At 60.0% G+C, this 69,765-nt stretch overlaps 1 protein-coding gene across 3 annotated transcripts; it reads right to left on the bottom strand.

The window, feature by feature from the left end:
- Window positions 1–39,539: 39,539 nt before the first annotated feature.
- Window positions 39,540–67,611, bottom strand: RTN4R (reticulon 4 receptor). 3 transcript variants are annotated; one of them, XM_074004379.1, is made up of 2 exons: window positions 67,445–67,611; window positions 39,540–41,234 (listed from the first exon to the last, which is right to left on the bottom strand). In XM_074004379.1, exon 2 carries the CDS (start codon window positions 40,570–40,572, stop codon window positions 39,835–39,837), a length of 738 nt encoding a protein of 245 aa, XP_073860480.1. In that variant the 5' UTR covers window positions 40,573–41,234; window positions 67,445–67,611; the 3' UTR covers window positions 39,540–39,834. The 3 variants fall into 3 exon arrangements, with proteins under 3 accessions (XP_073860480.1, XP_005567993.2, XP_073860479.1); XM_005567936.3 differs by lacking the exon at window positions 67,445–67,611 and adding an exon at window positions 67,046–67,307; XM_074004378.1 differs by lacking the exon at window positions 67,445–67,611 and adding an exon at window positions 41,546–41,829.
- Window positions 67,612–69,765: the final 2,154 nt, after the last annotated feature.

The raw sequence follows: 69,765 nt of genomic DNA, 5'->3' as shown, positions 1-69,765 counted from the left end.
TCAGGGCTGAGGACTGGGGATGTGTGGGGGGCTGCTGGGGGGCTGGGGGAGAGAGTGGCAGGGTGAGCTGGGGACGCCGGAAAATTCTTGTAGCTATGACTGATGACGGTGGCAGGTGCAAAGGGTGGCTTTTCGGAGGAGGCACATTTTGGCATGTGCTCCAGCACCAGGAGCAGGGGTGAGGTAGCAGATGGAGGAGAGGAGGTCATATGCCTGGGCAGGGGCTGGGTGGGACTGGCTGACAGCTGACCTCCCTCCTGTGCCCAGAGAGCCATGGCCTGCTCGGTGGCCAGCATGGGATGAAACCTTTGTGGTCCCAGCTTCTGATCACTGGAGGTAAGAACTAGTTTTTGAGAGATGGGAGCAACTGCTGAGACCCAGGGGCTGGGTCACGGCCCAGCGTCTGCTTTTGAAAGCTTCGCCATGGCCCGTGTGGAGCGGACAGCAACCCCCAGGGAGGGGGCTGGGTGTCCCAGCCTGTCTGCCAGCTTCTTGGCGCCACCTGTGTTGGGACACCTGGGTGGGTTCCAACCTGGATGGTCCTGGGTGAGAATCCCAGCTCTGCCACTCATGTGAGATGAGGGCTGAGCCTCTGCCCATCTCAGAACCTCAGTTTTGTCACCTGTACAATGGGATGGTCAGTTAGCAAGGAAACGCGTGTGTGTGCCCCGTGTAGTGCCGGGTGCACGGGAGGCACTCCCAGAATGTTTCAGAGGTGATTCTATTCAAGGACTTCCTGGGCCCCTTGGTCATGAGACTCTGAATTCCCAGCCTCTGACCTGAGTGCCACAGCCCCTAGAGGGTTCCTGGCCACTCCTGGGTCTGTGTGGACCTCACTGCTTAAAGCCTCCCGTGTGCACGGAGGCGCGACACCCCCAACTCAGGGGCAATCAGGTCTTTGGGGAATGATAGAATTAAGCCCGTGGAACGTGCATTTGCTCGCTGTGCAGCCGCAGCAATCTTGCTGCTGCAGGGCAGAGGACGTTCTGAAGTGAACGTCCCCTCGGCTCCCTCACCGGCCTCCCGTGCCAGCAGATGGTGTCTGATGTGGTGGCCGGCACTGGTGCCCCTTGCCCTCTGAGCAGCAGTACCATCGAAACCCACCTTCCCGGCAGCTCAGGATCACTGCGGTGGTTTCCAGTCACAGATGCCCTGGGCAGGGGCTGTGAGACTGCAGGGGAGACAGAGGTCTGGGCCCTACCACGTGGAGGCAGCATGCAGGAGGGGCCCATTCCTGCCCCCCGGCAATACAAGAAGCCTATGGGGGTGCCCAGGGGTCAGGGGCCTGAGAGGTGTGCTCGCTGAGAGCCAGCATGCTCACCCCCAGCTGCCAGAGGGAGTAGTTTCCAAAGACGGCCAGGCCCTGAGAGTGAGCTCCTGTCCTGAGATGGGCAACGGAATATTCCTGGGACACTGCAGAACTGTTACTAAGCCAGGCACAGATGGGGACCAGGCCCCTTGGCCCCTAAGACAGGGCTGGCCCATGGATAGAGCACGATGGCCCCGCCCTTGGGCACAAACCCGACAATTAAGTGAGATGGAGACACAGGCTTGGCTTGTCACCAAGAAGAAAGAGGCACAGAAGCAGCTACAGCGTTTCTTGCTTCCCTGTTTGGGTTGATGCTGGCTCAGCTACCAGAGCTGGCCACAGGAACAGAGGTCAAGACCCAGAGGGAGGGAGGGGTCGGGTCTGCTTTGTCCAGGGCTGGCTGGCCCCAGGAGGGCGCTGAAGCTGCTGCAGAAGCAAGTACCAGGTGGTCAGTGTAGCTCTGTGGCCAGCACCTGAAACTGGACCTGGGCTGGGAGCAGCCTGAGATGCGGGGCAGAGGACAGCAAGCCGGGAGTCTGAATAGCCCCTGTTCTGGAGGCAGTGCTGGGAGGTAGAGGCTGGAGGGGTGTCTGCTGAGACACAGGCTGGGACAGGCTGCTGGGTGTACTGTCCCTGGGGGGTGCAGGGTGGCGAGTCAGGAAGGCCCCAGGAGCTGGGTTGGGGCAGGAGTCAGTGAGCAGGGCAGGACCCTCATCTGGTGGGAGGGTTGGTCTCCAGCCTGGGATGGAGGGGTTCCCTGTACCAGCCCAGCGTTTCCGGTGCAGCAGCCACGTCATTATGGTTGGAATGTGACCCCATTAGCCCTGGGGTGGGGCTGTTTGACATCCCGAGGATTAATGATCAGAGAGAGGAGGGGCTGCACCGCTTCACAGCAGGTTGAGTTAATTATCAGCCTCCATTAGTACTTGACCTGTGGCCAACACCCACACGTGTCAACTCATTACTGCTAATTGCAGGGACTCAGTGACCTCTCCGAAATTCTGTCACCTCTGTCACGGCCCCTGCCCTGTGGAGGCCTGTGGAATGGGAAGTGGGGAGAGGAAGGAGAAGGGGGCGGAGTCAGCCAGAGCCTCTTGGCCAGGCCTGGAGTCACCCTGTCCTGCCACAGCTCTCATGGGTTTAGAGCGGGCCCTGGTCACGGGTTGAGAGCGAGCCCTGGGGCAGAGGGTTTGCAAGGGTCGGGGTGGGTGACTCTGCCGAGGGTGGTGTTCTGAGTGGGTCTCGTTCCCCAGTCTGCCCAGCCTGGCCCCACCCCAGCTCTGCTGCCCTGTTACTTTGTCCCCCTGTGTTCACCCTCCACTTCCTGCCGGGGACACTCCAAGGCCTGCCAAGGTTGGAGCAGGGGTGGGACTCAGCCATTCAACAAACGCTTCTGTGGTTATGCAGGGCTGGGCATCGGGGTGGGGGCCGACTGAGACCCTCCAAGCATCAGATTGTCCAACTGCTCAGTTTTCACTGGGACAAGTGCCTCACTGAGGGTGAAGGGGGCTTTGAGTGCCCATCACGGCAGCCCTGGACAGGTCCCGCCTCTCATAGCTGCCCCACTCTCTGGTGCTGCCTCGGTGGCAGATGGCGTTGTCCTAGAAAGGTGAGGCTGGAGCTGTCTCTTCCACCAGCGGTGGCCAAGGTCGCTTCCAGGGTCTTCCATGCAGGCCTCCAGGGTCACCCTGGGTGTGGCTGAGGGCATGCAGACCACACTGTGCTCCCCCCCACCCCCCATGCCCGTTGCTTGCCTGGCATGCTCCTCAGCTGTCCTGCCCCGCAGAAGCCGTGTGGTCTCCCCTGTGAGCAGAGTCGGGCTCCATGATCCTCCGGAGCAGCTCCAGGGACTCTCCCCAGGCAGTTTTAAGGGGGGCCCCGGGACCTGTCAGGTCCGCAGAAGTGGTCCTTGTAACTCTCCCTGGGGGCAGCCTCTCGTGCATTCTGGCAGGGGCAGTCCCTCCTCATCACAGGGACCCTGTGTGCCAGGCCCCAGCTGCGTTGCCGCTGAATTATGGATTTAATAGCAGAGAAGCCTTGCAGGCCGCCTGTGCTGGCTTGGGAAACCAGGGCCCAGCCGGGGCCTGTCACCGTCCTGGTGCCGCCCTGCTCCCTGTCGGCGCCACAGAGCAAGCGGAGAAGATTTATCTTCCCAGCTTTACGAGGTACTAACGGAGGAGGCTGAGAGGCAGGAGCTGAATAATTGATGGCCTTCTCTGGCTCAGAATCCGCTGAAAATGACAGGGCGCAAGGCAGAGGGGCCGAGAGTGCTGACCACAAAATGCTAAGAAGCCACTCCAGGGTGGTCACGGCCAGAAGGAGGACCCCCACTCAGGACGGGGTCACAGGCATTTGGGGTGAGTGTCAGAGACTCCTGCCCTGGGTCATTCCAGGGGGCCGGGATCCCCAGAAGCCAGGCCTAGAGGCCCACAGGGCTGGCTCACCCCCGCTTCCCTCTCACACACCTGTCATCACCCGTGCTTCAGCCCAGCAACCCCATGGTTTGTTGGCCCTGTCCATAGCCCCCACTGCCCGCTGTGTGCTGGGTGTGGGCCTCCGAGCTCTGCTCTCAGCCTCCTTAGCCCCAGTAGAGGAGTGGAGGATGGGGGTTTAAAATGGAGTTCGATGTGGAAGTGGGTGGGCTATGGTGCCCCTTCAGCCTCTCCTTTCCTAACAGCCTCAGCCTCCCCCCAGGAGAATCCCCCACCTGCTGAGCACATCTGGCTTCTCCCCAACATTCTGTCTCCAGCCAGGAGATCTCTACCCAGTGAAAAACAGTGACACAGGAAAGGTTCCCTTGTCCCCGGTGCAGGGTGCAGGGTGTGCGGCGGGGGAGTGGCTGGCTTCTTCAGTGCCACGCTGCTCACACCTCTAGCGATGCATACAGACGGGCAGGCTGTGGGGCTCTGACCCCGCGGCAGTGTCTAGGGGTGAATGTTTACCCCTCTTGAAACCCCAGTGGGCATGTGTTACAGGGTGGTCTTTTAGTCTAGCGGCCTATAGGTGGCTGGTGATAGTCAGCTCAATTAGACCCCTGCCTCATAACAAGGACAGAGGGATTTCTGTATCCCAGGGTTTCTTGCCTGGGTGTACCGAAAAATTGGATCACACGTGGGCTTGGAGAATCAGTGCAAGGTTGTATTGAGTGGAAGGAGCTCTCAGCAGATGGCGGAGCCAGAAGGGAGATGGTTTTCCCTTGGAGTCAGGCAACATCCTCGGGATGTCCAGCAGCTTGTCTTCTTCCACCAATGTGCTCCTCTCGCCACCCAGTGGCTTCTGTCTCTGCCTTGCTAGGGTCCTGGGTTTTTATAGGCACAGGATGGAGGCATGGCAGGCCAGGGTAGTCTTGGGAAATGCAACATTTGGGCAGGAAATGCCTGTCCTCACCTAGGTTTGTGGGGGTGGAGCCCTAGCCAGGGACCACGCCTTCCTCTACGCAGCACTTCCCTTCCCTCCTTCTGTATCATTTAAAGGGACCACGCTTTTCCCTTCTCAGCACTCCCTTTCCATATCAGCAAGAGGCCAGGGACCGGCTGGACCCCTAGGAGCCAGGTCCTACGGATAGGTGAGCCGGCACCCCAGGGCAAACACCTCCACTGGGAAAACCTGACTGCCCAGAGCTGGATTCTTTACTTGTAAAAGGGGCCATGAGTGACACAGGCTTGGCCTGCTGTACCTTGAGGAAGGGAGAGGCTAAAAATTCTGCCCTCCCTCCTAAAGCCAGCCAGGCTCTTTATGGTGGGGAAGGAAGGATTTGTTTGTTCGCACTCTTCTGAAATAAAAGTTTTCTATCCTCCCTCCTGGCTGGAGTTGGGAGGGCCCCATGGGTGGGCTATGTGATGTGGCACAGGGTACCCAGGGCAGGGCTGGGAAGGGTGGGGTGCAGGGGCCACCCACCAGGTGCCTGGGCTTACTGCACTGAGCAGACACGGGCTCTGGCCCCCCCTCACTGTCCCTTCCAGGCCCAGCCTGTGTTCAGGGCCCAGGACAGGGTCTGGCCAGCAGGCCCCGGGCCTCCAAAGCTTTCCCAGCCTCTGGAGTGTGTGTGATGATGAGTGTTCATGGAGCTTCCTGCATGCTGGGCCCTGGGCTTCTGAGAGGGCCACCGGGTGGAGACTGAGTCACAAGGTGGAGGGCCAGTCCCAGGGACTCCAGGTGACCTCGTGTCAGCACCACACCCTTCTCCCATGGGCAGTCCTGGGCGCCCCTTCCTGGCCTTGGGCCCAGTGGCTTGTGGCCTGACCCCGTCCACTCCCTGTTGGTTGTCCCAGCAGCAGCAGGAGCCCACGCTGGAGAAGGTGTTATGGGGCAGGTGGAGGGCCCGGCTGGCTCAGATCATCCCCCAAGTTTCTTTTCAATTCACACTTGTTTAGTGCAGCTTTTCCTCCTCAAATCCCCCTCACACAGGCAGACACCCTCTTGGCCCAGGGTAATCTGCTGAGCCTTTGCTCAAATATAAGCAGCTTTGCTGCTTTCTAAACACAACTAATCCAATTTGGGATTTGGGGATTCGAGGTGGGCAGCACTGGGCCTCAGACGAGCCCCCATCACCCAGACCCATGCAGGAAGAGCCAGGCAGGGTGGGGCCCTGGGGCCACCTGGTGGGCTCGGGGCCAGCGCATCACAATGTCCCCATTCTTCACACTACGGGGCTTCCTGGTTGCAGAGTTGGGGGGACTCAGCTGGGAATGCTGGCCATAGAGGCAGAGAGTCCCCATCCCGCTGGGCCAGCCCTGACCTGGCTTCTCCAGGGCGGCCCAGTGTCCCCTTCTGCCCTTCCCCTGGCCCCCACCGTCCACATCCCTCTACCTGCCCACCGTGGACAGCAACCAACACAGTGCAGTGTGGCCCTGCAGTGACACCAGCTGCAGAGAGGTCAGGCCCAGCATCCCCGGTCTCCTAAAGGGTCAGGAGGTCCCGGGAGCTGGGGGTGGGGCCAGGCTGTGGGGCCTCCATGCCCCGGGGCAGACCCTCCTTAGCTGGCAACCACTGCAGACTCATCCCCTGGCCAGCACTGGGGGTCCTCCCTGCCCCTGCCCCATCCCCCTACCTTGCCTGCTGAGACACAGGGCTCCACGGGTCTCTCTCCTGGGGCCAGGCTGACTGTGGCCTGTGAGGGGCTGTCATTGTGTTGGGTTTTCCTGCCAGAGGCAGAAACCGCAAAATTACCTGGAACATACACGCCCCAAGTGACAGATTCAATTCAATTCCACAAATATTGACCTCGCGTCTAATCCACTCGTCTTCCAGTGCCAGCTCGTTCCTGAGGGGCCCAGCCTGGCAGCCACAGATCCTGTTTAATCCAAGCCCCACAATGTCACCAGCTCATGGCTTGGGAGATGGGCTCGTTCAGGCCCTGGCAGGTGGGGCCAGAGCTGGGCTCTGACCTCTGTACCCATATCTACCACCATGGAAAGTGTGGGAAGGGGGGTGGGGAGGCACGGCCAGTTGAGGGTCCAGGCCTGCCCCAGCCCACCAGACGCTCGCCCTGGCTGCCCTGATCTAGCAGCTAATCTGTGCGGGGCACTGTGGCTACATGGTGACTCCACACTGGGACATTTATCAGAAATGGAACTGATGGATTAAAGTGGAACCAAGCGAATTGATTTTTCTCCCTGGGCACTTAAATGCTGAACTTAATCAAGCGATCAATTCCGTGGGCAGGGTGGCTATGGGGACAAGGGTGGGGGACAAGGGGGTGGTGGCCATGGTGGGGACTGAAAGGTGGCTATGGGGACAGATGAGGTGAGCCAGGTGGCCCTGGGGTCGAGCTCCAGCCCAGCCTCTGACAAAGAGGCCCTGTGTGCAGAAGTCTGGGTGCGATGCCCTCCCCCCACTGACTGTGTGATACTTGCCAGTCCTGTCCCGGCTGAGCCTCGGTGGCTTTGATGTAACCCTGTGGGGGCTGGTGGCAGGGACTCATTCACTCATTCATTCATGCGTTTGACACACACTGCAGCAAAGGAAAGGTGAAAGCAGGCACAGGCTGGCCAGGGACGATTCAGATTTCAGAATGGAGCATGCCTGCCCCTCCTCTTGTGAGGTCCAGCCTTGGTGTGTGTGGATTCCCAGACACCCTCCAGATCCACCTGCCACTCTGCAGTGCCCCGCCCACCTGTCCACATACTCTGTTCTGTGGTTTGATCACTGTCCTTCTGCTCTGCGGCCAACTGGATGGCCCAAGCGGACTGAGTTGGGCAGGGTGATTCCTGTGGCTGGAGCCTCATTCCTGTGGCTGGAGCCTGTGGCTGTGGTTGGAGGTCCCATGGGCAACTGAGGCAGCCTGGGTGGGCATGTCCCACTGGGACTTAAGCTCCTAGGTGGGCTGTCCAAAGTGGCTTTTATGTGGCTGGGGTGTGGTCTCCTTCCAGCCTGGCTGTGGTGGCTGGGTGGCGTTAGAAGGCACTGAAGGAAGGGCAGGTGAATTCGTGCTGGACGTGGTCTCAGTGTCATGGGCCCCGGGAGCCCATGACATCACTGGCCTCTTGGATTGTGGGGATTAACCCTGTCACTGGACACCCCCAACACACTCCCTCCAAAAGAAAGGTGTTGGCACAAGTGAAACCCCTTGAGTGATGGCTGGGATTTCAAGCTCCAGACTGGTCCCCACTAGGAAGCTTTGGGTCTGGCTGGTGGAGCAGGGTGTACCTGCTCCTCCGCGTCTCCCTGCATATGGCAGCCCTCCCAGCAGGGCTGATGTGGGGTGCAGTGAAGCAGCAAAGCCCCCCACCCCACCCAGAATAAACAAAGGCTGCAGACCTGACCCAGGGTGAGACAGGGCCCCTGTGGACCACCTACCCAGGTGGCCTGTGGCAGCCCCTCCCAGCTTTCGGTCGGGGTGGCCCAGGGAGGTGGCAGCCCCAACCCTTCCTGGCGATACCCTGATTGATCACAGAGAAACACTGAGCTGGGAGAGCCGGGGCACCCAGGGCTGGGCTCCTGAGGCAGCTCCCAGGAGCTGCAACTGGACCTGGCACTAGGAAGGAGCCGTCCACCGAGCACCGAGGCCAGGGCCCAGGACGATGCCAGGCACGAGCTGAGGCCTTGCTGGGCCGGCCGAATCTTCACACTCAAGACCCCAAGCCCCAGCCACTCCTGGCTCTGAGCTCTGGGTGTCTGCAGCCAGGTTTGGCAGGATGGCCCCACCCTGCCCTGACTGTGCCACTGACTGGCATGAAGAACTCTAAACTTCACTTACTCCCGCAAAGTAGACGTGGCCCAGGACTGTGTGGTGGATCCTGGTCTCCAGAGCCCTGCCAGGCTCCAGGGCAAGTGGGGAAGTCAGTCTTAGCTGCAGAGGAGCACCTGTCTGCACACCCCTTCCTGCCACGCTCCCTGCGGGGGTGCACCTGTCTGTATACCCCTTCCTGCCATGCTCCCTGCGGGGGTGCACCTGTCTGTATACCCCTTCCTGCCACGCTCCCTGCGGGGACCTCTGCCTGCTGTCGGTGGTCCGGCTTGCTGGATTGGGCAGCAGCTCCTACACTCAGAGCTCTGCCATCCCCAGCCCCAGGCCAGGTTCTCCCCACAGCCCGATAGGCCCTGACGTCCCCTGACAACCAGGAGTTGAAGACAGGCCTGGCCCCCAGGCTGCCTCACACCTGGCCGATTCCATGGGGACCCCACCTGGCCATGGGGACCCCACCTGGCCGAGTCCCATGTCCAGGCTCACTTCCTCTGTCTCTGCAGCGGTGGGCACCTGGGACCATCGTGGTGAGCACCATCATGGCCACATTCCCCCTTGCCCCTTGGCCCACACTTGGGGGCCTGGGTTCCCCAGGTGATGAGGGCAGCCTGCAGGGCCTGAGGTGGCCATGCCAGCCAAACTCCCCCTGCCCCACAACTGGGCCACCTCTTTATCTTCCTACAGCCCTTGGGAACCCAGCGGGCTCCTCCCCCTTGCTGCTTTGTGAGCGCCGGCAGTCCTGGGGTGCTGTCCTGGAGCTCCAAGACCTCCCTTCTGGAAGGCTGGGGCTTCCTGGTGGAAGATCCTGCTCACCTCAGCTGTGGTGTGGGCCTGGGCTTCAGCCTGGGGGTGGGGCAGCCCCCATGGGCAACTGCTTTAGACTGGACCCCGTGTGCTGGGGTGGCCAGGGCTGTGCATGGCAGGTTCAGGGCACAGGGTGCAGGGAAGGATGTGAGGGTGTGGGAGGGCTTCAATGGGAGGCCCTGATGCTGAGCAGACACAGTACGGCCTGGTAAACAAGGCTTGTGTGCTGGGCACTCATGAATCTCTGCCATTTGGTCCTGGCCAACAGCTGGTGGGCTCAGGCCTGGGCGGGGGCTGGGGTGGGAATGAGCTGCCTCAGGCTGGGCTGTGGACACTGGAGGTGGCTTGTCCAGACAGCCCTTTCCCTGGACCCCTCGTGCCCATGGCTCTAGCTGAAAACACAGCTGCTCTTCTCTACAGGTTGGTCCTGGGGTGGGGAGGGTGTGGGAGCTGCCTAGTCCTTCCTTTCCCAAGGGGTCGGGTGCCCCTGGCTGAGGAGACCCTCAGGGCTGGGCCTTGGCGGTGGTCAGGGCCTCCTGGAAGTTGACCAGCTGAGCTCCAGCAAGTCCATGCCTCCTGGGACAGGGCCTGGCACCGATGAACCCTCAGCTGCCGTCATTCTCAAAGTCGAAGCAGGCTGGGTGCTGAAGGCACAGGGGGCCACAGGGACTGTGGCTGCAGCTCTCTCATTGTCACGGGGAGGGAATGACCTGCAGCCCCATCTTGTTCCCTTCTGTTAACAGTCTCTCTGCAAACATAGCCTGAGTGCCCATCCCCACCCCCACAGGGCTCTTACTGCACCTCCCCAGGAGACGTGGACTGTGGCTGGAATGTGCCGCTCTCTTGCCCTCTTGCCTGGACCACTGTGCTAGCTGCTTTGGTGGCCTGGAGGCCTGCAGAGCTGCCCAAGAGGGGGCTCCATGTGCAGCTGTCACGCCATGCTGTGTCCCTGGGGAGGCCCACACAGCACTGCCCTTCTGTCTCACTCCTGGTGCCTGAGCCCCAGCGATCAACCTTGACCCGGCTTTGCTAGCCCAGGGCCAGAGGGGCACGGGCGGGGGCTTTGGAGAGGAGGCTTCCTAGGCTGGTGCTGGGCCAGCCTGCCCAGCCCTGCTATGCTCGGCCCCCGCCCATCTGGGTGCTGGGCCTGGCCTGCTCCATGAAGCTTCTAAGAGTGAGGTGTTATCCAGGCCTTTGGAATCTTAGGGGGATGATTTTGTATGGGGAGGGGCCTTCTCCCCTCATGCTCATGCTCACCCCTTGCATGTGGGTGAGCATGCAAGAGTGTGTGTACATGAGTGAGTATGTGTGTGTGGACATGCATGTTATGTGTATGTGCATGTGTGCATATGAGTGTGTGAGTGCATGTCTGATGAGCATGTATGTGTGGGCACACGTGTGTGTGTCAGCATTGCTGACTGCCATGGATATGCACATGGCTGAGTGTGGTAATGTGTGTGTGAGTGTACTGGCAGTCCAGATTTTACACCCACACGGCTTTGCCTCCCCAGGAATCCGTTTTAATAGCAGAGTGGGCTGGAAGGGCTGGCCAGGCCCAGAGGCAGTTTTCAGGCCGGGAGTCCCTGGCTCCTCATATGCGGTGACAGCCAAGGAGGCTGGGGCCATCAGAGTGCAGTCTTTGGACACACGGTGTTGATGGATCCGTCGTTACCAGCCTGGGAACTGGGCATGGGCTCCAGGGCTGGAGGACACTCCTTACCATTCCTGGCCCTGGTGAGCCTGGCCCTCTTCTTGCCCCGTGATAGCCTGTAGCCTCATGGGGAAAGGCATGTGGAGGTGGCACCGCACCCTTAGCTCCCACCCCTGCTTTGCCAATCCTGGATCCTGGTCTCCGCCCGCCAAAGTCCACCATTGGCCACAGCATGTGGGTGCTGTGCCGTGTCCTTGAAAACCTGAAGATGAGAACAGCTCAGTGGGTGGGGGCGTTTCACACATTCGACACATGCCCTCACGCCTGTGGGTGTGTGGCGGGCTGGTTTACAGTTACGTGAGGATTTCAGCCCCAAGGTGCAGAGCCTGCAGCTGAGCAGTGCCCAGGGAGGGCCGGGGAAGAAGGTCCCAGCCAGGAAAGTAGGGTGACTCTCATCAGTGGCTGCGGTGCCCAGGTGGGATGATCGGGGTCGTGCCAGCCCGGTATGCCTGGGGGACCCACAGCCGAGGTCCTGCATGCACTTGGCTGGCACGTGTGGTTCTGAAGGCCCCCGGGGAGGCCTGGCACATGCAGTGTGTTTGGGGACCCTCTCTGCTGCCCAGACACCGTCACAGACCCCACACCCAACCTTGCTGTTTTCCCCCCAAGTGTCCCAGGGAGGGGAGCTGCTCTTTCCAACTCGGATAGCCCCCTGCACTGCGCGGCTCGCCCACCTCCCTCACAGCTATTCCAGCATCTCTGGGCGGGTGCGGGAAGCCGGATGCAGCCGGTACCGTTGCTGTTTTTGGAAAAGAGAGGTTCAAGGCAGGGAGGGCCCACCCTATGTTCCAGCAGGGTTGTCTGGCTGGGGGGGTCTGCACCTCGCCCCTGCACCCCCGGGTTCCTGGCTCCCCACCCCCGTGCACGAAGCCCTTCTTGCCTAGCAGGCCTGGGGGCCCCCGGCCGCCGCGCGCCCTGCCGCGGGTGTGATTTGGCAGCGGCGTTCTCCTCGCCAGCTTGTTTCTCACATAGGGGATGTTTCCATTTTTACAGCAGAAAGAAACCGATTCCAAGCGCCTCAGCCACAGCCGGAGCGCAACGGCCCCCAGGGAGCTGCTGCCACGTCAGGTGCTTTGGGGGTGTGGGCTGCTCTGCCAGCCGTGGTCCTAATTGCTGTCACTCAGGGAGCCAGCTCTAGCCTGGGGCGGGCAGGAGCTATGAGGGGGGTCTCCAGAGCAAGCACTGGTCCCTGGGGGAATCTGAACCTCTGCCTGGATCTCTTGGCACCCCATCCCCGGAGATCTGGAGCACCTCTCGACTTTGGGTAGGATGGGCCTGTGGTTCCGGAACAGGGGCTTTGCCTGTAGGACCCTCCCTTGGGTGCAGGGTGTCCTCCATTGGCCCAGGTGGGTTTGAGCCCCACACTGCTCCTTCCATTGCTTAGATTCCCGCCTGCAGGTCTCTGTCACGGGGTTGCTGTGAGGACCAGCCAAGGTGACTGCCCACAGCCCCATGCCGGCATGGGGCACGGCTGCCTAGTGGCTCTGCCGCCACCCCCGTGCTCTGACTCTGTGCTGTGGATTCGTGTCACCTGTGGACTTGGGTGGCGTCGGGCGTGGGAGCACGGTGTCCTCTGTGACTTCCCCACCTTGCTTGGGGCTGGTCTCCCAGGATGCTGAACCATCAAAGTGCCTCGAGGACTGTTAGAAAGATTTTCTTGGAAAGAAACATTTGCTACCCAGGGCACAGAACAGCTCCTTGAGGTCTCGTAAACCAGTGTGGACTCGGCCCTGCTCCCGACATTTGGAAGAAAGGCAGAAAGGGAGGCAAGCCACATGCAGGGCAATTTTCAAAGAAAAGGGCACAACTCGTAGGAGGCAGGGGAAGGATTCCATTTCACCTACAGTCATGGCCCTGCGTCTTCAGGGAATACGATGCTGTCTGTGCATCACCTTGGTGCTGGAGGGCATCACAGTCCTGGGGGAGGTCACTGCCAGCGTGGCAGTCCCATAGGAAGTGGGAGGGTGGAATTCAAGGGCAAGGCTGGCGGTGGATCCTGGCCCCTGACGAGGAAGGCGGATGCAGGACCTGCCTCCACCATGCCCAGCAGGCTGGCCACCAGGGCGTGTCCCCAGACTCCAGACAAGAAGGAGAGAGTAAATTGAGGCATGTGGGACCCAGACCCTGGGCGCATGGCTGGAGGCCTGAGGTGGCATCCCATCAGCTGGAATCAGGATTGCCTCAATCTTTGATTCCTGAGATAGGAGGAGCGTGGCGGTGGCCACAGCAGGATCCCTGAGCTCTTACACAGGTGAGGTGGTCGCAGAGGCACCACACGGGGCTGGGGCCTGAGGGTGCAGTGCCGGGTCTAGATCTCCCTGAGAGTCCACCGATGGCTGTGGAACCAGGCCTCAGGGGAGCTGGGTGCAAATCCCATCCCTCCACGGAGCAGCTGTGTGAACCGAGGCTGTTTTGCCCTCTCTGCCTCAGTTTCTCTCTGGCAGCCGCTCCTCCCTGGGCCCTGACCTGACCCTGCAGGCTCAGGGGCCTGCTCCAGGCCCAGAACCTGGTGCTGCACTGGGTCCAGCCTCCAGGCCTTTGCTGATGTTGTGGCCTCCGCCTGGGATGCCTCCTGCGAGGGCTCCTGATCTCTTCTGACCCTTCCCGCCCTGGGCAGGTGCTCCACCTGTCACAGAGGGTTCCATTAACTAGCAGCCACTCTGCCACTTGGTGAGCCCAGGAGATGTGGGCAGGCCTTGCTCTTCATCCACAAGTGGGTGGGAAAAGGCAGGAAAGGAGGTGAAGCCAAAGATGGCGTGCTCCCCCTGCAGAGGGTGGCTGTCTGGGGGGGGGGGGGTCACGGCAGGGGCAGGGAGGAGAGGGGAGGGGAGTGGTCCAGCTGAGGGCCCTGCCAGGGCCCGATGCAATGTCCCATCCTCAGATCCATCTTCAGTCGCATCCCCACGCTAGGGGGAGCAGCATTTCCAAAACGCCTGCCCTGGGGTCTCTCGGAATTCAGGGGTTCCCTTTGAGGTCACACAGGCCCCACTGAGTCCAGACCCAGCAAGTTCTGGCTCCCTGGCCTAGGCCTAGGCCTGCAAGCCCTGAGCCTCAGTTTCCCTTAGTAAGTGGGACATGATGCCTTTCCACTCCTCTAGGCTTCTGCCCATCCTGTGTCACTATCCCAGCAGGTGAGTAGCTGGTCTGGTGGCCTGAGACCCTGCTTCCCTGGGGGACGGGGCTGCCATCCTCGAAGGCCAGGGTCTGGGCCAGGAGCTCCTCCATCAGCTTGCAGCCCCGGGGGAGGCTTGCAGCCCTGGAGGCCACCCCCTCTAGTGATAGAACCCATACCTCTGGGAACTGCTTCCTCTGCCTGCATGCCCCAAACTTGGACTTGGAGGTGGTAGATGGCTGGGGCAGGGCCCCTGCCTGGCCCCTGTCTTCCTGCAGCCTGGCCTAGGCATCGGTGACTTACCCAGTGCCGGCGGGCTGCCTCAGCTGCTGCCCATTAAAAAATTTGTTCCCGGCCAGGCGCGGTGGCTCAAGCTTGTAATCCCAGCACTTTGGGAGGCCGAGATGGGCGGATCACGAGGTCAGGAGATTGAGACCATCCTGGCTAACCCGGTGAAACCCCGTCTCTACTAAAAAAATTACAAAAAACTAGCCGGGCGAGGTGGTGGGCGCCTGTAGTCCCAGCTACTCGGGAGGCTGAGGCAGGACAATGGCGTAAACCCAGGAGGCGGAGCTTGCAGTGAGCTGAGATCCGGCCACTGCACTCCAGCCTAGGCGACAGAGCGAGACTCCGTCTCAAAAACAAAACAAAACAAAACAAAAAAATTTGTTCCCAGCCAGGCGCGGTGGCTTACGCCTGTGATCCCAGCACTTTGGGAGGCTGAGGCAGGTGGATCGCCTGAGGTCAGGTGTTCGAGACCAGCCTGGCCAACATGGTGAAACCCCATCTCTACTAAAAATACAAAAATTAGCTGGGCATGGTGGCAGGTGCCTGTAATCCCAACTACTCAGGAAGTTGAGGCAAAAGAATCACTTGAACCCGGGAAGCGGAGGTTGCAGTGAGCGGAGATCGTACCGCTGTACTCCATCCTGGACAAGAGAGCGAGACTCAGTCTCAAAAAAAAAATTGTTCCCATGATATTCCAAATACAGTCATATACCATAATGACATTTCAGTCAACCATGGGCCGCGTATATAGTGGTGGTACCATAAGATCAGAATACTGTATTTTTACTATACCTTTTATATGTTTAGATACACAATACCACTGTGTTATGATCCCCTACGGTGTCCAATACAGTAACACGCTGCACAGGTGTGTAACCTAGGAGCGAAAGGCCAAACCAAACAGCCTAGGTGTGTAGTGGGCTCTGCCATCTAGGCTTCCGTAAGTTACTCTATGATGTTTGCACGAAAATGAAATTGCCAAACAATGCATATCTCAGTACATAGCCCCATCACGTAATGCCATGAGAGGATACAGGGACAGAATTCTTGGATGCCCATTTTGGGGACAGCTACCATAGTTTGGACATTAATACATTTGGGCACATGCACATGGGCACACACATGCTCACATGTGCATGGACGCACACGTATGTGCACACACGCCCATTCCCCGGGCACATACACAGTGGGGCGGGGCAGGAAGGCTGGATGGGGCCCTGTGGTGTGCCGGGGCTCAGGCCCTTCCAGAATTCAAACGGAGAGTCTCCCAAGGAAGCAGGGAGCCCACAGGGCATGAGATTTGGAAACTGAGTCAGGGATTTGAACCCCATCTTGTGCCCTGGGCATGCGGAGTCTCCCTCCTAGTGCAGTGGGCACCCGCTGCCCAGGCTGCAGGAGAGTCTGAGGAGGCTTGTCAGCCTATAGGGACCTGCCTGGTGTCCTGCTAAGTGCTGCAGGCTGCACAAGGGGCCAACTGAGGGCCCCTAAGCCCAGGAGGGACAGAGGCCAGGGACCAGATGCCACAAGTATCTGTGGGTGGGCCTGGCTGCGATGAGCAGGATAGTGCCCAGCCAATGCCCAGGAGCAGAGCCCCCAAGGCACTGATAAGCACAGTGAGGCCAGCGTCAGGCTCTGGGCCTTGGGTCTTGGTGCTGCTCCAGGAGTTGGCCCACATGGCCCCTCAGATGCTGCTCTGTGACTCCAGGCCTGGGTCAAGCCGGCTTCTCTGCTTTTCCCCCCACCTCCCTCTAGGTAAATAGGCCCCAAGATGTCACAGCATCAGAAATACAGAGAAAAAAAAAAGCATAGTTAATACTGCTCCTGCCGGGAAGGCCCACAGCAGGGTGGATGGCAGTGCACCCAGCAGGTGTGACAGCCCAGTCTCCCCGTCTGCAGGGGAACCCCATGTTTCCCCTCAACCCCTGCTGCCTGTCACCAGCTGGACCCCGGTCTCTCCTGGCTGCTATCTGGCCTGCTGTCACATGGTTTCTGGTTCTTTCATCTTTTTATTATAATTTTTATTTGGAGAAACTTTAAAAGTAAAAGAATGTGTGCCAAAAATATGTAACCCTCTCCCACCAGACATGATACACTGGGGGGGCCCATTCCTCCCAGGTTCCTTGGGCTCCCCAGCTGCCCATGACCCCTGGGTGTGCCCAGACTGCAGGGGGGTAGTCCACTCTCACCACGTCCACAGGCCCTGACTCTTGGGTGGGTCTGGGGGCTGCTCGCCCTGGGAGAGAAGCCATCCCCTCCCGGCGGGGCCATCTATCAGGACCTCTCTGACGTCAGCATTTTCCTCTGTGGCTCTAGCTTCTTGCCTCCTATCTCTGTCCTCCTGGGAATATCCCATCTGTCCCATTAGCCTCTGTGTCCCAGAGCCCAGTGCAAGCTCCACGGTGGAAAGGCCACTCAGCATTGTAAGTGCATGCTTGTCCTTGCGCCTCCCTCCCCCGGAGCTCTGCCTGGAGCTCCTTCCCGGCTCCAGTGAAGCTGCTGGCAGCATTTCATTGCTTTGACCCGTCCCAGGGCACCTTCTTTCTAGAAGGGCGACTTGAAACCTTTTCATCACAGCACGACATATGCCCGGTCTTGCTTTGGTCGTCCGGTTTTATGTGTCCCATTTTACACTCATTTTCTTTCCCTCATGTTTTGTTTTTTCTTTTAACTAAAACGACCCATTTATTGAGTTAAAGATTGTATATTCAAGACGTTCACTCAGTATGTGATCCTGCATAGTAAACCTTGGGTGAAACAAAGACAATTCTTTTTCTAGATTTTAAAAAATGGAATGGCATATAGACTTCTAATATTTTTTGGGGGATATTCTTTTTTTCTCTAATTATGGTAAAATATCCATGATATGAAATTGACCACTCTAATCATTTCTAAGTGAGCAGTTCAGTGGCATTAGGTACACTCACATTGTTGTGCAACCATCACCCCCATCCATCCACAGAAGTTTTTCATCTTCCCAAACTGAAACTCTGTACCCATTAAATAACAGACCCCCACCCTCCCCAGCCCCTGGCAACCACTGTCTACTTTCTGTCTCCATGGATTTGACTACAGCGTGTCTAAGTGGGATCATTCAGTATTTGTCCTTTTGTGACTGGCCTATTTCACCCCTCTGTTTTATACCTTTCTGCTGCATGGCGCTTTGGCTTTCTATGTTCTGCGGCGGTGGGTGGTAAAGTGGATGTCCTGCTTTTAATTCTGAGGGCTCGCTTCTCAGTTTTCAAAAACACACTTTAATCTCTGGTTCTCCAATTATCAAGCATTTGCCATGAAATGATACTTGCTGCTCCCTAGCACTGCAGACTCTGTAAGAGACATCTCAGTCAGCATTTGGATTAAGTCAAGCCCCAGGAATCCGCACCTCCTCCACCTCATCACCCAGTAAAAAAGGTAACGCTGAGGTATGAGAACATTCACATTAGTTCCATAGGCACGCCCTCTCATGGGTCTGAGAGCACCCAGGTTCTGGTGCAAGTCCCCCACAGCCCAGGGAGGTGTTTCAGGACTGGCGCCCTGCTCAGTGCTGTGGGCTGAACAAGGGGCCAACTGAGGACTCCTCAGCCCAGGAGGGGCAGAGGCTGGGGACCACCCCATGGGCTTCCAGGATGGCCTTGGGGTCACAGGGATTATGGACAGGCTTATACCTCCAAAGCCTTTCCAGAGAGGAAGGGACTCCACTTCCTGCTTTGGCTTGGGAAAAAGTCCAGGGAAGTGCCTTGATTGGCCTGACTCAGGTCACATGACATTCCCTCTGTCCAATCACTGTGGCCAAGAGAATGAGGTATTGTGATTGGCCCAGCCAGGGTCAGAGCCTTCCCCTGCTGCCTGGAGCAGGTCTGTCTCCAGGAGAGAGGGCTAGCCTTCAGCCTTACCTGCTGCCCCCTGAAGAACTGTCAGTCCTACTTTGCAGGTGAGCTGGCTCTGATATGAAAGTGCTCTGCTTAGCCCTGTGGCTGATCCACAACTTCATGGGGACTCAAACCTGGGTTCTTTGATTCCAGGTGGAGAAATTGAGGCCCCAAGCAGGGGAAGACTCACTGGGGTCACATGGTGAGTCGGTGGCATGAATGGGTGCTCCAGTCTATACTGTACCACCTCCTCCAGGAAGCCTTCCTGGCTTGGTTGAGCCAAGCCTGGGGTAGTCCCCACCTGATGTCACATCCCCTTGAGACAAAGCCCCATCTCCCCTACTCCCAGGCACCTATCCCCAGTGTCCAGGATGTGGCTACTGGATTCAGGCAGCTTCTGCAGATGAGCTCCCAGCCCTATGTCCAGGAGGTTTCTGGAATCGACAGCTTTCCATGCCACAATACCCTCCATGGCTATTTAGGGAATACCCAGTGTGTGCCAGGTTTGGCTGGCCTGGGAGAGTGCACAGTGGACACTGGTCACCAGGAGGCACAGGGGGCCAGTCCGCACCCTTCCACAGTCAGGCCTGGGGAATGGGTTGGGGACTGACCTGGAGGAGCGAGGGGCAGCAGGAAGGGCTAGCTGGGCCTCAGCTCTCTTGCTAACCTTGCATTCTCTCGATGGCCCTGGCTAGACACATGCTGGCCAACCCAGGCCCTGCTCATGTTTCAGCACAATGACCCTGCTCTGCCTCCCTCCCCAAGACTCTGGGCTATGCAACCGGGGCCAGACCTGCTCCTTCAGCTGCACCAAAGCCTGGCTGTGCCTCTGCGTGTCAGTGGCCAAGCCCTGAGCCTGGAGCCATCCAGAGCCGCACGGAACTCCAGGCCTGCAGGGTGGAGTAGACATGGCTCCTCCTGGGTCGTACACCACCTCATTAGAGCCCAAGCAGCATCGATTTTGTGAATGATGAGCATGTGTAAGTGTTTATGGAGCCCTGGCGTGATTTGGCGTGTGCAGCTGATGATTCGGGGGCTACGTGTGCAAACGATAGGCCTTATAAATGCGAACCCACCAGAACGCCCCATTACAGAGATTTACACCGATCCTTAAACATCGTAGATTAATTTTTGGAAAACATCTATAAAATAAGAGATTTATACCTAAAACAATACCGTATGCCGTGACAGGAAGGGATTAGAGTCAATTTATTCCTGTATTAGTCAGAAACTCAATTTCATATATTGTGTGGAAAAATTAAAACCCTTTCTGCATTTTATTACAAATTATGCCTACTCCATATATGGAGATAAATAATTGATAGCATTACAAATACTTAATCTAGAAAATATTTATTAGGAACAGACAATTCATTTTTCCTGTGTTTTGTTGAGAACAATATTGCACACTTTAAAAAATTAATGATGACTCTTTGCAAAAAGAAATGTCTACATCCTAATTCTTTTGTTTAGCATTGTGTCCAAGCCAGGCAGACACAGCTGAGCAGTGCCAGGTGGGCATGGAGCCGGGATGTCCACTCCCTGGCCCTGGCTGTGGATGGGCCAGAGGGCTCAGGTGCCGTTTCAGTTGGCCAGGGAAGGTGCATTTGGAGAGTGTCAACATACTGTTTTTCTTCTACTGTGCAAAGTCTCCTCGACTTGTAATTTAAAGATAAAATTGTTTCCGACTTAATTTTTGAGAAAGCACCAAGTAATGGGATTTGTGGATGGACTTGAAGAGCCAAGAAATCAAGACTGGCTGCCTCTCGACCTGGAGAATTACAGAGCCCATGAATTATCTGGGCCTCAGTTCAGGTCCCAGGCTCTGTGCACAAAGAGAGGTGGGCCTGGTGGGTGGTGCGGAACTTGGCCTTGTACTTCATGGCTGGCTCAGTCTGCCTTCCTGGGACGTGTGGCCCTGCTGGGTTCTCTGTGCCTCCTGGCATCTCTCTGAGGGGAGCTCCCACCCTCTGCCTAGAATACCTGGGCAGCATGGACAGACCTGGGGCCTCCTGCACTGTCACCCCATTCCAGGCTGGGAAGCTTGAGGACCCAGGCAGCGTCCCAGTGTGCCACAGGGCTTCGCCACTGTGCAACTGCACTGCAGCTCTGACCTCTGGCTGGGCCTCGCTCACTGACCTCTGCCCTTTGCCCTGTGTCCTCCACCCTGGCCATGCACAGCGGGGGCTGGGCGGGCACATGGGGGAGACTGCCAATGGAGCCCTGGCAAGTTCTCTTCACCCTTGTGCCAGCTACTCCAGGGAGCACCAGGGATTGAATAAATAACTGCCACGTTTATTAAAAAATAAATTTGGTGCCTAACGGAAGTGCTGTTTCTATACATAGAAAAAAATGTTTAAAATAAAAACCAAAACAGTTCTCAAAGGCGCTGTGGCATTAATTATTCATCTCTTGCTAATGAAAACATGGCATTGCAGGCGCGGCCCCCACCACTCCAAATAAGGTTTAGGGCTCAGGGAAAGCCTGGCCTTAAGGGCAGGGAGCTGGTGACCCCTGAATAAAATGGGGGTGACTGTGATATCCTCCATGGCTATTTAGGGAGCACTCAGGGTGTGCCAGGCTCGATTGGCTGGGGGAATGCACAGTGGGCACTGGTCACCAGGCAGGTGCAGGGGGCAGTCCGCACCCCTCCTTAGTCAGGCCTGGGGAATGGCTTGGTGTCTGACCTGGAGGAGGGAGGGGGCAGCAGGAGGGGCTGACTGGGTAGCAGAGCCACCTCTTGGAGGAGAGAAATGGGGACAGAGGCCACCCTGGCCAGCGCCAGAGGACAGCACTACATGTCTGGACACCCAGGCCAGAGGTCTGGCAAACCCCCACAGGGTGGGTGGCTGAGGCCCTGTTGTAAGTCATTTGATGACCCAGCCACTCCCTCAGATGCTGCTGGATCCCAGACAGAGGGAGAGACGGAGCATGCAGGCCTTGCGGGAACCTAGTGTGTCGTGCCCCATCAGCCAGGACCAGCCGTGTGGTGGTGCCACACCAGAAAGGGCCTGCCTGCCAGGCAGTCAGGGGCAGATGGGAGCAACTTGGGAGCAACTTGGGAAGGAGTGGCAGGAACCTCCACTCCCTCTGCCTCCACATCTCCAGCAGACCATATGGCACACCCTGCCCAGCTGTGCATCAGGGAGGCTGGCGCCAGGCCTTGGGCACCCAAGCCCACACTGGACATCTCTGTCCTGTAGCTGATCCTCGGCGCTGATAGGAACCACGAACAAAGCTGGGTCCAGAGCCCTGTAGACTGGGCTCCCTATCCTCAGGGCCCGGAAGCTCCTCCTCCTGCAGTCACCTGGGGCAACCCTAGCTCTGTGGGGAGTCCTGGAGCATTTGTTCTTTTGTTCATTCATTCATTTATTTATCCACAAATGCCCCTGAGCTGGCCAGCTGGTCTCCTGGGGAGAGGGGGTGCTGATCTCACCAGTTGTCTGCCTGGCCAGGGAGTCTGGAAGACCCAGAGGAAGCCTCTCTGAGCTGCCGTGGGTGCAGGTGGTATCCAGGGCGACAGCTCCTGGGCGGGAGATGAGCTGTGCCCTGAGGTGGTGAAGTGGAACCCCAGCAGGGGCCTTTGAAGCTCCAGCAGCCCCTAGGGCAGATGGGGGAGGGGGAAGAGGCTGCAAGGAGGGGCCTGAGGGTGAGTCTCCATCTCTGCTGGGCGGCTCCATCCTGGTTAGCAAGGGCTCTCATATCCTGGCCCCTGTGCTGGCTCCTGGGATGTGGAGTGGAACCTGCATCCCCGCTGCCCATGTGCGAGGAACTGGGCTGCCAGGGCTCCAGCTGGGCCCCAGGCTCAGGGTTTGTGTGCTGGAGACCTGGCAAAGCTGGACAGAGCCTGGAGGGACCTGGCCCTGCGGCGGCCCGGCTTGGTGTACTCAGAAGGCCTGATGGGAGCTGGCCTGGACATCCCTGCCTGATTTAAGCCTGGGAGCCCGCGAGGGGAGGCAGTCGGGCCTGCCGCCCCGCCACCCCCACTGGCCTCTCCCGCCAGTGGGCCTGACCTCGCTGGAAGCATCCCTCAGCCTGGTATGGATTTCCTGTCTTCACCGAGGCCACAGCGCCGGCTGGGCACAGGAGCTGAGTGGCGGTCAGGCCCAGGGATGGTTTTCGTTTGTGGGGGCAGGGGCTGAGGGGACCCAAACCTTCCAAACCTGGGGCGTTCTCTTCTCACCTGTCACTCTGTGGCTCCCTTTGATGGCTCTTTGTCTGGCATGGGTGCTGGGCCCGCCCTGTGGTGTGGGCAGCTGTCCAGCCTAGAGCCTGCCTCTGACCCTGGGCCTATCCTCAGGGCCCCTTCCAGGGCTGGAGCAGCAGGGACACAATTGCTGAGCTCAGCCTGTGTCAGGTGCACAAGTGACCTCACTTGGGAGACAGTGCAGCGGCAGTGGGCCCAGAGAGGGCTCTTCAGCTCCCAGTCACACAGCCAGGCCGAGAGAGGTACACACTCTGGTTCCTGATTCCCCATTGGCACTGGCTGGACTGAGGAGCGGGGTGGGGACCCTGGGTGGGGGAGAGGAAGGAACTGGGCACTAGGGAGAGCCAGGGACCAGAGGGCATCTTGGAGATGAAGGGACAGGCGAGCCCAGGAGGGCACACACCATGGCACAGCAGGTAGACAGACATAGACATACATGCCCATATGGCAGCATGCTCTCTCACACACACACGTGCTCACATGGGCAGCACGCTCACACACACGTGCATATGGGCAGCACACACACACACGCACGACATGGGCAGCACACACATGTACACATAAGTAGCATGCTCACACATGCACACATGGGCAGCATGCTCACACACACGCACACATGAGCAACACGTTCACACACATGCACACATGCAACAACATGGGCAACACACATGCACATGAGCAGTGTGCTCACACATATGCACCCATGAGCAGCACACACGCACACATGTGCAGCATGCTCACACACACATGCACACATGGGCAGCACACACACATGCACACATGGGCAGCACGCTCACACACATGCACACATGGGCAGCACACTCACATACGCACACATGGGCAGCACGCTGACACACACACAGGGACACATGGGCAGCACACTCACACACAGGCACACATGGGCAGCACGCTCACACACAAAGGCACACATGGGCAGCACGCTCACACACAGGCACGCATGGGCAGCATGGTCACACACACACATGCATACATGGGCAGCACGCCCCCCCCCACACACACACACGGGCAGCACGCCCACACACACACAGGCACACATGGGCAGCATGCTCACACACATGCACACATGTGCACATGGGCAGCACAGAGATACACATGCACACGTGGGCCACACATTCTCACACACATGCACATATGCATGCACATGGGAAGTATGCTCACACACATACATGCACACATGGGCAGCATATTCACTTGTGTACATATGTGCATACCTGGGCAGTATGCTCACATACACACACCCGTGTGGGCAGCACACACAGGCACACCTGGACAGCATACTTACACACACATGTGCAACACACATACACAAGGCAGCATGCTCATAGACACACACGTGCACACACACAAGCACACTCAGAACAAGCTGTGGGGCCTGCGGTGAGGACAGTGGGGGCACCGGGCAGGCAAAGCGGCTGCTGCAGAAATAATTAGTCCCTGGTAGACAGGCCTGGCTTACCTTCTCCAAAGCCAAAAGGTGGCTGCTAGCCCCCAGCTCTGGGGAAGGGCTCTGAGGCCCCGCCCCTACCTTGCAGTGGTTCCCGGGACCTGCAGGGAGCATCCCAAGCAGGGGCCATGGGGTGCGGGGCTGTGCCATGTGATCCCTGAGGCTGGGCCTGGCTGGGAATGCCTAGGCCCCTGCAACCCCCGCATGTCCCCAGGTCCCCCAGCACAGCAGCAGTGCGGGGAGTGGACACGTGAAGATGGGGAAGGAGGCTGGAGGTGCAGGGCCGCCCTGTGTTCTCATTGGAGTGGGGGTAGGAGCACTCCAGGTCTGGTTGGCCCCTGTGAGGGTGTTGGGGACCCCAGGCCAGGCCTGGATCAGATTCATCACTCCCTGGAGGAGGCATCTGAGTCCAGGGATGCTGGACAGGCTGGTCCCAGGTCTCCAAGCTGACTCGGCCTCAGGCGTATGGGCATCCACAGATATCTGGAGCCAGGCCTAGGCTGAGGGGCAGCTAGCAGGGTGCAGGAACTCCCAGGCCCTCAGCTTGCAGCGCAGAGAAGGGTAACTGCTCTGCTGTTAAAACAATTTATTTTGCTCTTCAAAAAGCTAAGAGCTGTGTACAGTCAGCGTGTGGGAGCTGCCCCCTGGGTGACGGATTCTGCCAATCCAGCCCTCCTTTGCCTTCCGGTGAGGAGGGGTCATCCCAGGCTTCGGGTCAGGATGGGCAGAGCAGACCACTGGGGGCCGGGCCGTGATGTTCCTGGCCACTCCACATCCCCTCAGCTGCTGTCCTGTGTGCTGCCCTGGGAGAGTGCAAGGGCGGGCGGCCCCGAGGCTGATATGAGGTGGCATGGTGGTGCGAGGGGGTCAGGAGGGAGGACCACTGTGGGAGGCGTGGAGTGCGGTGGGGAGGTCAGCGAGGTCTTCCGAGAAGGCTGGCAGGGAGGGCTGTCCAGGGCCTGGAGAGCATGCATAGCTGGGGGCAGGATGGGGGCAGCTAGCAAGGGCAAAGCCCAGTGGGTGTGGCGATGCTCTGGTGTATGGGCCCCAATGCCCCTAAACTGGTTCAACTCTCTAGACCAGACAAGTGTGCAATGTGGGGGCCGAGCAATATTCCCCCTCAACTGTATGCATATACAGTAGGCGCTTAACAGACACTGGCTGGGTTTGACAATAGCCCAGGACGGAGGACCGAGAGGCCTGGGCTGGGCACACTCTGGGTTCCTGCAAGCCCCTGGCAGCCCTGAACTGGTTTCTGAGTGCAGAGTGAGGGGCTGTCAAGGGTGGAACCCATGCATGCCAAAGCCTGGAGGCCAGTGCAGGGGCAGGGCACCTGCCACCTTGGGACACTGCTGAGGTTCAAAGCCACCTGCTGGTTCCCACCTGCCTGGCAGGGGGCCCTGTGTGGGTAGGGGTAGCCAGATGGGGCAGCTTCTTGTCCCTCTGGAATCTGTACCCTCAGAGGTCCAGGATCCCTAGGGGGGGTTCCGAGGCTGGAGAGAGGGCCCCTGTGACAGGGCAGGGATAGACGGGCTGATTCTGTCCAGGATGGGGGGCACACAAAGACTTCCTGAGGGGGCTTCAAGGCCACAGCAATCTAGATGGAACAGGGACATCAGTCAGAGGCGCCCTGGGGAGACCCCCAGGTCCAGCTCCTGGTACTGTGTCTGAGAAGTCAGTTGTTCCCTCGCAGGCCGCCAAGGCATCTCACGGTCCTGGCCTGAGTCATTGTGGGGTCTTGGGGGAGGAGGGTCCTCTGGAAGGACACTGAGCCTGGACTTTGGGGCAAGCGACCCAGAGCCCCTGGATGCTTGGGGCCTCAAGGCCCAACATGCAGCCAAGCGAAAGCTGGGGGCACAGGTGGGGCATCCCTCTCTGGGGAGGATGCAGAAGCCAAGCCAGGCTGGGCCGAAGCTCCTTACCTGATCTGGTGTCCTCCTGTGCAACGGCACGAGAGACTCAGGGCACATCTGGTCTCTTTGACACCCCCAAGACACCCAGGGAATGTTCCCAATGACCACTGCCGGACCACTGCCCGACGACCACGTCACGGATGCCCCTGCCAGGACTCAGGCAAAACCCAGCTGGCCCTGGCACTGCCGCCCAACAGCCCTGTAGGGCCTGGTGCTGGACCAGGGCCTTGTCTCCAACCTCTCCCCCATGGGACTCTGGGGCCTTTGGGGGTCCTTGGGGGTCTTCCTGCACCCTCCCACCTACTCATCTCTGGACTCAGCCACAGTGTGAACGCTCACCCCGGGCTGAGCCAGCCCCTCCAGCCACATTCTGCAGCTCGAGGAAGGAACTGCCCTTTGCAGCTGGGATCTGCCCGAGTTTCAGCAGCAGCTTTGAATTGTAATGCCGAGCGGCTGGTGAATAACACAGCATGCAGCACTCAAGAGCCCGGGTGAGCCCTGAGTGGGGCTGGGTTATGGGATCTCTGGCTTCCGGGCCCTTCTCAGAACAGACCCCCCAGGCCACTCTCTCCCACACCCCCGGTTGCTGCACTGGGTGCAGGGGTCCACAGCCAGGTCAGCTGCTGCCCGGGGAGAAGACCAAGACTGCAGACCCCGCCTAAGCCTGGGGGCAGCCTTCCTGGCAGCAGCACCATTTGCTGCTTGGGATCAGCCAGGCCGGCTCTCCGCAGATGGGAGGGCTGTGAGGTGAGCACCAGCGAGCCCCTGGAGGTGCCAGAAAATGCCAGTGTGGGCACCAGGGGGCTTCCTTGGGCTGGCATGTCAGGGGAAGCCCACTGGGGCAGCTCAGTGCCCATGATGGAAGCTCAAGTCCCAGGAGCTGGGGTCTCACCACACAGTGCTGCCTCAGGAGCTGCACCCCAGTGAGGGTTGTTGGCTGGCAATGTGTCTGGCTGGCATGGGCTGCCTGGTGACGAGGGGGGCCCATGTATGAGGAGCCTTAGCTGAGGATGCAGCAGGCACACCCAAGACCCCAGACCAGGGGACACAAGCTGGGGCAGGGAGCTACAGAGACATGAACCCAAAAGAAATGTCTGCTGACATCCCAGCCCTGACAGATAACCAGCTGGGTGACAGGTGGGGGCTGTGCTCAGATCGCCCCCCATTGTCCTGTGCACATGTGTGGGTGCATGGGAGTCCATGCATGGCTCCTGGGTTGCCCCTTCCTGGGCCCAGCTTGCAGTGCTGTGCTGTGCATGTTTCTTAGCAAGTTCATGCCATAAGCTGCTGGCCAGGCTGAGGAGGAGTGGGTCTGGGTGCCACTGGGACGGTCTGGACTTTAGCATAGCTGAGTCCCTCAGCCCCAGGGCTCTGCCTTTGCTAGCATTGCTGTGATTCTCACCATTGCCCCCTGTTACAGAAGAGGCAACTGAGGCATGGGGAGGTGATGGGACCCCCAGGGCCACCAGCGGCAGGTGGCCAGTACAGCGGCCCTGCCCCATCCCCCGTCAGCCTTGTGCTCCCATCTGGGACCCTATCCGTAGTTTCCCCAGTTAAAAAAATCACAACACTCATTCCTGGTCATTCTTGCTGAATTCTCTCTGTTTGAGGGGCAGCATCTTGGGGTCTGTGTCCTAAATGTACCCAATCACAGGAGTCACCCAGGGCACTCGCTCAGCCCAAGACAACACCTTCCCCGCCCCCCGCAAAACAAAAACAAAATCAAAAACAAAAAACCCTTGCCAACCCACCCTCTAACAAAGGGGCCTGGACTCGCATTTTTAACAAGAACCAAGAGATCCTGTGGAGGAGGTAGTCCGTGGGGGGAAAAGGCACCCTTGAGCCTCAGGCCCCCGTGGCTCCCCAGCTCGCCGGTGGCTGCGTGGCGAGTGAGGTGATGCTGGCTCTTGGGTCCCTCTGAGTCTGACTGCCCAGGCTGGTGCCGGCACATTTTGTTTTGTTTTGTTTTGTTTCGTTTTTGTTTTTGTTTTTTTGTTTTTTTTGAGACGGACTCTCGCTCTGTCACCCAGGCTGGAGTGCAGTGGCCGGATCTCAGCTCACTGCAAGCTCCGCCTCCCGGGTTTACGCCATTCTCCTGCCTTAGCCTCCCGAGTAGCTGAGACTACAGGCGCCCGCCACCTCGTCCGGCTAGTTTTTTGTATTTTTTAGTAGAGACGGGGTTTCACCATGTCAGCCAGGATAGTCTCGATCTCCTGACCTCGTGATCCGCCCGTCTCGGCCTCCCAAAGTGCTGGGATTACAGGCTTGAGCCACCGCGCCCGGCCTACCGGCACATTTTGTCTTGGCCCCATGCTGTCGGGCCCTGAGCTGGACACCAGGCTCCCTGTTTTGTGGGAGCTGTCTGGATCCTGAACCAAGGGGTGGCCTGAGCAGGGGAGGCCGTCCCCACCCCCGGGAATACTCTCTGCTCCGGCTGCGGGCTCCAGGGGCTGAGAGCTATTTCGGCTGCACTGGCCTCTCCACTCCCGCCAGGCTTCAGTGAGCAAAGATTGTGCTGACGTCAACAGAACAGAAAAGAGAGGCTATGGCGCTCTGTCAGGGAGAAAGCCCAATTAGGAGGGGCTTGTTGGGGCAGGGCAGGTGTAGGGAGTGCAGAGGGAGCCCCGGGGCCCAGCCAGCCCGCCGTGATCACAGGGCCTTTGACAGCAGCCCAGCACCTGGACTGTGCAGAACTGTGGGGATGGTGTTGTGAGGCTGGGGAGGGTGCCTTTCTCCCCTGGGGCCTGTGTGGGGCCAAGCCTGCCAGACTCCTGACCCTGCAGAGCTAGCCTGGGCATCAGAGCCCACCAGAGGTGCCCGCCGGCGGCCAAGACCCACCTTGGAGTCTCAGGGAGCAGCACAAAGGTGGGGAGCGGGTGGGGGCTACACAACTCTGGTGGGGCATGGGCCTGGGCACCTCTCCAGCAGGACACTGCACATGACGCCCCAGGCCAGGCCAGGGTCCCCCGAGTCACAGACCCTAGGTACAGGGACACGCCGTTTTCATTTTAGTCAAAGTGTGCGGGTGAGGAGCTGCAGCCCCCACTCTGGGGGCCTGCCCTGTTTGGAGGGGGCACCAGGGTCCTGGGTCCCTCCCCCTGTTAGAGCTGTCTGGAAACCCTGAGTCAGGTAGGTGAGGTTGGGGAGGGAGACCTACCCACCCAGTGCCCTGCCCAGCTCCCAGGGTCTAAACCCTGTCTTGAGGATGGTTCCTGGCAGCAGGCAGCAGGGCCCGGTGAAAAGAGACTAGACAGTGCGGACCTCCCTGGCCCTGGGATCAACAGCCTCTCCTGGGCCCAGCTTCCCCAGGCCTGGGCTTGGGGCTGGAGGATCGGCAGGGGAGTGAGTCCACGAAAGCACCACCCGCACCCCTCAGCATGCTTTCCCTCCATGTCACCTTGGCCACCCATCTCACAGCCCGGCTCAGCACCCGGGCTCTACTGGGCCACCCTGTCAGCCCCTGAGTCCCCATGGAGGGTCTGGAGGCTGGAGGCCAGTCAGCCAGGGAGGGGAGGGACAGAGGAGCAGGGTGAGACACTTGGCTCGGGACTGAGGACCACTCGCACTCTGGCCACTGCAGAGGGTGTCCGGCTGGGGCAGGAGGGCTGTGGGAGAGAGACCACATTGTGTGTGGGAGGGGACAGTCCCCTCCTGCCCAGTCCCCTCCCCACAAGGGCTCAGGGAAGGGTGGGGGTGCCACACACCATGGGCTGGTGCCCCGGTCCTGGCTTTACCTACCTAGGGCTCTGGGATTGGCAGGTATGGAGTTCCCCAGCCCTGAGCGTGGCAGGGGCAGGATGACAGACCCAGGGTCCCCTAAGCCCTCCCTCCTCCACCGGCGCCCCTGCCCACCAGACCCCAGTCATTCTCCCACCCTCAGGGCCTGGATTCAGCCCCACCCCCAGCCTTGTAAGCCTGGCCTTATTAGTACTGCTTTGCCCCGATTTTGCAAGTGAAATCCCACATTCCTGCGCTCCTGCTCTGTTTCCAGCTTGATGCATGGAGAGCTGGAGAGCAGGCGGAGCAGGGAAGGCACTGCAATGAGGTGGCAGCCCATGGCGGCCAGGGGACCCGGGGCCCAGAGCCAGGTGGGGTGGACCACGAGGCCCTGTCTTTCCACAGGTGTCCAGGGTCACTCCCACCCCTCCTTTGGCCTCCTGATGGCTCAGCACCACACCCCCCAAAAGGGTCAGGCTCCAGGTGAGTGGTCCTCAGGGCCCCCGCACAGACTCTTCCCTCTGCACACAGGCTATCCCTGCCTTCCTGCCCAGCCAGTGGGTGGGGAGAAGCGAGTCCCTCCTTCCAGGGATTCTCAGGAACTGAGTGGCTATCAGGGTATGCAGCTGTGATGCCCACAGCAAGAGAAGACCTCAGACGCCACAGCCTGGCTCTCTGTGGGGCCAGTGTGACTCAGCCTCTCTCTGAGGCAGGGAGAGTCCCTGGACTGGAGGGTGTCATACTTGGCTCTGCCTGGGTATCCTGTGGCATGCAGGGTGCAAGGTGAGGGGCTGCAGGCGCTGGGACCCTGGTGTGCACTCCTGGCCTGTGACACTTGCAGCTCCTCCAGCCCCCCAATATACTTCCCAGGCCCCCTACTGCCCGCCCAGCTTTTCTTTCTTTGGCAGCCCCAGGTCCCTCCTTGTACCCAGTGGGACAGCGGGGCCCAGCCCTAGGGGCCACAGGAGACAGACATACCCCAACTGAGACAGACAATGGCCAGCATGGCAGGTGGCCCAGTCTCAGCAACCAGGACGTCCTAGGAGGCATTGCCCCTCAGCTGAGCTGGCTGCCCTCAGTGGCCCAGCTCTGGCTCCGGCGGGTCCTGTGAACTCAGGATGGCAGACGCTGTTCCTGGTCTCCGGCTGGGTCTTGGGTGGAGAAGGTTGGGTGTAGGACCATGTACCTCTCCTCCTGGAACACCTTCAGCGGCTGACGAGGTCACTGAGGCTCCATCCAGCAGGCAGCTGCCAGCGTGGCCCTCATTCCTCCCCCGCCCTGGAGGTGGGCACGGGTCAGTGGAAGGATGGGACTGAGGGGCTGGGCCCTTCGCCAACCCTGGAAGGTGGCTCCCTGTGGCCTTCCCTGCAGTTTCCTGGTCCACTGTGGCTCAGCCTAAGACACAGGTGAAGGCCTGGTTATCACTTGGCTGCTTTTGCCAAAAGAGTGGCTTCCAGTGAAATCCTTTGGCTCCTGAAGGGCAGTCACCCTCCCTCCCTGTGGCCCCAAAACCCGCAGGGTTTGTCGGCAGGTTTCACGGTCCACTGGGCATTCGCGGGCCTTTGGCATCCTTGAGGGCCTGCCTTTGGTTAGCACACACCCTTTGCTTGACGCAGGGGGTCCAGATGGCACTGGCTCCACAGCATGGCCTTGAGAACTGAGGCCAGCTTCGGCGAGGATGGTCCCACCTACTTTGGCCTTCATGCCGCTGGCCCAGCCAGTCTCTGCAGGGACACTCCAGTAGGCCCAGGGAGGGACTGGGGTCAGCTGGGACCCTGGACTCACAGGGGATCCCACTTCTCCCACGTCTTGCTTGGTTCTGGGCATAAGGGCCCTAGTTCTTGTGGCCTGGCCTGGCCCTCTCACTGTTCCCTGGAAACCTGGGGAAACTTGGCAGGCTGTGTTCCCCGTCCTCAGGCTCCCGAGTTGCTTCTGCCCAGCCTTCTGCTGGCATCTGTGACTCAGCACTGTGACGGGGCCCTGTCCAGGGCGTCCCGGGCAGGAGGCAGCTCTGGGTGCAGAGCGAGCACCCCCATGGATAGGCTGCAGCCATATGCCACTCCTTGGCCGCCCTCTCTTCATCTGTAGTGATGACACGGTGACCCCCACCCGCAGGCCTGGTGGCATTGCTGTCACCAGGCACTGGGCGCCTGCCCCCAACCTGGGTGGTGTTGTGGGAGTGGCTGGGCAGGGAATGCTGCTATCCCTGCTGAACTGGGTGGGCACTGATGGGCGTGGGGACCTGGAGTGCAAACCCCGAGCTCTACTGTCGGCAGGCCGCGCCTGCACCTCTGGGGAGCTGCTCTGTCCCCCTTGGCTAGCCTAGAAGTGCCTAGAAATGTCTGCCATGTGGGGAGTTGGTGGGTGAGGGCCCCACTGTCTCATCCCTCGAGGAGGGGAGGGCTCTGGGCAGGGTCTGCACCAATTCCCCAGTGCCCGCTGATGCCTGTGGCTGCCTTGGGGATAGTGCCGGGCACCCCCTCATCCTGGCGAGGGTGTCCTATTTCCAGAGTGTAGTGTGGGTTCTTCTGTTTGGCTGTGTTAACTGAGACCAGCTTTTACAGAATAAGTCTCATGGGGTGGGAAAATCTGCACAGACTTGGTGTTTAGGGTAACCTGAAAGTGGAGAGTGAGCTTGGGGTGCAGTTTTGTTCCCCCATGCCCCTAGGCACAGCTACCCGCAGGCCCACAGCAGGCAGGCAGGGCTGATGCCATCCTCCAGATCCCCCGACCAGGCCCAGAGGTGGGGCCAGGAGGGATCTGGGGAGTTGGTGCCACCAGATTTCCTGAGCATGACAGGATGTCAGGGGGTGGGGGGCAGCAGCAGGACGGCCCCAGGCTGGATCCCCACCCAAGTCAGGCTTGGCTGTGGCCTCAGGGCCAGTTTGTCCCTCTGCAGATCTGGAGGGGTCCTCAGCCACAGCGGGGGTCCCAGATGATCCTGACCTGGGGATGGGAGGGCCTCTGTCCGTGGTTCCCCTGCAGAGCGGGGCCTGTTGAGAGGAGCAGGGGATGGTCTGTTGAAGCAGTGGGTGAACGGAGAGGCATACAGGGATGGATGGACAGGGCGGGTGCTCAGACCCGACAGCTGAGGTGGAGGGGTGGGGCTGGAGGCTGGAGTGGCCGCAGGGGAGCCTAGAGGGGTAGGGCTGTGACTCCTCCACCCCTGTTGGCTAAGGGACCTCAGGGAGGGCTTCGGAGGCTGGGACCCCGGCTCCCAAGGTCTCAAGACCCTCCTGCTCCCCCTGAAGGTAGCAGCGACTGCCTCCCAGAAACCCCCGGTACCCCTGGAGGCTGCAGTCCCCCGCCCCACCTCCACTCTTTCTCTCTGCCCCGTCTTTTTTCAAAAATAATTGTGCAGCAGCACCAGGCTGTCTCCGTGCCCCTCCTGCAGGCTGCCCGCTACCCTACCCCTCCAGGTCCCTGGCTCGGCGTCCCCAGACCCTGCCAGGCTGGCCTCGAGGTGTGTATCGAGGTGTTCTCCCTGCAAGGTCTTCATCATTCCCTAATTGTTCACATTTATTTTTCTCCTTCCTTGGTGAGTGGCCCTGCCAGCCTCAGCCTTGTCTCTCCTTGGTAAGCGTCATTAATGCGGCTTCCGTGCTGCGATCAGAGGGGGCTGCCCCCGCCCTGCCGGCCCTGCCACCGCTCCTCTGCCTGCCTCGAGATGGATGTTCATTTATTGCCCATAAATCTCTGCACAGCCCTTTGTGAAGACAAATCGGAGGCCTCCTGTTCCCCGGTGTTGGTTGGGCCAGTCGGTGGTGGGTTTAATTGGCCCTTCCCGTGGAGGCTGCCCCTGCAGGAGAGGCTCGTTGCGGGCCGGGCCGGGTGCACTGCGTCTGCAAAAGGGGCCATTCTCTGCCCCTCACTTTGGCTAGTGTCTGAGGCTGGGCCATGTGCAGGGACAACGTGCGGCTCCTCCCTCAGGCTTCCAAAACATGGCCTCCCCGCATCCACGTGGCCTGACAGCAGCCCAGGCCCAGGCAAGGCCCTCTCTCTCCCAGGTGATGCCTGCAGCTTCAGCAGCAACCTCCAGGAAGGAGGCCCATGGGTTCCTTGCGGTGATACGGGAGTGCTGGGAAGGGAAGAGCTTGGTCCCTTTAAATGATAGGGAAAAGGGGAAGTGCTGGGTAGAGGAGGGTGTGGTCCCTGGCTGGGGCTCCATCCCACAGACCTAGGGGAGGACAGACATTTTTGCATTTCCCAAGAGCACTCTGACCTGCCACACCCCCATCCCATGCCTATAAAACCTCCCCAGACCCTAGCAGGCACACACAAGCTGCTGGACGTGGAGAGGAGCGGATTAGCAGAGGAGCACTCAGCCGGCTGGACGTCGAGAGGAACGCACTGATGGGCACCGGCATGCCGGCAGGCTACCAACCAGCAGCAGAATGACCTGGAGTTTGGCTGGGGCAGCCAGAGGAGAGCCCAGGCCCGACTCCAGGGGAAAACCTTCCCACTCTGTCCCCTTCTGGCTTCCCCCATTTGCTACCTCCACCTAATAAAACCTCGCACTCATTCTCCGAGCCCACGTGCGGTCCAATTCTTACACCAAGGTGAGAACCTTGGGATGCAGAAAGCCCTCTGTCCTTGCAATGAGGCAGGGCTCTGACTGGGGTTTAATTGAACTGAGTAACAGAAGCCGTCTATAGAGAACTAAACTAAAACAGCAAAACTAAAAGAGCACCCTGTAACACAGGCTCACTGGGGCTTCGGCTGTAAACATTCACCCCTAGACACTGCCGTGGGGTTGGAGCTCCACAGCCTGCCCGTCTGTATGTTCACCTAGAGATCTGAGCAGCAGAGCACTGAAGCAAGCCACATCCCCATTGCATGTCCTGTGAAGGGAACAAGGGGACCTTTCCTGTTTCGCCAGCACACAGCAGGTGCCTAATAAATGCATGACCAACTGGTCAGAGAGAGAGGGACCCTCCATTGAGCCCAGCCACAGTACAGGCTGGGAGGGCAGGACTCCTGCCTAGCTTGGCACCCTTTCCTGTGCTCTGGTGGCTGTGAGCCTGGCCCTGCCCCCTAGTCAGCAGGCCTCTGCTGACCCCACATGCAATCTGCTGTTGGTGCCAAGAAAGTGCTGCCTGTGTGACTCTCAGAATGTCAGGCTGGGTGCTCCTCCACTGAGGTCAGGGTCAGGAGTCCCTAGGCCGGCTCTGGGGGGGCCCACAGGGCGTGAGGCGGGCTCAGGCAGCCAGCCCAGCCCAGCCTGGTTCCACTGCTTACTGTGTGGCCTTGGGAGGCTCCCTTGGTTTTCTGGGGCCTGGGGAACCAGGTTCGAGCTTGGTCCTGTGGTCTGAATCCAAGAAGACAGGTTGTGGGTGGGGACAGTTGGAGAGAGGGGCAGCCTCGCCTCAGCCTTGGGACTGTGTGGCAGAAGCAGAAGCACCCTGTCTGGCCCTTCCGCTGGAGGCCTCAGCCATCATGGCTCTCTGTGAGCTCCTCTAGGGCTGGACCCAAGCAGGGACCTCTTCTCCCATGAGGGTTTACTCATTCCTCAAAACAGGCACAAAAGCAGAGGGCTATCGAGGGGTAGTGACCTGCCCCTGGCTCTGGCCGTGTGAGTCTGGGCACTATGGATCCACTCCATGACCACCTGGCTGGGTGAGAACCAGCCTGGAGGATCAGCGAGAGCTTCTTGGAGAAGGGAGTGGGGTCAGAACTGAATACTGAGCAAAGCGGAAGGACCAAGAAGAAGATCCTAAGGAGTTCCGGGGCTGGGGGCTGGGGATTGGGAGCCATAGGCTGCTCCTCCACCCACTGGCTCAGAACTCCAGGCTTGGCCCGGCAAGGGTCCCCTGCCCCTGGGATCAGGACTTCCCTGCAGCATAGGGGCGGGTGGGGAGTGCGACCTACCTGGAAGGGGCTTCTGGAGAAGTGTGCCCTGGCAGAGCCCCACCTCCCCTAGGAAAAGACAATAGCGCCAGGCCCCAGCCCTGGAGAAGCCTGACCAACCAGGGAAGTCCCACGGCCTCCTCCATGGAGCTCCGCCTCCAGACCTAGGGTTGGCACTTTGGGGTCAGGCCAGCTGCTGGGGAGCCCTGGGCCCTGACACATGCACCCTCCCAACAGGAGTGGGGCTCTGGGGGCCACTGGGCTCACGCCCATCACAGCCACTCTCCAAGGCCTTGGCACAATGGGGTCCTTGAGCTGCTGTGCCCCGGGGGGTGGGCTGAGATACACCCTTTGCTGACAGTGGTCATTGCACTTTTCCCACCCGGGCCTCACGTGGGGAGCCCTGCCAAGCCCAGGCTGTGGTATACACAGGGGCTGGGCTGCAGGGCAGGGCTCTGGAGTGGCCTCACCCGGAGCAGGGTGGGAAAAGGAGTCAGCTGGGGTCCAGGCAGGACTAAGGCCAAAGCCACCAGTGAGAAATCTGGGCATGAGGGTGGCCACCAGGCGGGCACCTTGGGGGAAATTGAGTTGAGGGCTGGGCTTCCTCACTGTGGCCGGAGGCGGCCCGAAGGTCAGCTGACCAGCCACAGAGCTGCCTCAGTCACAAGCCCGCCACAGCTCAGTGTGCCACCCCTGAGTGACATCCCTAGGCCGACTGGCATAGTGGAGGGAATTGACACCCAGGGTCTTGTGATGTTCCCGGGCACTGGGATGGAGAAGCAGCGCAGCACTCTGGGGCACAGACACAGTTGGCAGCGAAGGGTCTGCTCCCGCGTGGCCTTTGGTCCAATCCTGCCCCACACGTCGCTTCATGCCTCTGGGCCTCCGTTTCCTCATCTGTGCCTTGGGGACATTAGCAGTGTCTTCCAGCAGGGATGTGAGTGTGAGGTGCCTACTCCTCCCCAGGGAGGCTGCCAGCTGTAGGCAGCCTGGCAGTGAGGAGCCCCCACCCCCGCTGCCACCACAGTGGCCAGCCCCTCCACAAACACTTGCCTCCCTCTCAACTTGCTTCCGGCATGTTCTCGGTCTCGCTGGACGTTAGTTTACCATTGGCTGCTGAACATTCAGCAGCTTCTATTATTTCAGAACTAATTTAAGGATTAAAAAATAATTCTCCCAATTACTATACAAAGCCCTGGGCAGCCAAATAAACAGGGGGCAGGCGCTCCCATCCAAGGAAAGGGCCCCCCCTGCAGCCTTGGGCAGACAGCTGTGCAGGGCAGCTGTGGTGCAGCTCAGCCCCCAGGGCTCCAGGGGTGGAGTCAGGGTGGCTGAGAGGGATCCCCGGGAGCAGCCCAGCCTGGGCCCAGCATCTGAGGGTTGCTTGCCCCTATCCCCCACCCAGGACGGCTGCAGCCACAGTGAGCCCAGCCCCAGCTGTCACTTCCACCAATTGTGCTGGGTGGTGCTGCCCTGGCTGGGCCTGTGACACAGGGACAGGCCCATGAACTGTGAAGGATTTGGTCCACAGGGCGCCCTGGGGCTGGCCAGGCATCTTTGGACGGGGCCAGGAGAGTCTGTGGTAGATCAGCAGCCCACATGGGGTGGGGGGCCAGGGTTTGATACACTCAAGGCTGATTCACGAAGCTTTAATTAGCTTCCTGCACCTGCTCTGGGGTCTGGGAGATCAACGCTGGGCACCAGCTGCCACACCCCCACCCCCTGCCTGGTCCAGCACCTGACCTCAGGGGCCCAGCCGGCCAGGGCTGGTCAGGCAGAGCTGGGGAGCGCCAGGGTGGGCACAGGAAGGAGCTGAGTCCCTGGGCCCTGGTCCAATGCCCCACCCCCTCCCGGCCCCTCGTCAGCAGCGGCCGGCCGGTGAGCTCATCTCTTCCTGGGCTGTAAATATCACCCAAGTGCTCACGACTCCCAAATGTGTCCTCCAGCCGGGCCCCTCTGCTGAGCTCAGCCTGCACAGCCCACACGACACCCCCGCCCAGATGTCTTCTGGGCCTCGACAAAGCGGCCGCTCCTCTCGGCGCCCCCACCTCAGGGACGCGCGCCCCGTGCCGGCTGCTTAGGGCGGACGCCTGGGAGCCCTGCCTGCCGCCTCCACCCCATGGGAGTGTCCGTGCATCCTACTGAGTCCAACTTAAAACTCGTCCACTTCCTTCCGGATCCTCTCACCCCCTCCTCAGGCCTGGTCGGACTGTGCCCAACTCCCCACCCCTGCCACTGCACAGGCCCCCACTGTGGCCTGGAGGGGAGGGTGCAGAGCCCTGAGGACAGCTGGTGGTGACAGCCCCAAAGGTGGCCTGAGGGTGACAGGTGCCTGCTTCTTAGTGAGGAGTGGGCCCAGCAGAGGTAATGAACTCGTTGTCCTAGGAGGTGTACAAGCTGAGGCAGGACCTGCTGTCCTTCCACAAGCCACTGAGGGCGCCAGCATCCACTGCAGGTGGGTCACTCAGCTGGGGCTCAAGGCTCTTTGGAAATGAGTGACTTCGGTTTCCTGGCTCTGACTGCAAGGAGCTCCCAGCCTCAGCTGAGAGCCCTACCCCAGATCCAGCAGTTTGGCCGTATCTTCTCAGGCATGACAGGGGCCACTTGGTAAAAAAAAACTGGATTAATAAAACCTTGCCCATGCCAGTGCCCAGGCACAGCCTGGCAGACTCCTGGGTCTGGTCGTGGGGTTGCAGAGACTGGGGGTGCCAGAGGTGCTGATGGTGGAGCTCCAGGCACAGGGCAGAGACTGTGCAACATCTTGACACCAGGCTGTCCACAGACAGGCCTCTGCTGGGGCTGCCAAGGGTCTCCTGGGCCCAGAGGGGCTGCAGAGGTAGCCCTGGGCAAACAGCACCCCAGCCCCACAGGGCTGCCCTGCCTGAGCTGCCCCCAGCTCCGGGGCAAGGCTACTGGCCCTAGAGCTCAGGTGAGCAAAGGGGCAAACTGCAGGTGGAGGTGTGGGCAGCCACATGGGGGTCTCAGCACCTATGGGCACAGGCACAGGGTCTCTCAGAAGAGACAGTGCATGTGGGATGATCCTGAGGAGGGTAAGGGTCAGACAGGACCACCGCATCCTGACTCTGCCCTGTGCTTGATGGGAGAGGTCTGAGCTCCCGCCTTGGGCCGCAGCACAGGCACAGAGAAGCTGGCGGAGGAGCTGGGGCCTTGGCTGCTAGGCGCGTCCTCCCCCCTTCTTCTCCCTGCTTCTCCTCCCCCCAGGCTTTTGGAGCCCCGGCCGCCCCCACGACCATCTGGCTCCACCAGCAACGCTCCCCCACACCCTCCCCCACGCCACTGTTTTTCTCCCTCTCCCCCTCCCCAGCCACTGCCCTGGTGGGGAGGGGGCCCTTTCCTGGGAAGGCTTCCTGGCCACGTGGCCCTTCCCTTTTGTTTCTGAGTCCTCTTCGGCCCAGGCCGTGGGAAAGCGTGCCTGTGCATATTTCTGCCTGTGCATATTTTTGCCTGGATGCGTGTGCTGCTCTCGAGTCCGTGGTGTGTGCCTGTGTGTGGATATGTGTTCCCTGCCCTGCTGTGTGTGCATGCGTGTATGCATACATGGGTGTAGGGACATGCAGACCCACCAGGGCTTGTGTTTGGGGTGTGGGTATGGTGTAAGTGGGGGTGCCCCGGGCACATGCATGTGGGGTCTAGTGTGACCACCAGCAGTGGTGTAAGGGTGCATGAAGCCCCCACTGGGCCTTGAGGCCAGGCCCGACCCGCCCAACTGTCCTTAAGGGCTTCCTCTCCTGCCACCTGCCAGGGGTAGGAACAGGGTCCCTCATCCTCAGCCTCCTCCTGGGGGCTGCCCGGGCAGGCTGACTGGGGTGGAGGGCCCCAGAGCAAATGTCCCCGCAGGGGCTGCTATGTCCAGACCCATGGACCTGGCATGTGCTCCATCAGCCAGGCTCAGTGACGTCAGCCACCAAGCACGCTCCATCTGTGCGGCTGGGGGGGCAGCGGCACCTGACGTTGGAACTGTCCCAGGCTGTCCCACCCGTGGTGCCAGGCATCTCCCCTTCTTCTGGGGCCTTGTGATGGGGGAGAGGCTGCCCGTCCAGCGCCCACCCCTGCTTCTCATCGCCCACAGCACCCTAGCCCGAGAGGCCACAGCTTAAGAAAAGAGCTCTTTATTCCACGTCGTCCGATATTTTTACACAAGTAAAATAAAATGCATATCTCTATATACCGCGATCTGGGTGGGAGGCGGCGTTCTGGAACAAACGCTGCCGCCGAACCCTGTAAACATGATGGGGTGGAGATGGGGGTGGCGGGCGGGAGGCGTCCGTCAGGGAGGGCCTGGCCTGGCCTGCCCCACGGGTCGGCCACCCGGCTGGCTGGCGGCGTGGAGAGAGACCCCGTATGTACAAACACCTGGCTGCTGAGCACGCTCTTGTGTCCGCTGGGGGTCAGCAGGGCCCCAGCACTGTCCAGAGCACCAGTGCCAGGCCCAGGGGGGCGAGGCTGCAGGCGAGGCTGGGCAGGGCACCTGAGCCCTCTGAGTCACCAGTCCCGCCACCCCCGCTGCCTGCCTGGCCCAGACGGCAGTGGCTGCGGGTGCGGTTCTTTCGGGAACAGCCTGGCCTCCGGCGAGGGCCTGAGGTGGGGAACCCTGGTGGCTCAGAGCCCTCGGGCCGCACTGCGGTGAGCGGGGGCTCAGCAGAGCCAGGCAGAGTCCCAAAGGGGGAGTCATTGATGTGCCGTGGGCCAGAGCCGTTGCCTGGGGGGCTGTCACCAGGCGGCACGCGTCCCTTCAGCGCATTGCCTGCTGAAGCCGGTCTCCCAGGCTCTAGTACCGAGGCCTTGTCAGCGGCGTCTGGCTGGCAGCACTTGGGAAGCCCCAGCAGCTCCTCGTCGGTGGCCCTGCCAGTCCAGATGGGATGGTAAGGGCCGGTGGCCACAGCGCAGCCCTGCAGGTCATTGGCAGCTAGGCGTTTCAGGTCACGACCAGCCAGGCGTTGAGGGAGGCTGCAGGGCACCTCGGAGGAGGAGCCGCGGAACTTCTGCAGCCAGGCCCAGAGCGGGCGTGCCCGGCAGTCACACACCCAGGGGTTGTCGTTGAGCCTCAGGTACTGCAGGGCACGCAGGGGTGCCAGGGCCTCGGCGGGCAGCGCTGATAGATTGTTGGCAAACAGATAGAGTGTCATGAGGCGGCCAAGGTCACGAAAGGCGTGTGGATGCACGTGGGCCACGCGGTTCTGGTGCAGCAGGAGACGGTCGAGGCTGTGCAGGCCGCGGAAGGCGCGCTCGGGCACGCTGGAGATGCGGTTGCCGTGCAGGAAGAGGTGTGTGAGGTTGCCCAGGTCGCGGAAGGTGTCATCAGGCAGCGCCTGCAGTGCGTTGTCCTGCAGGTAGAGGTACTGCAGGGCAGCCAGGCCGCGGAACAGGCCTGGACCCAGCTCCTGCAGGCCGCAGCGGTCCAGGTGCAGCGTGTGCAGGCGGCCCAGGCCGTGGAAGGTGGCAGGGTCCACAGACCGGAGCTGTGCATTGTCACTGAGGTCCAGCTGCTCCAGGAGGGCCAGGCCAGCGAAGGCGGCCGCGTCAATTCGGGCCAGCACATTTGAGTGCAGCCACAGGATGGTGAGGTTGCGGCAGGCACGGAAGCTGGCAGCTGGCACATGTGAGATGCGGTTGCCGTGCAGGAAGATGCGCTGGCTGGAGGCAGGTATGCCCGCGGGCACAGCCTGAAGGCCCTGCTGGGGGCAGCTTGTTGTCACCTTGGGCTCATTGTAGCATACACAGGCGCCTGGGCACGGGGCTGCCACCCGCCAGGCCTGCAGCCACAGCACCCATGCCAGCAGCCGGCTCCCTGCGGGCAGAAGACAGAGTGGTTAGCAGGCAGGGCAGGGGTACTGGAGAAGTTGGAGGTTTTGCTAGAGCCAGGTGGGCCCTGGGGATTGGGTCTCAGGAAGGCCTGGGGCTAGGTCCAAGATGTGGCCATCACTCCGGGAATCGAGGTGTTGGGATCCCTGCTTCACAGGCCTCATGGACGACGCTGGGCTAGAACATGCCTTGGAGCCACACACTCCACCCTGGAAGCCACATCTGCAGACTCCCCATACCACACATCCGGTGCCCACACACCCGGGAGCAGCCCACTGGGTCACCAGGGGAACTCACTTGAAGGCCTCCTGGAATGGGCGCTGGCAACTGCAGGCACCTCCTCAGGACTCCGGTGAACACAGAGCCCGCACTGCACGAGTCTCCGGGGGTCCCAGTGGGGGTTCCACCCACAGGGCCTAGGAAACACTGCAGCGGGGCTGGGGTCCCTCTGGGTACCTCTGCTATCTCAGAAACAAGCTCCTGGATGCCCAAGGGTGGGGGTAGAGGGCGAGTGTGTCCAGAGCTCGGGAGGAGGAGTCACGTCCCACAACCACCCAGGCAGGCTGCTCCCTCCTCCACACATCCTCCTTTCAAGCACTTCCTGACTTGGCAGGAACCCCCTCCTGAAGCCTCCGCCCCCTGGCCTCATTCTCTGCTCCATCTCCTCCCTGGGAGGAGTTCACTCCTCCCCAGCCAACCCCTGCAGTGCCAGCTGCCTGCACCCCTCCCACCCAGATGCCATCAGCAAGGACAGCCTCCCAGTGGGTTCTCCCCCAGCCCCAGGGGCCTGCAACCCCTCCTCCATTACAGGGCCAGATACACCCGGGGCTTCACCAAGGCCCTGCATGGGCAGTAGTACCTGCTGGGGTGCCACATCCAGAGCTGGTCTCACCAGCGGGGTCACCCACTCCGGAGTAAGCTCTCCTGCCTCTCATTCCACCATTGAGCCCCCACCCCTTTCGAATGCTGAAAATTCTTTCCGCCTTCAGGAGTGAGTCTATTAAAATGTGAATCCCCCTGGGAGGGTTATAGCTTATCAGCCAACACTTGAGTTATCAGCTAACACCTGCATTGACAGCTAACACCTTCCTCGGCAGCTGGCTAAGAGCGGGATTCTGCAGACAGGAGGCCAGCTAAGTGCTGGGGTTGGAGCCAGGCAGGAGGAATGGGCGGACCACAGGCCAGCTTCCCCAACCCAGAACTGTGACCCTGGGGCCCTCCCACCCGCATGGGGCCCCTGCCCCACTGGGTCCTGTCTACTTGGGCAGACAGTGCACATGCCCCAAGCACAGAGCCCAGCAAGCCCAGAACGCACAGTGATCGCTGGGCATGTGCGTCCTCCCAGACTCAGGTTCACAGGTCCTGAGACCCCCTTCCCCATAGCCTGGGGGACTCCTCTGCCACACTCCCAGCCCCAGGGCCATTTGTTGGCTACCAGGGAAATGGCAGCCCAGGGATGGGGGTCCAGAGGCCCCTCCCTGGGTAGACTGGGTGAAGAAAGCACCTGGCCTTGGGTTCTCTTTAAATTGCATACACTCTCTCTGCTCTCTTCCTATACACTCTTCCTAGGAAGGTGGGGCCTGACCATGCCAGCTCCCCATTGCTGTCTCACCTGCTGTCACCAGAGAGAAAACTGTGCTATGTAAATGGCACTTCCTGTCCTGGGGCCAGGTGGGGTGGAGGCCCCAGGTGCTCTGGGGGCAGGGTCAGGACTCACATTACCAACCACACCACACCACCAACTGTGGGGGTCACCAATTGAGCCTTGTCACCAACCATACGGTGTGACTGACTGCACCCACCAAGACTAGCCACCCATGGTGGCCACACCTGCCACATCACCACTGAGCCACGCCACCATCCCACCACCGTCCTGTGGCTCCAGGCCCGAAGCTGTGGGCTGAGAGTCTGGCTGTGGTCGGGGCTCAGCTTACTCCCCGTGAACCGAGCCCTGTGCTCAGGGATCTCCTCCCTCCTGAAGCTGCTGTGTCCACTCTAAACATGGCCCCAGTGAGGAGCCAGAACTGAGCCACACGGTGGTGCGGGGTCAGGGGAGACATGGGAGGACACTGGGGAGTGGCCACGTGGCGCTCAGTTCTGCCAGGAAGTGGGTATTGGGCGCAAAGACACGGCTCGGTTCCTGCTGAAACAACTGCTTTTCGTAAACCAACTTCTGAGAGTCGGGTGAGGTGGGCTCTCTCCTCGCTGCAGCCACGGTAATTGGCTCCAGCCCGGCCCCCCTTGGGGCCTGCCCGCTGGTCTCCATGGCAACCCCTCTGCTGAGCGAGCAGGAGGGGGCATCTTTTTATGAGATAATCAAACCCAACTTTGTAGCATGGGTTTGTCTTCACAGCCGGGGTTCCGGGGTGAGGGAGACCCAGCCAGGTGGTGGGAGGGCGTCCTCTGACCCCACCCCAGGGGGCCAGACCTGTGACTCACTGGCCTCCTCCCTGTCCCCATGGTGGACTGCAGCCCCTCACAACCCCAAAAGACCTCCCTGGCCCGTGGCCCCTGACCTGTCCCCTGGGCTCTGCAGCCTCAAGGCCACAGGGTCTCTCTGGCCCTCTATCTGCCTTTCTCTGTCTTCTATCTGCCCGGCCAACTCTAACAGGATACTCCACTGTCCTTCTGGAGACAGCCTGGCCTCCCTGCCTGCCATCACCCCACTTTCCACGTTCACCCAGTCTCACCCTGGTCCCAATTCTCACAGATCATCCAGTATGAGCTCTGTCCTTCCTGCCCCCTGTATATGGGGTGAGCAACCAGCCCTGCCACGGCCCCAGCTCTCACAGAGAAACCATGGAGAGTGTGCCTGTCCACCGTCCCCACCCAGGACGGCCCTGTGACCACCTGAGCCTGTGAGGGCCCCAGCAGGCTCTCCTCCGTCTCCAAGCTGCACACAAACTGGCACATCTGTGCCTCTCCCACCCTCCCAGGCCAATTTGCATCTCTTCTTTCCTCCAGGGTCTCCTCCTGGGACCACCTCCGGAGGATGGCCCTGCTGGCTGTCAGGGCTGGGTCAAAGCTGGGAGCTCCTGTCTCAGCCCAGGCCTGGCTCCGGAGCCACGGTCTGGGGAGGGCTGGCTCTCCTGCCTGGAAGGCTCTGAGCTTTCCCGGGGGGACAGTGACCGGATACTGACCCGGGGCCTTTCCCTGTAGCAGCCAGACTGGGCAGGGCAGGACCCAGGATTACCAGGCTGAAGGCCCAGGAGGCTGGGCAGCAAACAGTCCAGGACGCGTCCCCTGACGGGAGCAACAGGCGGCCCAGGTGGGCACCTGCACCATCGGCTCCGCTGAGTGGAGGGCTGTTCACATTCACCGAAGGAGGGAGTGAGGAGGGAGGGGGAGGGGGGAGGAAGTGGGAGGAGGCAGAGGGAGGAGGATGGGAGGGCAGGAGCAGAGGTGAGGGGTGGAGAAAGGGGATGGGGAGGTGGCGGTGGGAGGTGTTCTGGGGATGCGCCCAGCTGATGGGCAGGCAGGCGGCCGCTGAGGTCAGCAGCTCACCCCAGCAGCCCAGGTAGCTAAGCCAAGCCGAGCAGTGATGGCCTTCTTCATGTTGTCCCTGACCCCAACTGTTCCTGGGGCCCCGCCCACCTCTGTGCCCTGCCAAGCCTGGGCTGAGGTCCCACAGGGATGCCTCCGCCTCTGCCCAGCGAGGCCAGGAGGCAGCGCAGGGCAGGTAGCTGTGGAGGCCCCGAGCACCGGCTTTCATCGCACACAGCTCGGCGCCCTCAGGCCCCGATGCCGCCCCGGGCTGTGATCACCGGAGGGTCCCATCACCTGCTATAAAAAGATGTGAGTCAGCAATACATTTACAGATTAGGAAACTGAGGCAGTGAGTGGTGAAGCCCTGCCCTGCTCCCACCCCAGACTACCCAGGCAGAGAGGTGGCCAAGGGAGACAGTCACAGTGCTGCCCAGAGGGACCATGTGGCATGTCCTGCCCAAGCATGAAGGCTGGGGGCCTGGCTAGTAATGGGGGAGGGTACGGAGGGGCTGGGCTGCAGGCCACGTGCAGAGGGGCAGGCAGCATGCTCCTGTGCCAAGGGTGGCTGGGAGGGGAATCTCCAGGGAGGTTCTGAGCTGCTGCTTCCCAGGGCTGGGGTAAGAGGCTGCAGAGGGCTGGGGCTGGGGGTGGGGCCAGCTGTAGCACAGCTGGGACAGCAGTCAGCTCAGGATCCTCTCGGACACCAGCCATGTCCCCGTGAGGTGGTCACGTCACAGACCACAGTTATGAGGCAGAACAGGAGGCCACAGCTCAGTGCACCAAGGCCAGAAATAGCTCTGGGCGGGGGTGGCGGGCCTGTGTCATCCCCACACCACAGAGGGTCAGGGCACCCCTCCCACGCCTGCTCCCCACTCCTGGCCCTCCACCACTGACTCACTCCCCCCGCCCCCCCACCCATCTGTCCCCCAATCCTCGCTTGCTTCTCACATGCACACCCACCCGCCATCCATCCTCAGGCCCACAGACACGTGCAGGGGCAGCCAGAATTCCCATGGCGTTTCCTGTGCCCTTCCAGGGCTCCGGGTGCTGGGGCAGGAGGTTGGCAGCAGCTCCTGGTGGGGGCAGTCTGCCTTTGAGGGGTCCTGAATATCCTAGGGAAGTGGGTACCAGCCCCTGTTGCCCTGGCCCTGGCCCCTGCTCCTTGTTAATCTTGGCTGCGATGGCGGGGTAGGCAGGTGAGGTCAATACCAGGCAAGGACACCTGCCATGGTGAGAGGGCACTGGGCCCAGACTGAAGCAGCTCCAGGCCTAGCTAGCTACATGCTGTGGAGGAAACTGAGGCCCAGTGTGGGAGCCTTCGGGACTGGCCTCCTGAGTGTGCCTGGTGCTCCCTCAGCCCCTTTGGCTCCACGCCTTGCCCTGGCCAGTAGGGCTTGTCCCTGCCCTGTGTTGCTGGGCTCACCAGAGACAACGAGATGTGGGTGGGTCCAGGGCCAGCAGCCAGGCCACGGGCTGGACCCTTCAGTCCAGCAAATTCTCTTGGAGGGGGTGTCAAGTTTATTGACCCATTTTACAGATGAGGAACATGAGAACTGGTGTGGGTATAATCAATAGCAAACACCATCAAAGGTCAAATGCAGTCATATGCTACTTACAAGAAACGTGCCTGAAAGTACACAAAATCTTATAATTAAATATATTGTCAGACAAATAATAACAAGTAAAGCAGGAGAAGCCACAGCCCCGGGGGCTAGCGGGCCTCCCAGCCTCATGGCCCCAGGGGTGTTAAAAGGTCTTGCTGGGCAGTAAAGGCTTAGCCACCCCCGCTCCTAACCTGAGCTCCACAGTCCTGTTTCCAGCCAGCAGGGCACCCTGAGAGGATACACCTTTCAAGTCACAGACCCTGAAGTTAGCAGAGGATGGCCTGGCCAGGTGAGAGCTGGCAGCCCTGGATGGCACCCTCACCCCAAGGACACATCAATGTGGGCCACAATGTGCAAGATCATCTACTCCCCTGGCCCTCCGTCTGTCCCTGGGCAAGGTGTGAAGTGGCCCCTGTCGTAGGTGCTGTGCGGAGTGCTGCCCACACAAAACCAGGCCGAGGAGCCAGGTTCCAGGCACTCACGGTCCAGGGCCAGCTGACCACGGGTGGCCACCCTGCTGCACGACAGGTGCCCTACGGGAGGGTTAGGAGCCACAGAGGCCTGAGCTGGCCCCAGGCAGCATGAGGATGTTGGCAGGAGCCCAGGAGCCCACTGCCAGCCAAAGGGTCTTGGCAGAGCTCCTAGTGGACAGGATCCTTGGCCTGGCACCTAGGCCTCAAGGATTCATGTTTGGTCAAGGCTGGGCTGCCTGTGTGGAGGGCTCCAGAACCTTGCCCCATCCAGCCCACACACCCCTTACTGGAGGTGCACCCTCCTCGGCTCCCACCCCAGTAAGCCCCACACTGGGGGTCCCTGGGGGCTCTGCCCAGTGGAAGCCTCGTCCAGCCCAGAGCACAGCCAGTATCCCCTTGCCCCACAGGAGGTTAGAGCCCACCCTGCTCCTCCACGCTCCATCAGGAGCCAACAAACACCCGCTGCCTAATTATCTGGAGAATTCTGTCTCCACCAAGGGCTCATCTTGGTCCCTCAGCTAATTCAATCCAGCAGCCACAGCGAGCTGAGTCCCCAGAGGACACTAATGAGGAAGTGGCCGGTAGCTGGCATGCTCCCACCCTGGGGGTGCACCCTGAGCCAGGCCTGGGCCCAGCATTGCCATACACTTGCCTCCCAGGCCCATCTGCCTGCCTGACCCTGCCCAGTACCTGGTGCCTAGCCCTCCATTCCCATGGGCTAGCATCCAGACCTAAGCCCCAGGCCTCCCACACTCCCCCAGGGCCCTGAATCTGCTGCACGCACAAGGCTGACCACTGCCTGTGAGCCCAGAGTGTTGGCCTTGACAGGGCAGGAGGAAGTACAAGAGCACATGCTCAAGGTGCACGAGCCAGGAGCACAGACTCAGTGCATGCAATGGGGACCCCCGGGGGTGCACACAATAGGCACGCATGCTGGAAACACACAATAAGAGCCCCCAGGCTGGTCAGGGCTCAGGCAGAGTCCACTGAGCAGTAGAGGGTTGCTGGGATGTGAGCCCCTCCCAGGAGCCAGGGCCCGGCTGGAGGGTCTGCACGCCCCTGCAGCGGAGGAAGACGGGTGGGCACATGCCCATGCGTTCTCTCGCCCTCAGCACTTGTAAAACATGATCAACCAGGCAGGCGAGCGGCCTCTGCCCGAGCAGAATTTATTCTGCTGTGAAAAGACACGTGTGGGTCCTGAGGCTCTTGCCGGCTCGTTCTCAGCAGCCTTGGATCAGCCTCAGTCAGCAGGAGAGCAGCTGGACAGGCTCCCATTGGAGCCATCCCAGGGACTGCCCAGCCCTTCACGTTACAAACTAAGCTGGGGGCAGCAGCTGGCCCATGGCACAGGAGCAGTGCCTGGTAAGACCACAGAGAAGCCCAGCCAGGCAGGGCCAGTGGGATCCAGCGCTCCCCAGGGGATGAGGAGTCCAAGAGGCGGCAGAGGATCCTCCTCAGCCTGGGATGCTCCCATTGGAATTCCCCCAGCTGAGGCCAGAGCTCCGTGTCCGGGGGCCGGAGTGGAACCCTTGTCAGAGCCGACGGGCCTTGGCCTCCTGTTCTACTGGCACCTGGCAAACTGGCCCAAGGGCTGGCTGCTGCTTCTGTAAAGGATGTGTTATTGGCGGCCAGCCACACCTATGTGTTCACGCATTGTCCATGGCTGCTTTCCCGCGACAACAGCAGAGCTGAGTTGTTATGACACACTGTGTGGCCCACAAAGCTGGAATTATTTAGTATCACACCATTCACATCAACAGTTTGCCAACCTGGTTTGTGAGCAAGCCGAGTGTGGGTGCTGCCACCTTCACCCTCACAATGGCCCCAGCAGTTCACTCAGACCCCCACCTAATGAAAAGGAAACCAAGGGTCAGAGAAGACCACGGTCCTGCTGAAGTCACATAGCCAGGTGAAAAGAGCCTAGCAACCTCAGTGCAGGCTCAGCTCTGCGGAGACCTGGGCAAGCTCAGCATCTCATGGAGGCCTAGGGTGAGGGGTTCTAGGCAAGAAAGAGACTCAGAAATACCGAAATACTCTGCAGGTCAAAATAAAAACATCATTTTTGTAAAGAGGCTGTCAGGACGCTCACAGTCAAACATGCATAAAATAGGACAACTTAACACAAATAAGTTGGGAGGGGTGGCTCACACAGCCTCCTGAGTAGCTGGGATTACACACACACACACACACACACAAAGAGAACAGAATGGTTGTAAAGAGAGGGGAACAGCAGAGGAAATGACACAGTCCGACTTGGGAGGAAAGGACTCGGGTGGCACTTCAGAGGAGATAAATCCAGTGCAGGTAGTTTTGAGCAGGACAGTGGTTTAACTGAGGTAGGGGTTCTCTGGGGACAGGGCCTCTCCATGCCAGTCCACCCACCCTGGAACCCTGCAGAGGCTGGGCCAAGGCCCCTCCCTGCACCTTGTATCAGGGACTCTGGCCAGGTCACACCAAGGTGGTTTATGACCCATTAACATCAAGCTGCCTCCCTCGGTGGACAGGACCTGGAAAGAGATGACTGGGGCAGATCCATGTCAATGTACTTCCCAGGACATCAGGATTCCAGCCTCTGCTAAAGGGATCTTCACAGTTAAGAACAAAGAAATATTAAAGATGAGAACACTTGGTCCAGGAAACAAGAGAGGAAAGGGAGTGCAGTTCCTCCTTGCAAACAGGATGCCCTGGACCACCCTCCACGGCCTCAGGCCTGGTTGCTCCTGCAGACCCATGGCCAAGATTGTGAAGGAAAACTAGGCTGTGGAGGCATTTTCTGTCCTTGTTATCATCATTGTAAACATACTTATCATCACCATCACCATCCTATCATCATCACCATCCTCATTACCATCCTCACCACTATCACCACCATCATCATCATCACCATCATCACCATCACCATTACCATCCTCATCACCATCACCATCATCACTATCATCACCACTATCATCATCACCATCCTCATCACCATCATCACCATCCTCATCACCATGATCACCATCACTATCATCATCACCATCCTCATCACCATAATCACCATCCTCAACACCATCATCACCATCACTATCATCATCACTATCATCATCACCATCCTCAACACCATCATCACCATCACTATCACCATCACTATCATCATCACCATCCTCAACACTATCATCACCATTACCATCATCACCATCACTATCATCATCACTATCATCATCACCATCCTCAACACCATCATCACCATCACTATCACCATCACTATCATCACCATCCTCAACACCATCATCACCATCACTATCACCACCACCATCATCACCATCCTCAACACCATCATCACCATCACTATCACCATCACTATCATCATCACCATCCTCATCACCATCACCACCCTCACCATCCTCACCACCATCATCACATCACAAGCATCACCATCCTCACCACCATCATCACATCACTAGCATCACCATCCTCATCACCATCATCACTATCACCATCACTATCATCATCACCATCCTCATCAACATCACCATCATCCTCATCACCACCATTACCATCACTATCATCATCACCATCGTCACCATCATCCTTATCCTCATCACCATCACTATAACCATCATCATCATCCTCATCCTCAGCCTTCCCATCATCATCCTCATCATCACCATCAGCATCCTCATCACTATCATCACCATCACCATCCTCATCCTTGTCACCTCATCACCATCATCATCCCAATCACCATCATCAGCATCCTCATCACCATCATCACCATCATCCTTATCCTCATCACTATCATCACCATCATCAGCATCACCAACCTCATCCTCATCACCATCATCACCATCACCATCCTCATCACCATCCTCATCCTTGTCACCATCATCACCCTCTTCATCCTCATCACCATCAGCATCATCACTATCATCACCATCCTCATCCTTGTCACCATCACCACCATCAGCATCCTCATCACCTACATCACCCTCCTTATCCTTGTCACCATCACCATCATCCTCATCCTCATCACTATCCTCATCCTCATCACCAGCATCACCATCAGCATCCACATCCTTGTCACCATCATCATCTTCATCATCATCACTGTCATCACCACTATCATCACACCAGTTCTGTGTAAGGCCCTTAGATAGAGGGCAGCCTGGGGCTGATCTCACACAAGGATAGGAAGCCCCAGGTGATCAGTGGGTCAGTACTGGGTGGATAGCAGATATCCCTGGGCAGATGCCCTGGCTCAAGGATGGGGAGGGGAAGAGGACAAGGGACAGGGAGTAAGGAATAAGGGTCCCTTGCCTCCCTGGGACAGCCCAAGGTGCAGCCTTTCCTCATTCCTGGAGGTTTCAGGACATCCCTGTACTGCATCCTCCCGTAGTACAGTGAGGGGGTGACTGTCAACCCCACTCCTCAGATGAGGCACTGACTGAGGCAAGTGTCTTGCTGGCCATCTTGCGAGGCCAGGAGACAGGGCACACAATCTGGGCTCCAAGATCCCTGCCCACCCCCATCCTCATCACCACTATCCTTATCACCATGATCATCCCCAGGTGACCAGAGCAGACCCTGAGCCCCAGGGATGACACAGCAGGGAGGGGCAGCCACTCTGGGCTCCCTAGTTCCCCATAGCACCTCAACCTCAGGCCAGGAGGCTGCCTTCCCAGGGATGGCTGAGGGTGGGCCCTGGAGTCTTGCAGCCCTGGGCTCAGATGCAGCCTCTGCACCCCCTCACAGAGTGGGCAGAGAAACAGCCAGCCCCCTCCAAATCTGTCCCCACACCAGTGATGTGAGGACAATGAGAGCACCCACCACCCCCACAGGACCCCAAAGAAACCCCACCCAGCCCCCCACCCAGCATCCTGCCTCCCCAGAGGCCTGCCTATCTGACCTGGGTCAGCCTCATCTCAGGTGAGGAGCCCATGGAGGCAAGGTACAGCTCACAGTGTCCCAGAGCCACAAGGACCCCTCTGCTCCAGTGGTCTTGCAAGGCCACTCTGGCCTGACCTGGCAGTAGGCCTGCTTTATCGAGGAGATATGGCAGGCAGGAGCCTGGCTGCATCTGGGCTGGAGGAGGGGGCAGCAGCCAGGCTGTGCTACAAACCCACCTGGAGCCACTTCCTTGCTGCTTCTGCCCATCTCAGCCTCAGCAGAGAAACGAGGCTCGAGGACAGGCCTGAGGCCTGGTACAGCCTGACTCATCTCATGAGAGACCCAGCCTGTGCTCAGAGTCGAGTTGCTGTGGCTTCTCATGCAACACTGATGGTCCCCCTCCCCTGCTCACCCACCATGTATTAGACACAGGGATCTGCATGACAGACATGTGTTCCTCCCCTCCAGAAACCCACTGAAATGAGGGTGATGCAGAGTGAGGAGTGGGGAGCACAGTGGCAGGCTGCTCCCCTGGAGAAACACCCAGAGAAAGGGATCCAGGGGCACCCAGGACCGATGGGCAGAAGAAAAGCTCCATCTCAACAGAGCAGTCAACCAGCTTCCCTCATAAAAGTGACCAGAAAACCAGTGACCACCAGGCATCTGGAAAACACATCAATGCAGAAAAAGAGGGAGAACGATGCTGGAGGAAGCTGACAGTATGGGAAAAAGATAAAAATTAGGAGAAACATCTCATTTGTGTCTTCCTAGGCATAGACGGGGATTTAAAACAAGAACAGGGTGCTATGAGCAAGGAGGCATCAGACAAAAAGAAAGAGTGCCTGGAAATTAAAAATAGAATCACTAAAATTAAAAAAAAAAATCAATACAAGTGTTAGAAAACAAGGTCAAAGAAATCTTCCAGAAAGAAAAACAAAGGAGAAAGAAACATGAATGAGATTTGGGAGACAAATATAGGGGGGTTGAACATCTAAGGGGAGTTCCAGAAGAGAAAACAAAAAACTGAGAAAAGCTAGCAAAGAAATAATACCAGAAAACTTTCCAAAGCTGAGTACCCAGTCCTCCACTGGGCATTCACAGTGCACTTTCAGGCCCCCAGCAGTCAAGAGAGGCCTGAAGCTCCAGGAGGAGAAGCTGGTCACACAGATGCAACATGAAGCCACGTGCAGCAGTGCACGCCGGTAATCCCAGCACTTTGGGAGACTGAGGTGGGAGGACTGCTTGAGGCCAGGAGTTTGAGACCAGCCTGCGCAACACAGTGAGACCCTGTCTCTACAAAAAACTACAAAATTAGCCGGGTGTGGTGATGCATGCCTGTAATCCCAGCTACTTGGGAGGCTGAGGTGGAAGGATTGCTTGAGCCCAGAAGTTTGAGGCTGCAGTGAGCCAGGATCATGCCACTGCACTCCAGCCTGGGTGACAGAGTGAGACTCTTTCCCCAAAAAAAACAAAAAACAAAAAAAAAAGAAAACACACACACACACAAAAGAAGATGCACTGTGGTATTGGCTGTCTTCACAGCACACTAGATGCCAGGAAACAACAACACTGCAACAGCTTCATAGCTCTGAGGGGAAACTAATTTCAACATGGAATTCTGGACCGAGACAATCCAGCTTGAACATACTGGTAAATACAGGAAGACTTCCGGAATGATTCTTCACTATATCTTCTTTACAGAGTTAGTCAGGCTTGTGCTTCAGCCAAAATGAAGTGCAAACCCAGAAAGAGGAAAACGTGGGACCCAGGAAGCATTAACTGAAATCTCAACAGGCGGTGAAGGGAAGTTATGGGGCAGCAGGACAAGTGCTTGGGGTGAATCTTTACCCATGGGAAAAATGAGACCCCGATAGAAGTCCTGATGTGGGGAAGAGTAAGCCCATGAGGGTGGTGAACGCAGAAAAAACATCAACTGTAAGCCCCAAGAAAAACAAAAGGCCATGGAAGAGAAGGAAGGTCATCCACCCCATGGCAGGATTGCGAACAACATTTATGTGACCTGGGTTGGGAAACACTGGCTGTGAATTTAACTGATGGCAGCGAGACAGCTGTGCCGGGGAGTGTGCTGGAGGAGACAGAACTGGATAGAAGCTGAAGAAATGTGGTGGCAACCACCGGCAAAGCCAGGGAACAGAGGCAACAGTGGCTGCCTCCCAGGACGACGCGGGGCAGGGGCAGCTTGAGCCCATTCTCCAGACCAGCCTCTGAGGCCAGCTGCAGGTGTTAACTCTGTGCAATATGTTGTTGACCGAATGTTATTGTTTTTAAAAACAACTGCGTATTTGGCACTAAAATCTCAGAAAACAGAGATAAATAAAAAGAAAAAAAGAAAGTGTATCTTCCAGAAGGTGGAGACAAATGTGGGTTAGAAGCAGGTGTCTCCAAGGTGCAGGAGGAGAGAGGAACGGTGAGAGCCCAAGAACACCTGGACACACAGCCCGGGGCAGCTGGCAGCTGGCCAGGGAGGATCCACATGCCGCTTTTCGGTCCCCTGCTCAGCCGAGTGGCTGAGGATGCATCTGGGTCTCCCAGGACACTATGGGCTCTCGGCCCCAGAGACTCCGCAATCCACACACCCAAAGGGGCAGCTTCTGGCCTAAAAGCCCAACTCTGTGCTTGGGCCTTCCCTGCAGGCCAGGCAGCTGCTCCCCTGGCCCAGCCTCAGAGTTCCTGCCTGCCCACCCAGCCCAGCCCTCACACTGTGATGAAGCCCCATCCCTGGATTCCCCTTACCCCTGCCTGCTCCTGTCCCCTCCTTGTCCCAGATCTGAGCCCCCCACTCCAGGCTGGGGCCCCTCAGGAGCAGAGGGTAGGGGTGTGCGGTCAACACCCGGCAGGGGTCACTTAGCACTGGGGTGGGTGCGCAGCCCCCGATCCTCCTTCCTGACCTTGGCTGAGTGCACACGGGCTTCTCTCAGCTGCTATGAGAGCCCCCAATGCGTCTCCGCAACCAAACCGATGCACGCACACAGCGGTGACGTGAATAAGTAATTGCTCTTTTATTAACAAGTGATAAATTATTCCTATATGATTGTGTGTGATAACTCTTCCGTATTTGAAATCAATTTGGGATGGAAACTGTTGTCGGCTTCTCACCCACGATGGGGGGAGGCCCAGGTGCCGCTGCCTCTTGGAAAACGAGGTCAGTGTATTTCAGCTACTTCCTGAGGCTGATGCGCCGCCCCACTGCGCAGGGCCAGGGGAAGGGGGTCAGCTGCCCTCCGGGAGGCCGGGCAGTCCAGCCTTATTTCCTCAGCATCTCTGTCTGGGACCCACCCCACAGAGCCCAGGGCACAGAGGGGTCCCCCAAAGCCACACTGGGCATCACCACAGGGTCATCAGGGGTCGGGGGGCCATGCACAGGCCATACTGCACTTTTCCCCCCATGTAAGCCCCAAAGACTGGGCAGCCTGACCTTTCATCCCACAGAGGACACCCCAGCAGCCAGCTGGTCTCCTGGCCTGCCCGGGTCACCCCACGGGTGGCTTCTCAAACCTGCAAAGGCGTAAGCCATTCTCCTAAAACTGTCCTGATGATTTTACAACAGCCCTGCCCCCATCCCCTTTCCTTCCTCCCCCAGCCTCACAGAGTAGGGTCCGGGGACTCAGCCTGTTCAGGGCAGCCCCTGAGCCAGGCCTCAGCACCTCTTCTGTTAATGCATATTTAAAACCTTGCAACCCACTGGGAAGCCAGCCAGCCAGCCAGTGCCTCCCTCCCAGGCCAGGCGTGCAGGAAGCCATGCCCCATCCCGCTCGCTCCTCCACTGGCTGCTTCTCCAACCCCCATCATGGCTGCAGCAGGCCTGGAGGCCCAGTCACCCCCAGGCCCAGTCACATGACCCTACTCAGGCACCACCTGTGGCTCCTGCCTGGGTTTCTCATCTGAGAAATGGGAGGGCTGGGTCTGGGTGAGGCACTTCTGTGGGCCCACTCCCAGGGTCTCCTTCACACCCCTCCACCTTCCACCCACTGCCAGGGTGCCCATTCCACTCCACACCTCACTGGTCCACTTAGCAGGCCTCTGTGTGGCTTGTTTCTGTTGGTTGAGGCACCCTGAGCTTCAGGCTCCACAGGGGCTGGTGACCCGCATACAGGAGGTGCTCCATAAATGTTTGTCATGTGAATGCACTAAATGCTCATCACTAAGGGCAAGTGGCAGGCTTTGTGCAGCTATGGAAACAGCATTCCCCAGGATGTTCAGCCCTGGGAGAGAGCCTTGGCCCACAGCCCATGAGGCAATGGATGCTCCTGGGGTGGGGGCATGGCTTCAGTACCCCAATGCCAAGGGCGCGGTCTCTAAGTAGCAACACGGATAGCTTTACTTCGGTTACAACTCAATGTCTGTGTCTCCCCCAGAATCACATGTTGAAGCCCTAATCCCCAGTGTGATGGTATTTGGAGGCAGGGCCTTTCGGAGGTGATTAGGGTTAGATAAGGTCACGAGGCTAGGGCCCTCACCATGGCATTAGTGGCCTGGAAGAGAAAGAGACCCCAGAGAGCACATGCCCTCCTCTCTCTCCACCCTTCCATCCCCCACCACGTGAGGGCACAGTGAGGAAGTGACTATCTGCAAGCCAGGAAGGGAACTCCCACCAGAACCAGCCCATGCTGGCACCCTGATCTCAGATTTCCAGCCTCCAGAACTGTCAGGAAATGCGCTTCTGTTGTTTAGTGCACCTTGTCTATCGTATTTTGTCATGGCAGCCTGATCAGACTACTACAACTTCCTTCTTAAAACTTTGGTGTATTTTTCCACAATTTTCTACAATGAACATGATCTTGTAAAATAAAATCAAGGGTGTTTTTCTTTTTCTCTTTTTCTTTTCTTTTTTTATTTTTTTGAGACGGAGTCTCACTCTTCTTGCCCAAGCTGGAGTGCAATGGCACAATCTCGGCTCACTGCAACCTCTGCCTCCTGGGTTCAAGTGATTCTCCTGCCTCAGCCTCCAGAGTAGTTGGGACTGCAGGTGTGCACCATCGTGCCCAGCTAATTTTTGCATTTTCAGTAGAGACGGGGTTTCACCGTGTTAGCCAGGATGGTCTCGATCTCCTGACCTCGTGATCCGCCCTTCTCGGCCTCCCAAAGTGCTGGGATTACAGGTGTGAGCCACCACGCCCGGCTAAGGGTGTTTTTCGTTTGCTCTGTTTGGTCTCATGCTGACACTGGGCCAGGTGGAAGGGTGGGTGAGTCTGTCTTGCAGGTGGCAGGAGCCCCCTCCATGAGCTCCCACACCCCAGGGTCCCTGCCCATTGTGATTGGCCCTGCAGGGCAGTCCTGGAAACAGGTCAGGGCTCGGGGCCCTGGCTCTGCCTGGGGAGGTCTCAGGCAGGCCCCCCAACCTCTCAGAACTGGTTCCCTCAGTTGGAAATGGAGATAATAAGGCCCACCTCATGGCGGGGGGTGGAGGTGGCACATAGCTCATGGTGGGTGCACAGGAAATGCCTGATCCACCCACCAAGAATAGGGCAGCCTGCACCTGGCCTCTCCCTGGAGGACCTTCTCACATCACCCCCGGGGGGACCACCATCCCCATCCCGCAGAGGAGAAAGCCCTTGGCTCCAAGGCCAAGTTGCAGCTAGGAAGTGCTCTGCTGGCATCCTACCTGGCTCTGACCCCAGGCCTGAAGCCAGCACCGCCTGGGGCTCTGTTGCTCCAAGGCCATCGCCCCTACTGGCTTTTGCTCAAGGAGCTCCCCCTCCAGAATGCCCTGCTCTATTCCCAGACACACTCCCTCTGGGGGGCTCTTCTCCCCCAGCCCCAACCCTGCCACCCCTTCCCAATCCCTTCCTCATCTACCTTGCCAAGGTGTCCATCCTCAGACCCAATGGGGCCACCATGGGAGCCCAGCTGGGAGTAATAGCCCATAAGCTCCTGTCCATGGGGTACTCAGGCTTGGCTGAGCATAAGTGACAGGCTGGGTGGGTCTCGACCTCACCCTGGGCCTGGGGTAGCCCCATGCAAGTGAGGATGATGAACACGGTGGACACCCCCAGGCAGAAAGTGAGCCACAGGGGGCTGTGCAGGACTGCAGCCCTTCCCTCCCCTCAATTCACTGGAGAGTAACCCGTTACTCCCCCGGCTCCCAGGGCCCTCATCACCTCGAGACCCGGAGGCAGTGATGGACACTGTCCTGCAACATCAAGCTCCCTGTGATCTGGGGGCCAGGGGATCCTGAGTACCCTGCCTCCTGGAGCGCTCTGCCTGCAGGGGACAGTAGCGGCACCTTCAGGTGGGGTGGTTGGGGTGGCTTCCTGGAGGAAGTGATACCTCAGCCAGCGGGGGTGGGGGTGGTCCTGACATATGCCAAGGCTGGGGGTCAAATGTGCACTGTCTCTCAGCCAGGAGGGAGGCACTGGATCACTGTGGCCTCAGGTGTCCAAGTCACCTGCCCCTGGCATCCCTGGCTATGACAAAGGCCCTGGTGGGCAGCTCGGGGTTGCGGGCAGGCCATGGCATAGGGGAGGGCACAAAGGGAGGTTGGTGCCCCACCCATCACCCATCGTCCGCCTCAGGCCACCCCAGGGGACCGGCCTCCGCTCCGGCAGCGGGTGAAGAATGGAGTCCATTAGGGCCGCCATCTGTCTCAGCTGTGACGGGTCCTCGCAGTGACATCCGGGAGGTATGTAGATAGAATATCTTTATGGGGAGAGTTTTTCTTTTGCCAATTTTCAAATAGGAAGCTAGACACTTGTCACACCTGTCCCTGTGTCAGCCTCTGCCTGACATAAATTGGGGCCGAGGCAGGGAGATGAAAGACAGCCTGGACGCAGCTGGGTGTGCAGGGGCCACGTGTCAGGCTGAGGGAGCACCAGAGTCGCGGCAGCCTCCCGCTGGGGCCAAGGAGAGCTCGCCCCGTGGTCCACCTCTGCAGTCTCTGCCCCTCCCTCCACTCCCCTCTGGACCCACAAGTTCTTCACCTGCCCTCCCCCAAACCAGAACCCTCTAAGCATCTCACACGGGCAGTGGACTGTCCTGCAGCCACTGGGCTTCTGCTAGGGGACACTGGAGCCTCCTCAGTCTGCAGGCCAGCAGCTCCAGCTCCTCTTTCAGACCTGGGGCCAGTGTGGCCTCCATGAGTGCTCAATGTGGGGGGCTCAGAGTCCTCAACCCCCCCCACCGCCGGCACTCCTAGTGACCTTGTGGGCTTCAGCATGTCTCCCTGAAATCTGAGGGGCTTGGGGGTAGAGCATGTCAAGAATCTCAAGGTCCCTGCCGCCCAGCACGGGACTGTCTTGGAACTGATGCCAGGAAGAATTTGCTAAGAGAATGAAGGGAGAAGCAAGTGACCCCGGGGGGCCTCCCCTGTATCAGGGACTGGCCCAGGGCCCCCGGGAGTGTATCTTGGTGCCTGAAACTGCACCAAGGATGAGGAGGGGAGAACCCTCCCCAGGGGACACTTGGGGTTCACCTGGCAGGCCACACTCAAGTCCACAGTCCCCCATGGTCCCAGCAGGTGGGGCACGGGATGCACCCAGCTGAGGGTACTGTGGCAGTCCTGCTTCTGCATCACATGGCCCTAGGGGGCTCATCTGTAGCCCCGAAGGGAACCTCGAGAAGCCAATCCCTGCTAGGCTCATGGGCTACTACCTCATACAGCCCCACCCCTTGGGAGGCCCTAAGGAGCCCTGGGGTTGGGTAGGGCATGACTGGCCAGCTCCATGCTCCCTGACAAGGGGGCCTGGATGTCCAGGGAGAGCTGGGAGGGAAGCGGAGACTCAAGTGGAGAGTGTGTGGGAGGGAACTTGGTTGGGCTCCACAAAGGAGGGGGCACCAGGGCCAACTCCCAGGTTCCTGGTGGCATGTGTGGAGGCAGGTGGGGCCAGGAGCACCAGCACGGCACATCCGGCGTGACCTCTGGCCGGCTCCTCAGCCCTCCCTCAACAGCTGTGCTGGTAGCTGGCCAGGCCTGGGCGAGTGGGTTCCCCAAGTGGGTTGAATGGGCTTCTGGGATAGAGGCCATGCCTGGGGTCAGGTGGCCCACCCTCCCAATACCCAGTCCCACCCTGCCCTGCCATCACTGAGGACTTTGCCCAAGGACCAGGCAGGGACGAGGCATCCTCTCCAACTGCACTTCGAGGCCAGCACAAGTGAAGGGCGGGACAGAAGCCTCCACACAACAAAGGCAGAGGACCCCATGCTTCCCTCCGAGTCAGCGCAGAGGTCCTGCAGCAGAGCTCCCATTGGAACCCAAACCGCGCCGCTGGCTCCTCACTGAGATTCTCCACATGCACCCAGCCTCCCCTCTGGACTCCACAGCTGCTAGCCCTGCCTGGAGCCTGTGCACCCCACTCCTACCCCGTCATGGCCTCTCAGCCCCACCATCACTTGGGCTCCCCTGGCATGAACTAATGTGTCTCTCAGGATGTCTTATGAGGACCCTCACAGCAGAAGGACTGATGGGGAGGGGTGGCCCCAGAGAGCAGTTCCTTCTCTGTACCCACCAGGGTTCAGCAGAGGCTCCTGCTCCAGGCAGTACAGTGGAGCCCACATGCCCATCCCCACTGGCCACACGGGCCGGCCAGAGTCCAGCCTGCATCCCCCAGAGCAGGACAGGATAGGTAACAAAGGGCTGAAAATCTGGGAGGCCCCCAGGAGGTGAGGGCCCAGCCACCCCTTCCCACAAGGCCCCGAGGCCCCAATCACCAGTCTCGATTTCCACAGCTAGTTTAGCCCAGGCCACGAAGCGGTGTGCAAGTGCCTGGCCTGGACGAAGGGGGTCCCTGGAGCAGGTACACCAGGAGCCTGCAGCTTGCCCAAATCAAGCTTCCACGATGGTTGGGCCCTGTGGGCAGAGCTCACTCACCACCGCTCCAGTTTCACAATAGCCACATGTGGACAGGGAGGCTCAGAGGGTAGGGGCTCCCCGGGGGAAACAGAGCGACCCTTGTGCAGCCATCTGGGCCAACTGATCTGCACCTAACAGCCAGCCTTGAGGGCCACCAACCCTGGGGTCTCCCGGAGCTGACCCAGGGACAGATGGGCACCAGGCACTGCCCACGAAGGTGCAAATGATCCTCCTCACCGGCACCTGGGCCCTCCCTCCCTGCCAGTGTGGCTGTCCCACTCTTCATGGCTTTCTGCATCCTCAAGCTAGGCCTGGGCTCTTCAGGTGGAAAGGCGAAGGCAGACACAGGTGCCAGGCACTGGGATCTAGGGACAGGGGTTTCCCTGGTGAGGATGGAAAAGAAGGTTCCTACGTGAGACCCTCTCTAGCCCAGGCCCTGAGAATGAAGGGGCCAAAGCTTCATCTAGGGGCAGCCATGGGGGAGTTTAGGCAGGCAGCGCCTGGCTGGAAACATGTCTTAGGGAAGCAGTTGAATCCCTGGGTGGGGAACAAGATGATAGGCAGGGAGCTGGGGCCAGCTGTGGCCACAGGCCGGGGACGGAGGCCAGGTCTGAGGCTGGCCCTCAGTGAGGAGTGAAGGGGATGGACCAGAAGATGGGGTACAAGTTTGACACTGATTTTGCCTTTGGGGAGAGGGAAGAGGCTGGGACTCCGGGCTTGGACGTTGGGTATGGAGGATGTGACACTAGCAGATGGGCTGGATCTGGAGGTTCAAGGTGTGCAGTGGGGGGAGCTGTGTGTGCCGGAGAGATGCGGAACTGCCGGGGCACGAGGGAGCCTGAACCCCTGCTCCAGTGCACAGACCTGGCACACGGCAGGGAGGAGGCAGTCACCGTTCCCTGACCCGCCTGGGCCTGGGAGGCAGGGCAGAGCTGGTGACAGGCCAGGCTGGGGCCTTGGAATGACATCTGGCATGTAGCAGTGGAGGAGGGGGCGCGTAACTGGGGACTGTGGACTCCCAGCTGGAATCCACCTCCACCTTCCACATCCATGCACTGCCTTTCGGTCTTTACTGAGCACCTGTTGTGTGCAGGGGCTGCCCTAGGCCCTGGGACCACCAAGGACCAGCCCTCCACAACCCCAGCCCTGCACTCAGCCCCCGCCCACTTCCTCCAGAGCCCCACACCCCACACATCGAGGACTCCAGGCGTTTCCCCACTCTTGAGGGCCCTGAGCTGGGAACACCACCTCTGGCTACCAGCCGTGGACTGCAGATGAGGCCTACGGTGACCAGGAAGGGTGGAGCTGCCCAAGGTCACACAGCAAGCTGACACTGCACAAGCTGATCCCACGGCTGCCCAGCCTTGGGGAATGGGGGACTTCTGGCATGTCCCTGAGCTGGCCTCATCTGGGCCCTGGCAGAAGGCAAATGAAGGCAACATCTCAGCAAGGTTGTGACAGTCGGGGATCCAGGCAAGGAAGGGACAACCCAGGAAGGCTCCCAGGAGGAGGTGAGGGGCCTGGAGCCCACCCTGGCCTGAGCCCCTCTGCAGCACTCCAGCCTGCCTAGCCCTACCCCCTTCCTCGACAGGCCCCTCACCCAGCCTCAGCCTTGGCCTGACATTTCCCGTGACATTTGCTGCAAAGAAATAGAGTCATAAATCCAAAGGTTAAATTTGCACATCGCCTCAAATTGCTGGGAGAAGCAGTGGTCCCTCCACCCACTGGGCGCCCCGTGGGTGCGGGGTTTGTGTGGCAGGGTCCATCCATTCCGGGGCCCTTGCTGGAGGCCCACAGGTCTCCTTCTCTGGTCCTCTGAGGCACCTCAACCACTGTTTCCCAGAACAGGTTCCTAGGCACACCAGGCCCTGAGGTGCATCGCACAGGGGTGCCCCTCAGAGAAGGTGCCGCCCACCCCCCTTCAAAACAGGGCCCAAGACGCCCTGTGGGAAAGGAGCCCCATCAGCACCATTTAATCCAGCACATCCCACATTTGACCACAAAGCCCTTATGTGACACCCATCAACACTCCAAAGAACTTCAACTCCACGGACCGTGCCCTGTGACAGCCGGCTCAGAATGCCAGGGTGCCGACTGGAGAGCGGAGAAGCACCCGGGGGCCCAGGGCAGGCTGCTCTGAGTGAGGCTGGGTCAGCGCCCGACGCCCCACTTCCAGATCAGCCTGGCTTCATGTGCCAGCGCCCTGAATGGGGCTTACCGCCTGCCAGGCCTGTGTAGACCTACATGGGGACCCTGGCCTGTGCCCACTCAGCACCTCCTAAGGCCACTCTCGAGGTGTGCCAACAGCCCTGCCTTTCTTCACCTCCTGGGTCTGGCTGCCGTGGGCCGCCTCCATCAGACAGGACACAGCTGTGGGATGGTGCCAGCACCACTCCATGCCCCGCTGCCCCACAGAAGAGGCCCCACAGGCCATAGTGGGCAAGACCAGAGGCTGTGTGAAAGAGGCAGGGGAGAGGCAGCCCCAAGGCACCCACTGCACAAATGGCCGCCCAGAGAGCCGATGGCGGAAACAGACTCTACTCACTCACCATCACCCGCCCGACTGGCCCTCGGTTGTCAAAGGCCTCAGCGGGTTAGGAGGGGCGGGATCTGGCCCTGCTGCCGAGTTCCCTGAAATCAGCCCAAGCGTCAGGGGAGGGGCACGTGACCAGCCCCCGGACCTGGTGGGTGCCAGCTGAGGACATGGTGGGGTGGGTGTGCAGGCTGCATCTCCCGGCGCCCAGCTCCACGGCCGCAGGCAGTGCAGGAGGCCAGCGCAGGTTTGGATAAATAAATGATGGTGCATTCTCAGGAAGGGATTCCACACACACCAGAAAACCCATGATGCACAAGAATAGTTCCCGATGTGCAAAGTGTTTAAAATACAGCGATAAAAGAAGAAACGGCAGCACAGAACACCTGGTGTGGGGGGACCCAGCTGGGCCCCAGGGACAGTGCAGGGAGATTTGTGGGGTGGGGCAGCATGTCCGTCACTCTGATCGGGCTTCCCCGGACCACTCTGTGACCTCCTATCCTTTAAAGCATTCAATGCTAGAGATGCATGATGCCAAGGATCACACCCCTTGATTTGCCTGGCTCGGAAGAGAATCTGACAGGCCAGGAACAAATGAACGAATGAACAAATGAGAAGGTGAACGGCTGGTTGGGGCAAATGCAGTGTCTGGGATTTGGCTTTGAGGGTGCCTGTGACCTTGGCCTGGGTGCAGCCAGGCCGCAGAGCAGGGACACTGAGAGGTGCAGAGAGGGCATCTGCATAGGTGCAGGGGCAGCAGGCAGCCAGGCCAGCTCCTTCGGACCCCGAGGCCCAGGCCCTGGGTGGCTGCAGAGGGTCAGGTAGGCCAGCCTGGGGGTCAGAGGTCAGGCTCACCAGAATCGGGGCGGGACAGCATGAACCTCACTGATCAGACAGTAGCCAAGTATCAGGAGCCCTCACTAACCCTGTGCCAGGGCCGGGCGGGGCGCCTGGCTCACACACGCATTTGTTCGTTTCCAGGTCATCCTGCAACTCCCCGTGTGCTTCCTGCTCTTGACCCCTTTCCCAGGCGCACAGACCGAGGCTCCCGGTGAGAGGTTCCGGGCCACAGGCCCAGGATAGCAGGAGGGCTCCTCTGCCTCCTGCCCGTCCTGTCCTCACCAGCTGGACCCTCCTGGTGCTGCACCGGCTGCACAGGGCCGTCTGTGCCACAAAGCATGAATTCAAGGCTGGGGCAGGGACGAGGAGGGGGCTGTGCTGCGAGGCTGCACTGTCTCTGGGCGGAGGGAGGAGGAGGGCATTGTCCTACATGCCCTGGTCCTCACAGCCCGCCTGTCACTCACAGCAACAGCAAACAAACCCAGGCCCCTCCACAGGCTGTGGGCCAGTCCCCAGCCTCCCGGGACAGCAGGACCTTCCCCACCTTCCAAGGCCCCAGCCCCTGTGCGGGTGTCCTCCATAGACCCTCCACAAGCCCTCTGGCTTTCAGAGACCTGCTGGGCCAGGCCCTCCCTCAGCCTCTCCCCTGCTTCTCGCTCCAGGCAAACCTACATTTCTGCCAGTCCCAGTGGAAGGACCCCGACATAGGGAAACACAGCCCCCCAGGTGAGGAACAGGGGGAGGGCAGGGAGGGAGTGAAGGTACTGCAGGGGTGTCTCCCAAGCTGGGCAGCATCCCTGCCTTGTCCCCCTCCACCCACCTGTGACCTGAGTTGCCTGACTAGGGGCTTTTATTGTCCCTTCTGCAAATGGATGGGGTGAGGGCCCAGCCGGCACGCACAGGTCCCGGGAGGACTCTGCTGGGTGGGGGTATGGGGAGGTGTTCTGGGCATTCTGCAGGCAGAGGCACCGGAGTCAGAACTCCACGGGGAAAGCTGGGCCAATTCCGCCCAGCCTCAGCCTGGAAGTGCCCCGATAATCCCTGACGACTGGCCCCATGTTGCAGGTGAGGAAGACTGAGGCAGAGAGGTGACCTGTCACACCCAAGGTCACACCACCAGCAGGTGGCTGAGCCAGGACCCAAATCCAGGTCATGGTTCTGCCACGGCAGGCCCTGCACGTGCCACTCGGCCCAGTGGGGTCTAGGTGCGGATGGCCACCCATTCCCACCCCTGGCATGGGAGCTCACTTCCTCCTCACCTCAGTGGAGCAGAACAGGGAACAGAACCCCCTTTATAGATGAGAAGACTGAGGCTTAGAAAAAGAGACTGGCCGGCTCCACTGCTTCAGCTGCCCCTCTGCTAGTATGTTTCACCCTCACACAACCTACGAGATACCCTGCGGGTCCCCACTCTACAGACAAGTCACTGGTGTGGCCAGGGGAGCCCTTGCCACAGTGCCAGTGGGCCACCCTTGCCCATCATGCAGCATGGCATCCATCTGCTCAGCACCCTACACAACACCAGAGGTAGGGGAGCCCACCCTGGAACCCCTCACCAAGAAGGTCCTCACCATGGAGAAACTGAGGCACTGGAGGCAGGGCCTCTCTGCAGTCACTCTGGGTCACGTGCTCCAGTCAGCCAAGCTGCAGTGGCCACCAAGGGTGCCCACAGTCTGGCCTGTTGGTCAGTGTTGACCTCACGCCCTGAAATGGGTCGTCCCTGCCCAGGCAGGTTCCAGCCCATCATCGTCTTTCACTGCCTCAGCCCTGGTGGGTGGGAGCGGCTGGCAGACCCTGTCCCTCACATCCTGGGCTGGGGACATTCAATGAGCCCCCAACACACATTCCAGGGCCTCTGCTCCAGATTAGGCCACAGCCCATCTGGGCACACAAAGGGCACCCACACCCCGGAGGCAAAGAGACATATGCCTGTGTGCCCACAGGCACACATGATCACGCGCACAGACACACGTGCAGACGCATACCAAGTCACACACACGCGCGCACACACACACCTGAGGGGGAGACCCCCAGGACACAGAAGCAGGCAGGAAGAGGTGGGGCGGAGGATGTCTTGCCCCTGTCTGTGGGCCTGGCCTCCCCACTCAACACATGAGCATATGGGTGCAGGAGTGGGTCTTGCGAAAGGGGCCCCAGCATGTGCCACCCGTGGAGACCACAGCAGGCATGCCGCGTGCATGCATGTGTGGCCGTGGGCGTGCAGGCGGGGGCGAGGACACAGATATGCGCCCTCAGAGTCCGTGTGTGCACCCAGTGTTTGTGCATGTGCACACTGGGGCGGCGTTGGCATGCATGTGCACCAGAGGTGTGCAAGTGTGCAGTCCGTGTAGACACGTGCACGTGCAAGGAAACGTGTGTGCAGCCTGCGGCACCATGGACATCAGCAGGGCAGCCTGGGTGGGCACCTGGGGAGCACCCTCCAGGCAGGGCATGCCCAACTCACATGAAGCCCACCTTCCCTTGCCCCCACTGCGGGACCTCACACCCAACTGGGGGAAGGAGTCCCACGGGGGCTGCTAGGGAGGAATTGTTGATTGCCCCACCACCCCTGACTCCCCCAGCCAAGCCTCTCAATGTCCCTGGGGCTGCGAATGGCGGGCGTTGCTGCCTCCTCTCACCGCCTGCCCTGGAGGCAGTGCTGGGACAACCCTGTCCCCCACGCCCTCTACTGCTGCCAACGCCTCCATTCATCCCACTGCGGCCTGACCTCGGAGAAACGGGAGGTTCTGAGCCCAGTCCGTGAGGCGGGGGTGGAGGCGGCCCAACACCCCCACCCACCCTCGGTACCCACGTTTCTGCAAAACCCGCTCGTTAACCCCTTGGTGGCCGGGGCGCTCCGCGGCCGGACCCCGCCCTTCCAGCCCGCGGCCCCAGTCCCGGACCTGGCCCAGCATCGGGGACCCCCGGACCGCCACCCTCGGCCCTGCTGTCACCGTCAACTTTCCCGGGAAGCGGCAACTTTTCCTGCTGCCTCCGGCTCCGCCCTCCCAGGGCCGGGGCGCCAGCGGCCCCAGCCTCGCACGGCACTGCGGTGGCCTTCCCTGCCGCCCAGCTACGCTGCCCCCGCCTCGGCAGCCCCGGACGGGCCCTGCGGCTCCGGGGAGGGGGCGAGCCATCCCCCTCCACGCCCCGCCGCCGGCCGGGCTCGTGTGCCGCGCGGACACTCACCTCCAGCGGATGCCCTCTTCATCGTAGGGGTTGGGCGGGGCGCGTCGGGGACTGAAAGTCGCTTCGGGGCGGGCGCCCGTCTCCCCGCGGCCGGGTCCGCATCCAGGCGCCGCCGCTCCGGCCCGGCCCCGGCCCGGCCGCGGGACAAGGCTCGGCGCGCTCCGCTCCGCCGGGCTCGGGCTGGGCTCGGGCCGCGGGCGCGCGGGGCGCGCAGGGCGCGCAGGACTAGGGCGGCGGCGGCGCGGACTGGCGGGGCGCTCGCAGAGCGGGCCGCCGGGAGGATGAATGTTTTATGGGATCAGGTGGTTTGACGCGCGAGGAATCCGCCCGATTCCCCCGCCGGCCGGGGCGGGGCGGGGGCGGGCCGGGGCGGGGCCTCGCGGCGGGCGGGGCGCTCACCTGAGCTCTGGCGCTGGCCCGTACGGGGGCTGGGGAGCGCGGGCCGGGGTGGGGGCGTGGGCGGCGCGGCGGGCCGGGGCTAGCAGGCCGGGCCGCAGGAGGCGCTCAGGCCGCCGGGTGCACCGGCGCCGCGCGGCCCCAGACAAAGGCGGCGCATTCCTGAAGAGGCGGCGGCCCCTGCAGGCGGCCGAGGGGATGGCTGCCTGGGCCGGAGCGGGCCGGGGGCGCGGGCCGGAGGGTGTGGCGGCCTAGGCTGGCCCGGTCCCCAAGCGGGCAAAGGCTTTGTACCGAGGCCTGGGGATGGCCTCTGCCTGACCCAATCCCTTCCTGGCCTCACGAAACCCGTGAATCCCCAGCCCCTTGCACAGAAGCCCCTTGCTGGAGCACGATCGCCCCCATTTTTCAGTAAGAAATAGGCTCAAGGCTTAAGAGAGTTCTGGGGGCCCTTCTGGGCCTTTGTGGCCCTCTCTGCACATTCCAGAGTGGGGACCCAGGCCTGATGTTACCCGTAACCCTGCAGGGGTCCCCCCTCTTCCCTCCTGCAGAATGGGGGCCCCAAACCCAGAAGCGCTCTCCGAGGCCACCTGCTTAGTATCCCCCACTTTACCAAGCCAGCCCCCCACGGGTGGGGTGGGGCATGGGGCCAGAGAATCCAGTGACGCCCCTGCACACACCACACGGGTGCAGGTGTCCCTTCTCTGTCTTCTGCTCGAGGCACCCACTGGGCCTCACTGATGAGCTCCTAAGCGCCTCCCGGGGTCTTCAGACAACTGCCAGGCTGCCCCTGCACCTGGAGGAGTGCTGGGAGTCCTCCCCAGACCCACCCTGCATGAGAGGACCATGCAGATGAGGGTCTTGCAGGCCAGCCTAGTGTCAGTCTGTAGGACTCTGACTCAAGGACGGAGTGGGCCAGCCTGATGCCTTGATGGCCCCCCTCAGAGCCCAGGTCCACTGATAGGAAGCAGAGAGACCTGGTGACTGGGCAGCCCTGTGCTCTCTGCCCGCCCCTGGCCATGGAGGTGGCCCTGAGGAAGATGAGCAGGGCGCAGGGCTGGCGACCTGCCTGACTTGTCCAGAGGAAGTGAGGACCTCCCAGAGCCCCAGTGCTCCCATCTGAGCCCAGTGGCAGGCAGCTTTGCGGGGGGGAGCCATGCTGGGTGGGCCCTCTGCCTGGTGTGGAGGCTGCACTGCCCACATGCCTCTGGCTGCCGCTCTGTGCCCCTCATCACCTTGGCCTGCTTTAACCCTATCGTCCTTGTCCCAGCCTAGGCTTGCCAGGGCATTGTGGAGTGCATGCCATTCCCAGCCACACAGAAGGTGAGGTGGGGCCCAGATACCCCCAGCCACTCTGCCCCCTGGTCTCCTGAAGGGGTGGGTTGTGCACACACTGCCACCTCCCCAGGGGGTACTGGCTGCCGAGTGCCACCAGCTCAGCCCCTGAGGTGGATCAATGGGTCCTCCCAGAGCCACACCAAGACATCGTCACCCATTGCACAGATGGGGAACCTCAGGCGAAGCTCACAGAGCCAGTGGGAGGCTGAGGCCCGACCCCCACACAAGCATTCTTCCTCCAGGGTCCCTGCACACAGCAGCTGCCGGACCAGGAACTGAGCTCTCACCACAGGGATGGATCAGACCCTAGATGAGTCACGTGGCACTGGCCATCAGTCTGAGGACAACCCTGGGGTGGACCAGGCTCCAGTCTTGGGCTGCTCTGTGCTTGCAGAGAGGCTTTGAAAGGACACTTCCGTGCTTACTACGCAGGCGTCACTTCAGTTATCAGTGACCCAGAGTGGCCCACTACAGCTGAAGATTGTGACCCCGCCCCCTCCCATAGGTTTAAAGCCCCTCCTGCCCCTCCTGCAGCAGCTGAAGTGACCATTCTGGGGCATGGAATGGGCATGGGGGGAAATGGGGAGCTGGGGCTGCTCTGGAGGCTTCTGGCACCGGAACCCTCTCCAGCCACCAAGCCTGGCTGTTTTGGTTGCTCTAGGCTGGGGCCTGGGCCTCCACCTCCCCACAGGTCTGTGCAGTGGGAGCAGAGCCGAGGCCGCAGAGGGAGCACTGGGGGACGGACTGGTTTCCTGTGTCCGCCTCCTCGGCCAGCACCTTGGCCAGCGCCCTCCCCACTGGAAGCTGGGCCCACTCCTAGGTGCTGGCTGGGATGGTTAGGTGTCGGCCAACGCTGATAGGGAGTTATGCGGGTGCAGAGGCAGAGTTGAGCAGGGCTAGGCAGTCGGTCGGTCTGCTACCAGCAAGGCACAGCCCGCTTGTCAGGCTACGCACGTGGGAGGGTTTGGTAAGCCACATTTTTCAGGGTG

Source organism: Macaca fascicularis, chromosome 10 (assembly GCF_037993035.2).
Source record: "Macaca fascicularis isolate 582-1 chromosome 10, T2T-MFA8v1.1".
NCBI classification, from domain to species: Eukaryota; Metazoa; Chordata; class Mammalia; order Primates; family Cercopithecidae; genus Macaca; species Macaca fascicularis.
The sequence above is the reverse complement of the archived record's forward strand: the minus strand, read 5'-3'. Positions and strand labels throughout refer to the sequence as shown.

Coding starts and splice junctions, on each gene's coding strand:
- RTN4R (XM_005567936.3), bottom strand. CDS start 67,067: ATGAAGAGGGCATCCGCTGGAG. Junction 41,235..67,045: donor GAAGAGGGCATCCGCTGGAG/GTGAGTGTCCGC, acceptor TTCTGCCCGCAG/GGAGCCGGCTGCTGGCATGG.